This window comes from Schistocerca cancellata, chromosome 4 (assembly GCF_023864275.1).
Source record: "Schistocerca cancellata isolate TAMUIC-IGC-003103 chromosome 4, iqSchCanc2.1, whole genome shotgun sequence".
NCBI classification, from domain to species: domain Eukaryota; kingdom Metazoa; phylum Arthropoda; class Insecta; order Orthoptera; family Acrididae; genus Schistocerca; species Schistocerca cancellata.
The window spans coordinates 559,609,242-559,681,330 of record NC_064629.1 but is presented as its reverse complement, the minus strand read 5'-3'; positions in this window follow the sequence as shown (position 1 = coordinate 559,681,330).

The following is a 72,089-nucleotide window of genomic DNA, read 5'->3' as shown; positions in this document are numbered from 1 at the left end:
TGCCTCTGAGGCAGAACAATGCTAAAGTGGCTCGAGGACCCTTATAGTGAACTCACGTTCATGTCTAGGCGACCAAATTCGCCTGATGTAAATCCTATAGAACCCACATGGTTAGCTTTCGGGCGCCATCATCGCGTGCGCAAATTATCTGCCCGTTATTTACGCGAATTATATGACCTCTGCGTAGACATCTAATGCCACAATACTTCTACAAACCTACCAACAGACTATCGGATCCCTGATACACAAAATCAGCTATGTATTTTGTTCTAAAGACGGGCAAATAAGCTGTTAAGCAGGCGGTCCTACAGTTTTGGCTTGTCAGCGTAAGTGCTAAATACTGTAACTTTTCTGGAACAACTTAACGGATTTTAGAGAGTGAAACGCGGTGGAAGAGGTATGTTTGAGATCTACGGTACTAGCAACAGAAATTACTTTAGGTCCGTTTGAAAAAGCGAAGTTGATACAATATCTCTGTAACTAATATACACTACCGGGAAAGAAATTAATGTAGCTAGAAAGACGACGTCGATTTTGATCCGACGACGGCATTTCCACCTGGGTGTAGCAGCTGTTCTGTTAATGGTTTCCACATATAGCGTAATGGCATAGCTAGTAGAGCGCCATGTGTGTCTACCATTTAACAGGGATCCCCGCCAGTAGAAGGCTCAGTGTGGTGCAAATATGTGAAGGACGCAGGGAACCTTGCCACGGAGAAACATTCGTGTTTCCTACAGCCAACTGAGCGACTCTGAAAGGCGTTAGATTGTGGCGGGATGGTCCTTTCGGAGAACTGCCACACAAATTGGAAGTGCTGCGTCAGTTGTACAACGATGCTGGTGTCAGTAGTCATGTGACAATCTGATACCTGTGGACGAAGTTCTGGACGTGTACGCAAGACTGACACTCGTCAGGATTGTCGTACTGTAAAGGCAGCAGTGGCAGGTCGTACAGCTACAGCGGCACAGATAAGAAGGCTTGTGAGGCCACACATGTCAACACGATCTGTCGCGAACAGGTTGTTAGCAGTGGGACTACGGAAAAGCACACCTCTAGCCAGTCTTCCACCCATGCTACTGTATCGACTTGCATGGCTCGACTCGTGCCGTCAGAGGACCACTTGGAAGATGGAATATCACGCTGTGGTCTTCAGCGATGAAAGCAGATTCTGCCTTCACGCAAATGACGAACGTCTGCACGTACGATGTAGACCTGGTGAGCGGTGTGTCGAAAATACATTCGTCCAAGGCACACTGGCCCCACCCAATGCTTTATAGTCTGGGGTGCGGTAAGCTACAACTCTAGTTCACCTTTGGTGTTTGTGGAGGGGACTCCAACCAGCCCTCGGTACGTGCAGTATGTTGTTACGTCAGTTTTTTTTTTTTTGCCATTCTTGCAACAGGAAGTGAAAAAACTCAATGTGCTCTGCAAAATGTGCAGTAACTTTCCTGGCCAGCTAAGAAACGGCTATCTCGGCGAAAACAGAGTTCTGAAACCTGCTATGTTCTGGAGACATCTGTTGCGAACAGCTTAGCTGACTCACCCTGTATAATTTAGTCCACAATTCGTCTGAAAACAAGTCTTTATAATCAATACGTAGCGAGTTACCCCGAATCTCTAGATAAAGGGCTAACATGTGGTGTGCCAAAGGAATTGTATTAAGACCCTTACTAACCATGGTACATGTTATTCATTGTCATTAAAAGTGATTGTACTAAGAACTGGAAGGAAAAATTCTAAGTTAAACCGTATTGAGGCTTAAGGAAATCGATCAGGGTGAGTCTCACCGTCACATCGTGCTGTGATTAATATCCTTTAGTTCTCCGTCTTGACGGATCGCATTACATACAAGGCGATAGCCAGTGTCTGTAACCCTCTAGGTTTAAATGCTTTCCACACACAAAAAACTAAGTGATTGCTAAATGCTAAATTCCTTTCGGATTACGCTGAAACAATAGCTCCCTACTTAGCAATCATATACAACCGCTCGCTCACCGATAGAACTGTATCTGCAGATTGGAAAATTGCGCAGGTCGCACCAGTGTTTAAGAAGGGTAGTAGGAGTAATCCATCGAACTACAGACCTATATCCTTGACGTCGGTTTGCAGTAGGGTTTTGCAACATATACTGTATTCAAACATTATGAATCACCTCGAAGGGAACGATCTATTGGTACGTAATCAGCATGGTTTCAGAAAACATCGTTCTTGTGCAACGCAGCTGGCTCTTTATTCGCACGAAGTAATGGGCGCTATCGACAGGGGATCTCAAGTTGATTCAGTTTTTCTAGATTTCCGGAAAGCTTTTGACACTGTTCCTCACAAGCGACTTCTACTCAAGCTGCGGGCCTATGGGGTATCGTCTCAGTTGTGCGACTGGATTCGTGATTTCCTGTCAGGAAGGTCGCAGTTCGTAGTAATAGACGGCAAATCATCGAGTAAAACTGAAGTGATATCAGGTGTTCCCCAGGGAAGCGTCCTGGGACCTCTGCTGTTCCTGATCTATATAAATGACCTGGGTGACAATCTGAGCAGTTCTCTTAGGTTGTTCGCAGATGATGCTGTAATTTACCGTCTAGTAAGGTCATCCGAAGACCGGTATCAGTTGCAAAGCGATTTAGAAAAGATTGCTGTATGGTGTGGCAGGTGGCAGTTAACGCTATATAACGAAAAGTGTGAGGTGTTCCACATGAGTTCCAAAAGAAATCCGTTGGAATTCGATTACTCGATAAATAGTACAATTCTCAAGGCTGTCAATTCAGCTAAGTACCTGGATGTAAAAATTACGAACAACTTCAGTTGGAAAGACCACATAGATAATATTGTGGGGAAGGCGAGCCAAAGGTTGCGTTTCATTGGCAGGACACTTAGAAGATGCAACAAGTCCACTAAAGAGACAGCTTACACTACACTCGTTCGTCCTCTGTTAGAATATTGCTGCGCGGTGTGGGATCCTTACCAGGTAGGATTGACGGAGGACATCGAAAGGGTGCAAAAAAGGGCAGCTCGTTTTGTATTATCACGTAATAGGGGAGAGAGTGTGGCAGATATGATACGCGAGTTGGGATGGAAGTCATTAAAGCAAAGACGTTTTTCGTCGCGGCGAGATCTATTTACGAAATTTCAGTCATCAACTTTCTCTTCCGAATGCGAAAATATTTTGTTGAGCCCACCCTACATAGGTAGTAATGATCATCAAAATAAAATAAGAGAAATCAGAGCTCGAACAGAAAGGTTTAGGTGTTCGTTTTTCCCGTGCGCTGTTCGGGAGTGGAATGGTAGGGCAATAGTATGATTGTGGTTCGATGAACCCTCTGCCAAGCACTTAAATGTGAATTGCAGAGTAACCATGTGGATGTGGATGTAGAATAATTACGTTAGGTCTTTTGTGGCACGTGATCAGCACGCAAATTGGCCTTGTTCATATCGGATTCAGAGACTTAGAAGAATTCAGATTTGGGTGGAGACTGCTATGAGCAAAGCTCTGACAGGGTTTAACACAGTTCGCGTTTTTCGCTAATTATGGAAGAGCAGTTTACTATGAGCAGGGTTGGCTGGTGACCAGCTGCTAAGTATCAGTTCCTGGGATGTCGATGTTATGATCTGGGTGAACGAATGTCAGGTGTATTGGAGTGAAGGAAATTAGATAATGACTTTTAAGTCATGGGGCATGGCATGCGCATAAAATAGGGTATAGTACGATTATCAGAGGTCAAACGCCAAAGACCAAATTAATTAATTTTATTTTTGTTAGTTATCCAAAAAATGTTCTTAAAATAGTATAATCCACAGCAATGGAGCTCAACAAAGAGAGAAGTAGGGGTAGGAGGAAATTCAGTGTTATGTTTTGTTGTATAAGCGAAAATTAGAAACAATATTGTCACGTCTTAACCACACCTCGCGTCATTGCTGCCTGTCCTGGAGAAACACAGGCCCGTTGTTTCGTAAGTTCTCATTGCAGTCGACCTATATCTTGCCTATGGCCCTCTTGTCTTCAGCTCTAAGGGATGGTCTGTTTTTGGTCGTGTTATCACATCCTCTTCTCCATGATGAACTTCGACGGCAGCCCTTCCCATCGAATCTTCCCGATCGTCGAGCGTGTCTTTAGATTCCTTGAAAGGGAAGCCCCCTCCGTTGATGAGCGCCTCAGGAAAGTAATAGGGAGGATATGGACGACGCCTCTGCGCATTTATCTTCTTGATGGAGGATCACAATCCTATGCTTTGTATGTGGCGGTCGAGAAGTGACGAAGGATACGGTACATCCCAAAATAGTGCTTTAGCCCCCAGGGGGTCCACAACTCTTTTGTGGATACGTGCGTGGCGAGCATGGGGCCCCGAGCCATTGCAGCCTTCTTTCTCTCCAGGGCTGCATTTCCTTTCCCTTCCCCTCCTATCCCCTCCTTGCTCCTTTCCCCTCGCCCTCTCCTCTCCCTCTCTTGGTGTCCTTGCTTATGTTGGCCCCGCTATCCTCCTGGTTCTGTTGGTTTTCCAATTCGGCTTTGTTGCATAATCATCTCCTCGTTTTGGCATTCCTTGGTCCCCCTCTGGGGTTTGACCTCCATTACAAAATTTCTCCTCCGTAGTGTGAGCCATTTGGGGAAGAGCACCTTACCTAGTGTCTCCGACGTGCGCCCTCCTAGTACATTCCACCTTTTCTTTCACGTCGTTGTCTGATACTAGGGTGCATAGCCAGCACGGTAGCCAGCCTGTGTGGTGGGGTCGCTATGTACCCTTTTGGTTGAGCCCCCTGAACACACAGGGATCATACTTCTGATAACTGAGCTGTGACCTCCTCATGCATGCCTTGGAGTGGTTGTTCGTCATCCTGGAGCATCGGAACTCCCGGCAATCGCCGCCGTGCCAGACGGCTCTTGCTCTGGCTGGGTGGCGCCCGTGAGGAGAGCCCCTGATCGGAGTGGGTGGTATCAGGGCGGACGCTATGCTAATGAAACGCATACGGGTCCAGAACTCTGGCCGTTCTTCTGCGGCCGTCTCTCTGCATGGAACTGATTCCTCAAGTGCTGCTTCTCTTGCCCCTTCGGCCTTCCCTTCCATGGCTACCCCCTGGGAAGAGGGTCAGGCCCGTCGGCTACGGGGAAAACCTTTCCCCTGTTATCTAGTTTGCACCAGGACTGATGGAGATACTTTCACCAATATCAAACCTTTATTCTTTGTGGAACACATTGAAGACAAGTTTGGCGAAGTGGACTCCCTGAGCAAGATGCGGTCGGGTTCGTTGCTGATAAAAACTGCTTCAGCTGGCCAATCTGCGGCCCTTCGTGCCTGTACTCATCTTGGCACAATTCCTGTGTCCATTACCCCCCACCAATTTTTCTCTAAATATGGTACAAGGTGTGATTTTTCACAGGGACCTCATCCTTCAAACTGATGAGGAACTTCGGGACAATCTCGGACGGTGGGGTGTTCACTTTGTTCGGCGTGTTCAGAAGGGTCCTAAAGACAATCGTATTGATACTGGTGCCTTTATCCTGGTCTTTGAAGGGGATACCCTCCCTGAGAAAGTTAAGATTATGGTCTATCGCTGTGATGTGATGCCGTACATCCCACCTCCTATGAGGTGTTTTAAGTGCTTGCGTTTTGGCCACATGTCTTCCCGCTGTTCCCAGGCCTCTCTCTGTGGTGACTGTGGACGTCCACTCCATGAGGGGAGTCCCTGTATTTCCCCTCCTGTATGTGTAAATTGACATGGTAGTCATTCTCCACGTTCACCAGATTGCCCAGTATATAAGAAGGAAAAAAAGATACAGGAGTACAGGTCCCTCGATCGTTTAACCTACACAGAGGCCCTTAAGAAATATGCACGACTTCACCCTGTGTCCATGACATCTAGTTACGCCTTGGTTACATCTTCACCCCTTCCTTACCCCCATCCCGGACCCCTCTCCTCCCCCCCCTCCCCTGCGGCTCCCACACCTTCTCCTATGGGCGCTGCTCCCCCTCGCCAGCCGGAGAAGTGTCCCACTCCTTCGGCGTCTGCCGGTCAAGGGCGCTTGTCCCGGGATGCCCCTTCCCGGCACCTTCCAGGCCAAAGGTCTGCTGCCGCGCGACGGCCGCGAGAGCCGCGGTCTGTCGGCCCCCAGGTCGCCCGGTCTCTTTCTGTTGGCTGGTCTTGCTGCAGCTGGCTCCTTTATGCCACACAGCCCTCCTCGATCTCAGCCAGAAAAGAAGAAGAAACATAAGTCCCGGGACAAAGAGCCTCTGGTGTCACCGGAGGTCCCTTCCCCGACTTCACAACCGGATTCTGACCTGTCGTTCATGGATGTCGCCCCCTCCTTGTCGGTGACGGGTGGGGACCCGGCGGTATGACTGGATTTAGCGTGTTCAGCCCCCATTTAAACCATCGTTCTGTGGTTCTCTAATGGAATTGTAATGGATACTATCGTCACCTTCCGGAATTGAAATCCCTTCTTTCGTCCTACTCTGCAGCTTTTGTGGTTCTCCAGGAATCTCGTTTTACTGATGCTCACTCACCGACCCTCCGTGGTTTCCGCGTTTTCTGTCGAAATCGGGTCGGACCCCTGCGGGCTTCTGGTGGCGTTTGTACATTGATCCGTACAGACATTGCTAGCACGTGGATTCCTCTTCAAACTACATTGGAAGCGGTTGCTGTTAGGGTCCACTTTGACTCTGCAATCACAGTTTGCAATCTTTATCTCCTTCCTGACAGGACTCTTACACCTGCTACCTTAACCGCCCTTCTTCAGCAACTCCCTCCTCCCTTCCTCCTCCTCGGGGATTTTAATGCTCATCATCCTTTGTGGGGCAGTGCCTTTCCATCTAGAAGAGGTCTTCTTATAGACCAATTTATTGCAGACCTCGACCTGTGCCTTCTTAATGATGGCTCCCCTACTCATTTCAGTGCCGGTCATGGTACCTTTTCTGCCATTGATCTTTCTCTTTCTTCTCCCTCTCTCCTCCCTTCATTACACTGGTCGCCACACGACGACCTTTGTGATAGTGACCATTTCCCGTTGATTATCACGCTCCCTTCCCGCTCCCCGATTGACAGGTTGCCTCGTTGGTCTTTCCAACGCGCCGATTGGCCTCTATACACTGCACAGGTCGCGTTTTCTCCCTCTTTGTCGGGTTGTATTGATGATGTCCTACGTGACGTGTCTGACACGATTGTTCGCGCTGCTAGCCTTGCTGTCCCGCGCTCATCTGGACTATTTCGTCGCCGGCAAGTCCCGTGGTGGAGTACGGCTATTGCCATTGCCATCCGTGATCGCCGTCGAGCTTTGCAACACTTTAAGAGGCACCCATCCGTAGCCAGCCTTACTACCTTTAAACGCCTTCGCGCTAAAGCCCGTTATTTAATCAAACAGAGCAAGCGGATATGTTGGGAACGATTCGTTTCTTCCCTTGGTTCTTCTGTCCCTCTGTCACGGGTATGGGCTACACTTCGCTCTCTCCAAGGTTGCCATCGGCAGTCCACCCTCCCAGGCCTTCACCTCCCAGATGTCATTTGTACGGACCCATTAGTTCTTGCAGAACATCTTGTGACCCATTTTGCAGTGGCATCAGCGTCAGCCTCCTATCCAGCGGCTTTCCTTCATCAAAAACAGCGGGCTGAAGCTTCCACCTTATGTTTCACCCCTTGTGAGTCAGAATCTTACAACGAACCTTTTACTGAATGGGAATTTCTTTCTGCACTTTCTTCTTCTCATGATACGGGCATCCCACAGGGTTCTGTCTTGAGTGTCCTTCTTTTCCTCATTGCTATCGATGGACTTGTGGCCTCTGTCGGTCCCTTGGTCGCCCCTGCCCTGTATGTGGTTGATTTCTGCATTTGGGTTAGTTCCTCCTCGATGGCATCTGCAGAACGGCAGCTCCAGGTAGCTATACGGCGTGCCTCTGCATGGACCCTCTCACACGGGTTTCAATTCTCTCCTTTAAAATCGCGAGTGGTCCACTTCTGTCGCCGTACTACGATCCACCCTGATCCAGAGCTCTATCTCGCTGCACAACGATTGCCTGTGGTCCCACAGTTTCGTTGCCTGGGTCTTCTTTTCGACAACAAGCTCACTTGGCTGCCCCATATCAGACTCCTGAAGGTAGGATGTTTCTGTAAACGCAATGTCCTTCGCTTCCTTGCCCACTCCTCTTGGGGTGCGGACCGTTCCCTCCTCCTCCGTCTTTATCGTGCTCTAGTTCTGTCTCGCTTGGACTATGGTTGTCAAGTTTATGGTTCAGCTGCTCCTTCCACACAGCACGTGCTGGATCCAGTCCACCATCGTGGTATCCGTTTGGCCACCGGTGCCTTCCCTACTAGCCCTGTTGATAGCCTCCTGGGATCCCCCCCCCCTTTCTGTTCGGCGGTCCCAGCTTCTGGTGTCTTATGCACTCACTATCCGTTCCTCTCCCACTCATCCTTCCTATTATATCCTGTTCCCAGACCATGGACGTCGCCCACCTGACTCCCGCCCTCGGGTGGGTTTACCGGTTGGGCTGCGCCTTGCGTCTCTTTGCCGTGATTTTCAGCTTCTTTCTTTGTCCTGTCTTCCTCGCTCCCTCCCCTCCACCCTCCTGGGTAAGTTCCTCGGCCTCGAATTCGGATGGATCTCCGCCGAGGTCCGAAAGATTCCATCCCCCCGGTGGTGTTCCGTTCCTTTTTCCGCCGAAGTATATGGGAGTTTCGGGAAGCTGTTGTTTTTTACACTGATGGCTCTAAATCTGCTGATCATGTTGGGTATGCCTTCACGTCCTCTGTTGGAACGGAAAGTCATCTGCTGCCACCTACATGTGGGGTGTTTACTGCGGAATTGATGGCAATTTCCCAGGCCCTTACCTTTATTAAACAGTCCCAACACACCCGCGTTTTGTTATGTACGGACTCGATGAGTGGCCTTCTTGCTATTGACCGGTGTTTTTCGCGCTATCCCTTGGTCTCTGCCATCCATGACCATCTCGCTGATATTCACCGTGCTGCTTGTTCCATTGACTTCCTTTGGGTCCCTGGCCATGTGGGTATCCCGGGTAATGATCTCGATGATCGTTTGGCTGGGGGAGCAGTCACTTACCCTCCGTTTTCTGTAACCCCTCCTGCAGTGGATTTACGGCTTCACATCAAATCCCACTTCACACAGTCATGGGCCAATTCTTGGGAGGCTACTCCCCTGTCTAATAAACTTTGTGCAATTAAGGTGACACCAGGCCTGTGGCGTTCTTCCTTTCGCCTCTCCCGCATTGGCCATACCAGGCTGACCCATGGTTTTCTTTTGCGTGATGAGCCACCCCCACTATGTGGTAGAGGAGCCTTCCAGTTAGTACCCAACATTTTGGTTGAATGCCCCCTTCTTTTGGCTCTGCCTGCTAAGTACAGACTCCCCCACACTTTACCTTTGATGTTGGCTGACGATTCCCGGATGGTCTCTCTAGTTCTCTGTTTCCTCCGGGAAAGTGGTTTTTATTCTCAGTTTTAAGGTTTTTAATCTCTCTCTGGTGTTGGGGCAGGCGGTGAGTGTTTGGGTGTCTCCCACTGTAAGCAGTGTTCGGAGATTTCGATTCACCTCCCTGACCGAAATCCTCTTTTCTTCCCCTTTTACTCTGCTTTTACCCTTTTTTTAAGGCTTGGTTAGTCTTCCTATTCCCATACGTACTTTCTACATTATAGCAGTTGTACCTTTTAAGTCACAGGTGGTCATGCCTATGCTGCTTCAGCATAGTGTTGGGTTCGTTCTCTTGCCGACTTCGCTCATTTTGTTTTTTACCAATGACAACATGACTGCCCTTTTACGTTTTTCCCTTTTTCCGTTTTATTGTTCTGACTTTACTGAGATGTCCCTTTAGCGGAATGGAGCATATTTGAACCAAGGGACTGATGATCTTGCTGTTTGGTCCCTTAAACCTCAAACAACCAACCAACCAATAGTGCTTTAGTAACTATTCCTATAGTTCTACTTTCCACACAGGGGTACAAATGCACAACAAGTTTTCAGAGTCTAATGGTTCAAATGACTCTGAGCACTATGGAACTTACCTTCTGAGGTCATCAGTCCTCTAGAACTTAGAACTACTTAAACCTAACTAACCTAAGGACATCACACTTCAGGGTCTATATGAGAGCCAAGTACCTAGGTTCGGCCTTGGTCATGAGGTGTTTCAAGTAGTCATCTTGAGCATCGTCTGGTTAAAACAGAAACATTGTATCCACTGTCGTTTCAGTGCAGTTGAGGCGTAGCACCGTATAACGATCCTGCCTTGGAGGCGGTTAAGTGGGAGATGTTTCTCAGAGCTGGATAGTGACAGATGGTGACGCGAGACTGGACGCGCACGTAGTTTATGTATCAGCCGATAGAGGACAATATTGGATAGGGGGACTGTGATTTTAGTTTCGATTGTGCCCACTCGAGTGCACTAATGTAGTAGAATGTTTTTCATAAACTGTTCTAGTATTTTCATAAAGGGTTATTATTTCTTTTTGTGTATGCAAAATGTTATAAATGTGTTTTAGCAGTATGACTGATGCATGAGTGTGGTTTAAGGTTAATATGAAGATAATTGTTTAACGAGTTATGTAGTAGCATTTAGTGTGGGAACATTTCGAAGAAGTATGGATATGGACAATGGGGATTTTTGTAGAATAGATTTGTAAAGTAAGTTCATGGTAAAAGGAAAATTAATTTAGATATAAATAACAATAGTAAATAACTTTATGCACAAGCAGAACTTCGGCATATTAGATAATTACGTCGGTAAAAAGTGCAGGCGTTAGGTTTACTATTTTGCGATTGGTTATTGATGAAAAGCGCGGACTGACGCGGGAGAGTATTATTTTGCTATTGGCTGTTGACTAAACTGACCAATGGTAAAGCAATATTCTTCGCGTGCCTTTCTCTGCTGATAGAGATGACTTAGAGTATTCTAGAAAAGAGTGGGAGCCTAGCTATGAAACAGTTCGGACGTGTGTAGTAGCAGTTCCGATGGAAACGATAAGTTGCCGAATCTAGCAGTGTTTCATACATCAAAAGTGTTGGAAAGTGATGGCATAATTATTCCGATGGGCGTGTAGAAATTTCGGAATTTTTAAGTGAATTTTGTGACGAGAAAAGACATATATTCCGCGTGGCGCATCGAGCAGGTCGGTGGCTAAAAACTGTGACTGCATTTGGTACCGACAGACTTAATATTTGGCGAACATTATCAATCAAAAACAATAAGTATTTTTGTAGCTATTACGTTTTGGGGAAATGCAACACCATAAACTTGCTAACGTGAGTGAAAGGGATTGTGAGTGACTGTCAAGTCTAGCACAGGCTTGGCAGTGGTACTTGTTCACCTAAGTTTCAGAATATATTAATTGAGGACAAAATTTCCAACCTTTCATTTGTGTGAAAACTTTCTCCCGAAACGTAGATTAGTGACTTACATTGCAGCCTGTTTCACGTCGAAGTACAGTAGGTTTCACTCGGCTTTCTTCCTGATGATCTGCTGAGACAATGTTCACAGGTATGTGCAGGTCCGTCGTAAAGGGACGGAAAGAGCCGCGCCGCTGCACAGTGACCGTGAAGCAGGAAATACATTGTGAATCTTCTAATGTATTCTTTCGCAGTGTTGAATGCCGATGTCGTAACAGGCAGTATTTATCCCAGTCTCTCTATTCGACATCAACATACATTGAGAGCATCTCTTTCGACGTCTTATTTAAGCTTTCTGTGTGGCCATTCGTGTGTGGGTAGTAGGCGGTTTTCATCCTGCAAGTCATGTCGCAATTTGAAATTACTTCTGATGCTTGTGTGGACTGGGAAATTTTCTACACTCATGGATCATCACACGGGGCGCTCTCTGCTTCTAAATGATGTCCTGTACAAGGAACTTCGTGGTTTCCAGAGCTTCGACAGTCAGCATAGCTTCGGTGATGACAAAACGAGTGAGGTAATCGGTGCAGACTATTATCCCATTGGTGTAAAATAATGCTCAGTGCTCCGGTAAGGATGTAATTAGAGACAAATTTACGACATACTAAACATAAATGCCTAAACAGCTCATGGAATCTTTATACTCAAATTAATAAACTAAACTGCGTTATCACTGTACTGACGATTTTGACATTTATAAACAATTTGTGAACGGTAAGAGATTCATTATTTTTATTTTGTAACTGATTCTATCGATTTGTTCTTAGATTGGTCATTATAGCCTTAATAGGAAGTCTGACAAATGTTAGAAAATTAATTGCTAAGGAAAACCTTTATATTAAAACATATACTTTATCCAGACGTCGCAGCTATTGAATCCTGAGTAACAATTTTTCACTGTTGGTTACAATTAAAACGCATTTATGTCTGCTGTTGACTCATTCTTTCCCAGTTATGAAAATATTCACTTAGTTTTGTGTAGTTAGGGGCCAGTTTGTACGTAGATATGGCTACATGTTGATCATTTACAGATATATTTATGGAACAGTAGAAATAGTATTTATTTTTATTGCAAACAGAAGTGTGGAATCGTTTTTCATTACAAAACCTACAAACTTCAAAGTCAGTATTATTCTGTGAAATACACAAAGCTTTCCACAAGAATGTGTTTTGATTTACTTTTAAATTAAAAGTTTTCTGCAAGCAACTTTATAGGTAGGGCGACCACAGCTATGAGTAGTCATATTGGTTATCAATAACCGCTTCACTTGTATTCAGTCCTTCATTATTTTATGACTATCGGTTTTAGTTTTTAGTGCCACGAAACCGGTCATGATCCAATAATGAAGGACTAAATACGGCTGAAGTGGTTATTAATACCCAAGATAAGATTGTTCTCTCTGAATTCTATATCGCTGAATTTTGCTACCAGCATTTTTAACCCGTTCCTAAGCAAAAATTCGTATTTTATGATTGCCAAGGACAAGCAGTTTTCTTCTATATTTTTAATTATCGACAATGATATTGCATCTGAACTGTAATTGATTATTTATAATATGCTTCATGGTATAATGCATGATCTGAGAAGTATTAATAAAACACGGCAGTAATGGATTTAGGTGAGTGTTCCACATTTACAGTTAATGTTAATTACATTCGTCACTTGTAAGGTGATTACGCTTAGGTGGGATATGGCAAATTATAATAAATAAAGGGATTAGGTGTGTCACTGGCAAAAATATAGAGTACATCACAATAATTTCATTTTCGTAATAGATTTTTTCATCAGTATAATTAAAATAAGATTTCTGTAACATTACGACTATCTTAATGGAAATATCATCAGCGTTTCTCCTGGATTTCAATTATTGTTCTGGGATAAATAGAACATCGACAGACGGCTGTCACTTGAGTGCTCCAATGTCAGTGGTTATCAGGCGTTGCACGAAAGTAGCTTGATGTCATCAGACTCTTGTGACAGCGTATCCCAGGTGTAAACAGCTGCTACAGTTGTGGTCGTGGAAGAGGTAGCGGCTGGGTGGCGTGATCCCGCAACAATCATTGAAAAAACTTAAGCCAGTGGTAGGACAGAGTGTCTCTTCTGAAACCCAAGAGTGAAGCCTCCCACATTGGAACACTCTCTTCCCAAGCATTTTGTGAAATATTCTACTACAACCATCCGATTGGCAAGCTCTAATTAGTGAACGTTTGTAGCTGTCCTCCAGTCTGATAGTGGCACTTGAAAGGCTACACTGGTCTTGCGGTATGAAGTGAAAGGCTACAGGCGACTATGAGTTTACACCTTGGCAGCAATCACTTTAACTAGTAAGCCTTCCACTTGTCTAGCTGGCCCATGTCTCTACTAAATCGATTATTATCCTTTGACAGTGGTTGCTGTTGTTAGTCATCATTAGAGCTTATCACTTTTATCAGTACCGAAATAAACTTGAATGCTGGTATCATTTAATAAAATAGTGGCTATGTCATAATCATAATTAATTATTGATTAATATATCAACACAGGGTTGGTCTTTTATTAAAAAAATGATGGCAAAAGTTTATTGATAATGGTATAGGATAAGCAATACGAGTTAAGCGAGATGACAAACAAATCATGAACTGTTGGCAACACAAATAGATATAACAAATAGTTAACACTCCTCTGGGTGGAGATTGGTTGGCAAAGTCTAAGGTTTGTCTCATTAGCCTATTTATTCTAGCTCAAAACATGGATAATGCAATCTGAAACTGTCTAACACTGAACAGACGTTGATGGTTTTATTCCAGACAGAAGTTATACTACGATGGTGCAACTCAGAACAAGGGGCGAGACTGTGATTCTGTTTGCCCTTATAAGCCAGAGTAGCAATACTATACTCCTTTCTCCAAGTGCAGCACTGTCTCAGGTTTCGGTCGTGGTGTAAGCATATGCAGAGGAGCGAAGAGCGGCACCTGTAATTCGTTATTGCAGGCACAAAATATGCAAAGTCACGGCTGGCGATCTGTTAGACGGGTCGCACTTACTCTCTAATTGAGCCCTGAAATCTCGGCAGATTCCATCGTGTGACACTTCTGCTCACTGTTCATACCATAGACCTGTCTGACTTACTCATACGGCGGTGCACATAAGGAGATCAAACGTCAAGGCGGCAGACCTGACACGAATAAGATTGCTCTCAGCACAGCGAGTTGTATGAGATGATTGAGACCTGAAATTTCGATACAACTAAGTCTTCACCACAGGCTCCCAAGCCAAGAGCAACGCGAGTGCGAAGTCACGCTCAGGACGACTGTCGCAAGTGCCACCCACTCATAACATGGGTCAAGACCAGAATCCTCTCCAGACTGGAGTCTGAATTAGAAGACCAAGTTTCTCCGCTCCTCCCTTTCCATCAAACGTTGGTAAACCCCCAACAGCATTCATGCAACAGCCCCCACAAGTGTTTCATGCCAAGCACACCACTCCACGAATTCCATGTCTCCCTCCTAACTTATCTGCTCCACCCATCGGCCAATCCTAATCGAAGTTAATAGTGTTCTTCTTTTTTTCTGGAGACGCAGCCAACCCCTGACTCATAAATTTCCATGCAGAGAAGAAAAGACGTTACGCTCTCGACTTGTATTCTTTTTTTCCCTCGCAGCCACATTAGGCAGCATGTTTCTAGTGTCTATTTAGGCCTAAGGTGAAAAACGAATTTATCATTATATGGATGGGCTGAAATTTACAGCATGTCTAACGAGGGCCTCGGCTAATCTAAAATAAGTGTTTCTGTACCCCAGAACAGACCAGGATCACGATAAATGTTGTGTTCCACTGTGAAGTTCTTTCGAAGGCCTGAGGCTTTCCAAAAACTCAGCAGGCAGAGGGACAACACCCCCTGATGGCTCCCTCGATAGCGCCTGGTCCACGGTGAATATGGAAACTCCTGCCATCCCTGTTCACTGTCGAAACGCCTTATCCAGGCGACCTACATTTCTCTTGCGTCCCTGCCCCTGCTGTGTCTAGTCACCTAATAGGTGGATCCAGGTAGGTAGTCGTATTTGTCTCTTCAGCCGAAAACGTTGTCTGCACACTGGTGCGAGAAATTCTTGGAACCAGCGTTCTGTCCATGGTAAGTGCTTTCAGGTGTTCTTTTACCTAATAGCTGCACGTGTCTCCTAAGCCCTAAAGGTCCACTGCAAGATTTATTGCTTGTTCTCAACTCCAGAAAATACTGTACGCTACCCCGCGCGGTCTATGTCGTCTTGTCACGTTCCGCGCGGCTGCCCCTGTCGGAGGTTCGAGTCCTCCCTCGGGCATGGGTGTGCGTGTGTCGTCCTTAGCGTAAGTTAGTTTAAGTTAGATTACGTAGTGTGTAAGCTTAGGGACCGATGACCTCAGCAGTTTGGTCCCATAAGACCTTACCACAAGTTCCAAAATATTGTTTGATGGAGAGCCACAATTGAGATACCACATGCATTAACAATGTACGGTACATGCTCCCATCATTGCCTGCTCGTGTTGATATCTGTCCGTCGTCTCACAAAAACGATGTCTAGGGTGTAATAACAATGTTAAAGGGTAGCCTTGAATATGAAAATAAGTGAGAGAGTGACTTGTCCTCCCTCACAGCCCCCACCTATGATTGATTTCCACGTGTGTACTGTTTCACTTCTAAATGTCATAGTGTGACATAGAACATAGAAAGTCATCAAATGGAATTGAGATCCGGCAATGATAATTTAAGTGTTGGGTGCGAATTTGCCAACCAAGACCATACATGAAAAGCCATCCTAACTTGACCTGATTCACCACAGTGGTCACTCACTCACACAAAGCTGTATGCCTGCCGGAAGTGCTGAGTGTCGTGGATCGTAAAGTCTATGCTACATCACAGCCTTCAGATAAGGAATTACTAAGTGGTTAGAAAGGTCTTGCAGCAGTATTTTAACCACTTATAAAATTATAAAATTTCTGAGGTTACAAACGAGTAAGTCCCTCATCATATTAAAAGTCTGTGGGTTTTGAACCGTTTCTGCCTCAGTGATTTACACCTCCTCAGTCATTCACCAGGTTTCAGTCGTACATAACATGTAAACGTACAATAATTATAACTTAAGAAACACACTAATTGTTAAAATCTTTACAAGGAAGTAACATGTGTCATCTGTTGTTCTTATTTCCGAAGGCAGTGTAATATTGTTTCTTCTACCTACAAGACATTTGCAAATCACACTTTTGAGGTAGAATTTACATAAACGCTTCTCAAATTATCTTCATTAGAGCAACTGTTTCAAAAATTAAATCAGTTCACAAGAAAATATACAGAATTATACGAGAATCAGAGGCATGAAACATTCTATCATTCCTTCCACAAGGGTGCCTGGGGAGACAATTTACATTCACAGAGTCACATAGATAGAACATGTCACTAAAGAAATGGTCTCTGCACTAGCTGGAGCACCATGATGCAGCGAGGTTGAACGAGAGTGAGGGTCATCCTTCACTCAGTGCTTGAAGTAGGAGCAGAAGCAGATGCCTCTGGTCCCTGATCTGGTCCATGACACCATCAGTAAGGCAGCTATGCTGTTGCCATCATCTCGACCTGGAAGCAACTGGCAGTCTGTTGCGTTGTTGAGTGTGACAGACATGACATCAGGTGGGAGGTAATGAGACAATTGTGTCGATGCATGGCGTCCAGCATCTCCAAATCAGGAAGTGACATCTCTGAGCCTGTCTTGTCTCTTGATCTGGTAGCTGAAGAGCGCAGTCTTCCCTTGGATTATGTGGTGACACAGCGTTGCATTTTTTGTGCAACCTGTCTCCTAGTGATGATTTCTCTCAATGTGCCAGTGGGTAACGTATGTCTTCACAGTCGCCAGTGCCCATCTGTATCATAGTGCATGACTGCACGAGCAGCTCGTCCGGATTGTGGCCACCCCATTCTGGTCGCCATCTGTAGAGTGATTTGTCCACGTGGGAGATCCCTCCATACTTTGTGGCGCTGGCGCCTTTTTGAGTCTTTTGAGGGCATGGTGTGGCGTCAGAGATGAACCTCCACTTCAGTGGTCCCATGTACAATCACTCAGTGGGTCGTCACTGTTAGGTGTCAGTTACTCCGCGCCAGGTCATTTGCCAGGGTGTCAAGGGAGCGATGTGACATCAATGACGAGCTGCCCATGTCCCTGCGGATCTCGTCCATTCATAGCCACCTGGGTAGGCCCATTTATTGCAGCCGTGATGCCTGGGGCATCTTCCCCTCCGCTTTCATTCTTGCAGGGCTGTGAAGGCGGCAGGAAGTCTCCCAGCTGTCCCAGTATCCATTCTGTGCTGCCAACCAGCCCTTCACTCAGCTGATTTCTGTGCTGTCGGCCACAGGCATTCTTCTTCTGGCTACCACGTGGTCGTCCTCATGGGCTGCAGGGTGTCACCATTCCGTGTCCCACAGGATGCATCAGTGGTGGGTTTGACAGCTCCCATAATCTGCACAGTCCTCGTAATATGTTTCAGTGCCAATATTTTACATCGATCTTTAAAGTAGGGCCCAAAAATTAGCTCTGTGAATAAATACAGTGTGAATGCATATATGATAACTTGAGTGATCGTGATGAAAATGAAAAGAAAAAATATATTTTATTGTATTGAGTAAACATGACATGCTTAAGAATTACAATTCTCTTAAAAATATTGTGTGGAGTGTCTCCGGTCTGCGTGTGAGAGTTATGTTAGTACTATTTCCCACCATGCAATCTGGCACTGCATACACTCGTCACCCAACATGCTCAATGCACACAACACTTAGTATTAACTTATTTTCTTTACTAAACACCTGTCAACGTTACGTCTAAGCTTTCTCCACTCTTAGATTATGACTATACTACACATACTCCTCCTGTTTTTAGTACCTAAATTGGCGTTGTCACATAATGCCAAAGTGGTCTGAAGCCATGCTCCCATTCATCTGCATAGATGCTCTGTCTCATGACAACTGCTCCTGCATTCACACATCTGATATTTACAAATATCATTAATTCCTGATTATGTGATGCTTTGTATGTTACATGGACGATAACTAGTATGGACAAGAAGAGAATAGAAGCTTTCGAAATGTGGTGCTACAGAAGAATGCTGAAGATAAGGTGGGTAGATCACGTAACTAATGAGGAGGTATTGAATAGGTTTGGGGAGAAGAGAAGTTTGTGGCACAACTTGACTAGAAGAAGGGATCGGTTGGTAGGACATGTTTTGAGGCATCAAGGGATCACAAATTTAGCATTGTAGGGCAGTGTGGAGAGTAAAAATCGTAGAGGGAGACCAAGAGATGAATACACTAAGCAAATTCAGAAGGCTGTAGGTTGCAGTAAATACTGGGAGATGAAGAAGCTTGCACAGGATAGAGTAGCATGGAGAGCTGCATCAAACCAGTCTCAGGACTGAAGACCACAACAACAACATGTATGTTACAAAAATGCCTCCAGTCTTTCTCGTGCTGCATCGCCACTGTAACAAAATACAAAAAAGTAAATTAGTTCTCTGACATAGGTTGATCCTCATCCTCACCAGTGGCCTCCTTCTTGCAACTCACTCCTTTCCCTGAACTGAGCTACACATCACCACGACTCGCATTGTACGTACTCATGCCTCACACTGCATTTTGCTTATGGCGCTCTAATTTCACAACTGGCGATGGCCCAGAATACCAGAAGACTTAGCGTTTCCACGCACCTAATGTGTGGGCGGCTAGTACCACTCATAACACACCTGAAAATCGAGACAAACATGCGCCATAGTATGGTTGCAATCTCGTCATCGCTGAACAGCGAAAAGCAACGTACACTCGCCTCTTCGGCAGTGCTTAATATAGCGCAGAAAAGGACAGAAATAATGTCACAGGCCATAGAAATATTATGGAAGGCGCTACTACTAGAATTCCACAGCGAATTAGATGTTCATAACGTCATCATTTCTTGACTAACGGTCGTAGACTTCTTGGTTCGGGGTAATTGACATCGCCAGTGAAGTCCCAAGCCATAATGGCCAATTGTCGCATAGGTTCAAAAATAGTTCAAATGGCTCTGAACACTATGGGGACTTAACATCTGAGGTCATCAGTCCCCTAGAACTTAGAACTACTTAAACCTAACTAACCTAAGGATAACACACATCTATACCCAAGGCAGGATTCGAACCTGCGACCGTAGCGGTCACGCGGTTCCAGACTGAAGCGCCTAGAACCGCTCGGCCACACCGGCCGGCCATAGGTAAAATAGTGGTTGGGCACTGAGCGTAGTTCAGTCAACGAGCAAGGGTTATCATGCCACAAAAAAGGTGTCAGTTCGTACGAGGAGCTGTCACTTACCATGGATTTCTATAAAATCCTGACTTTGATTTTCAAGCAGGCAGTGAAAGTGTTGATACGATCATGTAACAAACATACTACTCATTTGACCACGTTCCTCAAGGAGTCATATCATAAGCTAATAACGAAAATTACAAATACATCAATCACAGAAATTCAATAAATTGATAATCTAGACTATGCTACACAGATTCACCTAGAATTTGCTTATCCAAATTGATTCTAACCTAAATGAACTACTGCAAACACCTATTCAACAAATGGTGTCACATGACAGATATGGTGAATACCAAGAGATGTCATTGATTTCATGGTTTCGAGTTTCAGTGTTTTCATATGAGTGGTCGAGCGGATTCGGACACATCCACTGTAGATAGAATAGAATTTGTGGCACAGCTGTTTCTGCTTGTTACACGTACGCAAACTTCTAACCAACACCTTGCGAACAGTGCGGTCCGCTCCGATAGCTGAGCGGTCAGAGCGATGGACTGTCATGCCAAGGGGCCTGGGTTCAATTCCTGGCTGGGTCGGAGATTTTCTCCGCTCAGGGACAGAGTATTGTGTTGTCTTCGTCATCTCATCAACATCGACGATCAAGTCGCCGAAGTGGTGTCAACTCTAAGGACTTGCACCAGGCGACCTGTCTACCCAATGGTAGGCCCTAGCCACACTACATTTCCATTTTTTTGACCAATGCGGAATTATCTTACGCCTGTCTTTCCATCCCAGATCTCTTTTCGTTTCACTCCCATCTCGCACAATATCCTGAGTGCCAGGTCAACAATTTGCTTGTGTTACACTTGGGTTCTTGGGGGAAGTCTACTACTTCACGGATTAGATCTCTGGGTTACCTGTTCTTGAGAACAGTCACTGGTTCTGTCTTAAGGATTCCATGAGGCAACTCATTCGTCACGTCCTGCATGTGGCGTAGAAAAACATCTCAGATGGCATGTCGTTTCAGGAGCATATATGGCAAAGGATTCCCAGGATTTTCATTACCCTCTCTGCTGGGGACGATTGGGGATGCCGTGTGGAAGCGTGTATTGGTTCAATTCTGTGATTTCTTAACATAGCTTTCCATCTCTCTGACCGGGACAGGAGTACGTCGTCGGAGATAATCCTGTCTACATGACCTACCTGGGTCAGGAAATCCTTGCAGAAGGGTTTGCACACTCTTTGTGTAGTTGCCTTTTTCAGGAGGGTAAGGTGACATACTTAGATGGCAGCTCGACTGCTACCAGGGTGTAACTGTATTCTCTATATTTGTGCATAAGAGGGCCCATTAAATCGGTTGCAGGGAGATGATTTAGTTTAGATAGCATTGTAGGATGCAGAGATGAATGAATTGTCACTGTATCATGCTTTGATTTCTGACAGACTTTACACATTGCCAAAATCCTCCAAATTCGTCTGTCCACATCTTTAAACTGGCACCGTGTGCGTGATTTCAGGTAGCATATCCTGGTTCCAAAATGTTCAAAAGCTCATCTGGAATGCGAAAACGCTAGGGCGCTCCTTCTCCTTCACTACAAAAGAGCAAGATTCCCGTCCGCAATAGGTAGAATTGCCAGAGCTTAGTTTTTCTTCCTGTCCTTTAACCTTTTCCTAAGAGCAAGTAGAGCCGGGTCCTTGTATTGTTTCCTACTGACGTCCTTTAATCTTGTAGTGACATAATTCTCAAACGCCACTTTATTAATATAATACAAGCTGTAGTGTTCTTCGTCTAGTGGTTATGCGCTACTTCTTTCCGATCCCACAGGTGAACATGACACTGCATCCGTGTTGAAGTTGTCCTCCCCTGGTACGTAGGTAACTGTAAAATCGTACTCCTGTAGCATGAGTGCCCATCTTGAGAGTCTCTTATTTCGAAGCTTCGAGTAAGTACGAACTCCAAGAATTCGTGGTCGGTGAAGACCTTTGTTTTTCTCCCATACAGGAAAAATCGAAATTTTCGAAGCCAAACACGACCGCCAAAGATTCCAGCTCGGTTACCGAATAGTTTCTCTCGCATTTACTGAGGACATGCCCTTCAAAAGCGGTAGTCTTATGCACCATGTTCACCCCTTGCTGATGTCTCTGGAAGATCACTATGCTCAGTCCAGAATTTGAGCTGTCCGTTGCCATACAAAATTCCTCCGCCTGGTTGGGGTGCGACTAAATCGATGCATTAACCAGCGCGGTTTTGAGGTTCTGGAATTCATCTTCCGCCACATCGATCCAACCCGACGGCGCCTTTTTCCTGGTGAGCTGGCATAATCGCGGTGTAGCTAGTTTCTTCACATAAATGAATCTCTTGTAGAAATTTGCTGCACCGAGAAAGCCAAAGAGCTGTTTCTTAGTTGCTGGAGTTGCAAATTTTGCTATCGCCTCGATCCTGTCCTTGCCTGGTGACATTCCTTCCACGGTGGTGATATGGCCAAGGAATTTTACTCGTGAGGTCCCGCTGCATGACTTCGTGATGTTGGCAGCTACGCTGCATTCCTTGAAGGTCTGTAGTATTTCCTTTAAGATTACATTGTGTCCTTTCCACGTCGGTTCCTCAATTAAGTGATCGTTGACGTACGTGTTGATTATTTGTTTCACAGAATCCTTTAAGACACTGTTAAGTCCACTAATAAGGCAGCTGAGGACACGTTTAACCCGAATGGTAGCCGTCGAATTCGTAATATCTACCGAAGGCGAGGAATCCAGTCTATTTCCTGTACTCTGGGTGGAGTGTAATTTGCCAGAAACTGGACCGCAAGTCGAAGGATGAGAATACGGTTACGCCATGGAAGTTTTGCCTCCAAGTTATCCGAACGATCTGCTTCTGGTTCTACGATGGTATTAATTTGGCGTGAATCCAGAACCAAGCGGACTGAGGCGTCGGACTTTTCTACCACCATGAGGGGGTTGTTGTACGTGGAGGTTGCAGGTTCAATGATGTCATTGTCTAGTATCCTCTTGATCTCTAAGAAAACTTTATGACGGTAGGCCGGTGGTATCTGATATGGTGATGGTGATGTTTGGTTTATGGGGCGCTCAACTACGTGGTCATCAGCGTCTGTACAAAGTCCCAATTTTTTTCACAGTTGAATCTAGTCACAGTCACGTATGATGAGGATGAGGATGATGATGAAATGAGGACAACACAAACACCCAGTCCCTGGGCAGAGAAAATCCCCATCCCAGCCGGGAATCTAACCCGGGACCCCGTGATCCAGGGGTGGCAATGCTAGCCTCTAGATCACGAGCTGCGGACATCTGACATGGTGGCATGAAGAATTTTGGGTGCTCGCGCACTCGGAATGCGTATTCGAAATTACGGATAGTTCCTGTTTTCGGGAGAAATACATCCATGGTTTGAAGTAAGATTTCTTGCAGATCCTCCTAGACACTCGTTTGAATGTTTTCTAAGTTCCTTAACATGTTATCAGCAGCATAGCGCACCTCACGTCGAATCTGTTCATCTTCTTGCTTAGTGAGACTACGCTCATGAATTCACGACTGATTTCTAAACTCCTCCCGTTTTGTGGTGTAATTTAGATACAGTCGTTTAGTAGGAATTTGCGCACGTATTGCGTGATAAGCAAATGTAATTTTCCTGACAATATCTTTCTGCAATGTGAGCTCTCATCGTCCCACGTCAAATACAACCTGATGTTGGTTCAGGAAGTCCATGCTGAATATTATTTCAATTGCCAGCGAAGGGACGACCAGGAAATTCGCTTCCAAGGCGTGCTCTTGGCACCTGAACATCAACTAGGTTTGTATCCGCAACTCCGTGTGCTTTTCTCTCAGTGCTCCGGTGATTTTCATTTTTATCAGCGTGAGCGCTGGTCATGGGTGATTCGCAATACATCTCTTGTATGCAGATTCCGATATCGCCGTAACGTGGTTTCCAATGTCCAAAATTCCGGTCTGATTAATGTTCCCTATGGTGACGTGAATAATATGATGGAGATCCGGTCGTGTCATGACATCATTTTCCTCACGCAAAACCTCTCTTGTGTCTTCATATTCTAGCAAATTGATGTTGCTCGTTCCGATAGTTGCTGCGTCCTTGTTTTGAGCTGTGTCCGCAGCAGCCGAGCGTCAGTATCTGTTTAGACCTCTGCTACTTTTCTCCTGTGACGGGATGGGTGGCCTATTCTGGATATGATATCTTATTGGCTTTCTTGCTAACATTGACTTTGTTCTCCCAGTTGTTTCTTTGCTGCTTTGCTTCTCCAGTATCCCGTTGGAACTGGCTTGGATTTTGTTGTTCTCTCCAGTTTACCTTTTGCCATACGTTGTAATTATGGAGTAATGTTTCCGTTCGCCGAATACGTGCACAATTGTTTCTGTTTCGGATTCTGCCATACTTTGCATTACCGACGGCGCACTATCTGTCGGCCATCCTATCGCGGCTGGTGTACTCTACTGCGGCATTCGCTTTTGTGCTGGTGATGTAGCCTCTTATTTCGCAATCGAAATGTCACAATACATGCTCTTCTCGTCTTCCCTATTAATGTGGGAGTGCTGCGTACCAGACCGTGATTCTAATTGCGCAACCCGCTGAAGTGCTTGCTGGACGTCTTTTGTTAGCTCGATTTGCTGTGAGATGATTGGAGTCTGCTCTTCTTTAACCTCCGATATTTCTGCCTATTTGTTCTCGATCTGTTCGATGCGCTTTATGTCGTCGTTAATTTTTTCTTGCGTTTCCTGGACAATGCTTCTTCACTGTTTTTGGAGAACGGCAAGAACCTTTTTGTTTTTCATATTTCGACTTTGGTCTCTTTCTCATGCTCCTTAGCTAACAAAGCTTCTTTACGTCCACTTTGGGCTACTAACCTTGCCCCCTGGCATTGCATTTTTCCTTGTCGATGTTTTCTTGACGCTTTCTAGGTCTTCTTTAACATCCGCGACTTCCGTCTTAATCTGCTCTATACTTTCAACAAGCTGTTCAGCTACCATCCGTATCTCCTTTGTCTCGTTAGTGATTACGTTCCTCATCTGCTTCTTGGCTGTCTTCTCTCTCTTCTGCCTCTTCTTCGCCGCTTCCTGAGTAAACCGAATGGGGGTCTCAAACTGACATTCCTCGTTAATACCTCCAGGGCTAGAGGAACAACGGTATGTCTTCCGATGCCTGCAGATTCTACATGGCGCTCTACTGCGGTTTGGATTTCGCGCTCGTTATCGGATTGAATTTCCTCGTCATAATCAGAAAATTGCGCGTTCGCCATATCCGTAAGGCCACCTATTACATTCTAACGTACCTCCACTTCTTCTACTGGCTATAGCTAGCGGAGACTTGCTGTGGGTAAGTACAAGCGATAATTTGCGCAATGGATATTTTAACGCTATTGAAAAGTCGCCCTGACAGTTATACGTCCCACAGTAGGAGTACGTTATTCTCATTAATTATGTAAATTGTCATGTGATAACCTGCCCGATTCCTAATCTTATCCTGTGGATACGATAGAATATCAGGATAAGCCGACAGAATCCCGTCCCCCTTTTAACGAATAAGTTATAAAATGCACACAAGAGACAAGATTAAGTGTTACAGGAAAATACTATGTACTAAAGGATAACTGCATGATTTTAATACATTTATTCATCATAAAACAATTTAAAGAAACTAAATAAGGATTATAAATCTCAGGTTTTCCCTGTATTAAAACTGGTCCTTAATCTGTCAGGCTCTGCCCTATTATGTACTCGCAATCTTTGATTAGGCGCGAAGTAACTGACATCCCAGTGTACTAAATTGCAAGAAGGAACTACTTTCTCAATGAGCAGTGTGAAACCTCCGTGCAGAACAGATTAGAACAGGTGATTCACAATGAAAATTAACTTTCCCACACGCCGGTGCATAAGAAAGATCACCGTAATGATCAGAAGCTATAACCGCAGAACTTCTCGCCTCAACGAGATAATATCAAAATTTTACTTCACCAAAATTACAGCCGAAGACGTCCGCCGACTGCCGTGGACCTCCAAATCCTCTCTCCTGCTCCACGACCACGCAACGACTCCTCTTTTCTTCTCTCCTCTTTTCGCTGCTCAAAGTCTTTTCTCCCCCTTAAATTTGGGTGACGAATCATCTTTCCGGAAGGTGCTCGTTTCTGAACGCCGATCAATCGCAGTTTAGAATCGAGATCGAAGTTTCTGGAAGTTCTTTCTATGTCCGTAGGAAAGTACGCCAATACCTGCTGCCATGTGTTTTTGGCCGACCAGGCCGCCCTTTCACGCCTGCCCGCGGGACATGCGTTCCCGTTGTGCAGCTGGTCATGCTCACGGGTCCCGGGATTAGCAGAGGAAGCGGCTGTGCCGTCCTATTGTCCGAAGGAATGTCTGAGCTTCCTGTGTCCTTTCGTTCTACCACGAGTTTCACAGCTCTGCTTGTTCCCCAGTTACCCAACATGCAGACTTTATACAATAAGTTAAGTGTACTAGACGATGTCAGTCACATACATGTTTTTAATGAACTAGCACAAACCTGTCTTTTCTGTCATTGGAGGGTCTTACGTATGTCTTATTGGATGTAAATGCCGTTTGTAAGTTGTAAAATAACGCCACCTTACAACATCTGACCGAGAGTCCTCCGCAACTTTCTCATGATCAATGCTACCAGTCTGACATGGATCCATTTGTGACGAGATTCGAATATTCTCACTACTTTGAGGCAAACGTAGCTTGTGCCTAGTGAGCATGCAGTCACGTTTCGACTCCCGAGAGATTTCAGTTGCTCTTCGTCGCAATGTCACACAACCCTACCCCGAAATGTGCTCTGGGGAGACACTAATTCTAAATCCCTGACAACGCATGTCAAGCCTGTAAGAGCCACAAATAATCTACCATCCGACACCTTAACATAACGCTGTTCTCCGTCAGGAATAATCAACAAGTGACACAGAAATCACAACAGCAAATGAATGAAAATACAAAAAAAGCATCAATGTACTTAGAGCCTGCAATTCTTATGGTTATGCGAAACAAATTTACCTTAGTGTACTGGCTGTATCTCATCTTAAGAAAACAGAAATCTTGTAGCGGAAATCGCATCTGACTCTCACAGTAGGTGCCACCAGTTCAGGATCCGGAGCATACGTCGCCAAAAGGCATGACTACACTGGTCTTGGGGTATGAATTGAAAGAAAGCCTTCCACTTGTCTAGCTGTCCCACGCATTTATTAAATTGATTTTGCCCTTTGACAGTGATTGTAGTTGTTAGCCTGCATTAGAGATTATCACTTTTGTCAGAATCTAAATAAACTCGAATACTGAAATAATTTAATGAAATAGTAGTCCTATCATTTTGCAGTCAATTATTGATGAATGATTAATATATAAAAACAGGATTGATGTTTTATAAAAAAATCATGGCAAAATTTTACTGACAATAAAAGAGTAAAACCAATACAAGTTAAACGAGATGACGAGCAAATCATGAACAGTTGGCAATGTTTTGCATCACGTCCGTTCCCAGAACTCCTAAAGATAGAGTTGATTGTGAATATCACAGGCACAGTGCCTTTGACTGTTCAGAGATGTCACTAAACCCGCCCAAAGATATAAACAACCATGTATGAGCAGCGCCTATTAGACGGAGGGGGTCCGATAGCCGATCTGTTCCAGTCATTCCACCTGGAAGGAGGTACACGGTTCGTGTTGCCTGTAGTTCAGTTATCCCTAGACGGTCAATACCGTGGTTCGATTGCATCCGCATTGTTTGTCGAGCGGTTCTAGGCGCTTCAGTCTGGAACCGCGCGACTGCTACGGTCTCAGGATCGAATCCTGCCTCGGGCATGGATGTGTGTGATGTCCTTAGGTCAGTTAGGTTTACGTAGTTCTAAGTTCTGGGGGACTGATGACCTCAGAAGTTAAGTCCCATAGTGGTCAGAGCCATTTGAGCCATCACTCTCTGAGCCCTGATATCTCGGCAGACTCCTGCGTGTGACACTCCCGCTCGCTGGTCATACCATCACAGAGATCATCATTATATGGGCAGGCCGGACGTTAAAGTGTGTCTCACCAGGGGCCTTGGTTAAACTAAGAGAAATGCTTCTGTGTCCCAATGTAGACCATGTTAGAGCCACCGTAATTGTTTAGTTCTGTTTTAAAATTATTTCAAAGGCCTGATGCTTCCCAAAAACCCGGCATTCAGAGGAATAGACACCATCTGATGGATCCATAGATAGTGCCCGGTCCACGCTCCATGAGGAAACTCGAGAACTTTTAAGACTACCATGCCTGTCCACAAAGGGCGTTTATGACAATGCCAAAATGCCTTGGCTGAACGACCTACATTTCTCTTGCATCCGTGCCCCAGCCGTGGTTAGAGGTGCCTAATAGGAAAATTCAGGCAGGCAGTTCTTTTTTTTTTTTTGTCTTCACCGAAAGCATTGTCTGTACACCGGTGCGAGAAATTCTTCGGACCAGCATTCTGTCCATTGTAAGTGGTTCGAAATATTCCTTTCCCTAATAGCTACACGTCGTTTCTTAGCCTCAATTGTCAACTGCAGGATTGACTGTTAAATGACCAAATCGCCTGCTTGTTGTGAACTCTAGAAAGTACTATTCATAGGAGAGTCACCATAAAGATCCCACATGAATTAACAACCTACATGCTCAGATCAATGCCTGATGATCATGTTGATAACTTCCTGTTATCTCACAAAAATGGTGCCTTGGATATAACACCAAAATTAAAGAGTTTCCGTAATTTGAAAAATTTTGAGAGAATAATTCATCCTCTCTCACACTTGGATGCTTTCCCTGTTTCATCTTCCAGATTCCAAGCAGCTACCCGACTCCCCACCCCACCCTTCTCTCGGTCGTACCAATGGCTGACACGTTTTGAAATGTAAAGCCTTAAAATGTTAGCTGCAAGATAATCACTGGAAAAGTGCATTTTTATCTCTGTGGACGTTTTTGGTGTGAAATATCTCTTTGTTAGAGATTATTTACCTCAAAACATTCTTCAATATTAGATACAATCGTAAAATAAAATAAGGTATAATTTGACAAGGCACATTGGGAGGCGGCAAGGAATAAATCTGGTAATGGTAGGAGGTTGGTGGGGGGAGGCGGGTAGGGAAGGGGGATGATAATTGTGCAGGGAGACCAAGGTTTGTCAACAGTATGCAAGTGCAAATGGTTGTAGGCCCCAGTAGTTGCCCAGAGATGACAATAGAGAGAGAGGTAAAGAGATTTGCAAACTGGATACTTGTGTGGAGTGCAGGATCAAACCAATCATCAGTATGAAGACCATAATAACATCAGGATCGCTATAGCGTAGAAGCATTCAGCTCACTGAATGCAGTATTCCCATAACACAGAAATACGTTTCGAAAGTAATCAGGCTGACAATCTTTAAACCGAGTCACAGAAAGTACGCAGAGTAGACATCGTAATGTAAAAGAAAAGGGTACACAAAAATATGCATGCTTGAACATAAATGCAGACGGTAGCCATGTTTGGAGGTTTCGCTGTTGTATTTGACCACGAACGGCATCTATACAATGTCCTTAATACTTGAAAAGTCAGTCATCGTCATAATAGTGGTCCGCGTAGTTGTGAATGCATATGTATTTGAACATGGGCAAATCGTTGGTGATCGTATGGTGGTGCTTCCTTAACCAAGGTAGCCGACGTGTCTAGTGGTTCAGGAGGCCACCGTATCGAAGATCTACACCACATACAGAGAAAGCGGAAAAACATCATCCACTGAGTCACAACATGGTCGAAAGTGTATGTTGAGTGATCGAGACGGGCTGAAAAAATCATTGCAGAACTGAATGTCGACCTAAACAACACGAAAGGAGCTTCATAAGCAAGGAAGTGCAGGGCGAACTGGAATCACAAGACTACTCATCAGTGTTGCAAGTGTCGGTAACTGGGAAACGTGCTGCCGAAGCCACAAAATCTGGACTGTAGAGCAATGGAAGACAGTCATTTGATTGAATGAGTTTTGTTTCACACTATTTCCAAGTTCTGTTTGAGTTTAAGTCACAAGAGTGAAGTATGGTGAGGGTTCGATGATGATTTTGGCAGCCATATGGTGGTATTTTATGGGCCACAAGGGTACTCTACTAGGTCACATTACTTCCAAAGATTACGACCAAATAAGCGCACACTCCACTGAAGATTGAAAATTTCGTTCTGAATTTTATGACCATTTTCGCTGATCAGGTCCTTCCTACAACAATTAATGTTCCCAAATGGTGATGCTGAGTTCCTAGACTATAGGGCGCCTATTCACACAGGACAGTCACGAAGATGAATTCTTGTGTCTCCCCTGGCCACCAAAGCCACCAGATCTCAGCCTTTGTGGTCTAGTTTGGAGAAAAGGGTTCGTGATCGCTGTCCACGGCCACCATCGTTACCTGAACTTGCCACTGTTTTGCATCAAGAATGAAATAAGATTCCCTGGGAAACAAGAAAAGACCGGTCTTTATCCATTTCGAGACGACTGGAAGCTATTTTGAAGGCCAACGGTTTTCCTACTTGACATTTGGCATGGTAATGTATTATGTTTTTGGTGTTTGCATATTTTTGTCCAGCCCGAGTATGTTGCCACAGACGTCGTTTTACTTTATAAACACGCACTTTTTTCCCTTTGGCCAGCCTAATCGGAACATACACTTAAAAACCAATTTGCGTCCTCGTCATCAGCTGTTGGCTCCGACCACGATAATTTGATGCCACTCCTGCCATCTAACAATAACTATATGCTGCTCATCCTTGCAAAATCAGGCCGGCCGCTGTGGCCGAGCGGTTCTAGGCGCTTCAGTCCGGAACCGCGCTGCTGCTACGGTCGGAGGTTCGAATCCTGCCTCAGACATGGATGTGTGTGATGTCCTTAGGTTAGTTAGGTTTAAGTAGTTCTAAGTCTAGGGGACTGATGACCTCAGATGTTAGCGGTTCTACACTCTTCAGTCCGTAAACGCGCTGCTGCTACGGTAGCAGGTTAGAACCCTGCCTCGGGCATGGATGTGAGTGATGTTCTTATGTTAGTTAGGTTTAAGTAGTTCTAAGTCTAGGGGCTGATGACCTCAGATGTCAAGTCCCATATTGCTTAGAGCAATTTGAACAAATTATGCTACATGGTTACTTGCTTTTCGTTCTGTCTGACAGAAAACATTACAAAGATGAAGTTCTACGAGTATGCCTTTGTCTATAAAACCTGTGAATCACGAAAGAACCAATCTTTTGCATTCATGTCAGAAACATCATAAAATAGTTTAATTTCAGTATTAGTATTCAATGTTTGTATGTTCGGAAACGTTTCGTATTTACCTTCGCGAAATTCTCCCTAGTTTCCCTTTAATCAAGTTAACGTAGCTGGAGCCAACAGCGGAAGAAGAGAATGCCCACTTGTGTGTGTGTGTAAAAAAAAAAAAAAAATGGCTCTTAGCACTATGGGACTTATCATTCAAGGTCATCAGTCCCCTAGAAATTAGAACTACTTAAACCTAACTGACCAAAGGACATCACACACATCCATGCCCGATGCAGGATTCGAACCTGCGACCATAGTGGTCGTGCGGTTCCAGACTAAAGCGCCTAGAACCACTCGACCTCAGCGGCCGGCTAAGGGTTTCTAACGACAGGCGGGTGAATAAGACAACCAACCATTTGCAATAAATAGTGATTTGCAGTTAACCACACCGGCCAGCACTTGGTGTAAATGGGAACAAAAGTGTGAGGGATAGGAAAAACCTGTTGTGGTTTGACAGCCATATTAAGAAGCTGCTCTGAAAGGAAAGAGTGCTCCACCGTAGATTTAAACGTAGTCGAAACCCTTAATAGACGAGAAACTGATCGAGGCCAAATTTAGTGTAAGGACAGTCCTGGGTAAAGCATTCAATAAGTTCGAAAGTAGAATTCTTTCCTCCGATCTGGCAGAAAATCCTAAAAACTTTTGGTCTTACGTTAAATCAGTAAACGGATCAAAGCCATTTGTCCATACTTTCGGTAACCATAATGCCAAACCCCATTAACCATGAACCTTGCCGTTGGTGGCGAGGCTTGCGTGCCTCAGCAATACAGATAGCCGTACTGTAGGTGCAACCACAACGGAGGGGTATCTGTTTAGAGGCCAGACAAACGTGTGGTTACTGAAGAGGCCAGCAGCCTTTTCAGTAGTTGCGGTGGCAACAGTCTGGATGATTGACTGATCTGGTCTTGTAACATTAACCAAAACATTGGTACTGCGCTGGTGCTGCGAACGGCTAAAAGTAAGGCAAAACTACAGCCGTAATTTTTCCCGAGGGCTTTCAGCCTTACTGTATGGTTAAATGATGATGGCGTCCTCTTGGGTAAAATATTCTGGGGGTAAAACAGTCTCCCATTCGGATCTCTCTTTACCTCTCTCTCTACTCAGGAGGACATAGTTATCAGGACAAAGAAACTAGATTTAGTGGGTATTAGTGAAGTTCGGTGGTCAGGTGAATACAGGGTTATAAGTAGAAAATCAAATAGGGGTAATGCAGCAGTAGGTTTAATAAAGAATAAAAAAAATAGGAGAGTGGGTAAGCTACTACGAACAGCATAGATAACACATTATCGTAGCCAAGATAGACACGAAGCCCACGCCTATCACTGTAGTACAAGTTTATATGCCAACTAGCTCCGCAGATGATGAAGAGATCGAAGAAATGTATGATGCGATTAAAGAAATTATTCAGATAGTTAAGGGAAATTAAAATTTAATAGTCATGGGGGACTGGAATTCGATAGTAGGGAAAGGAAGAGAAGGAAAAGTAGTGGGTGAATATGGACTTTGGGTAAGGAATGAAAGAGGAAGCCGCCTGATAGAATTGTGCGCAGAGCATAGCTTAATCATAGCTAACACTTGGTTTAAGAATCATGAAAGAAGGTTATATACATGGAAGAGGCCTGGAGATACTGGAAGATTTCAGATGGATTACATAATGGTAAGACAGAGATTTGGGAACCAGGTGTTAAATTGTAAGACATTTCCAGGGGCAGATGTGGACTCTGACGACAATTTATTTACTATGAATTGTAGATTAGAAGAAACTGCAAAAAGGTAGGAATTTAAACAGATGTGACCTGGATAAACTGAAAGAACCAGAAGTTGTAGAGAGTTTCAGAGGGAGTGTTACGGAACGATTGACAAATACAGGGCAAAGAAATAGAGTACAAGAAGAATGGGTACCTTTGAGAGATGAAATAGTGAAGGCCGCAGAGGATCAAGAGGCAAAAAGACGAGGGCTAGTAGCAATCCTTGCGTAAAAGAAGAGATATTGAATTTAACAGATGAAAGGAGAAAATATAAAAATACAGTAAATGAAGTAGGCAAAAAGGAATACAAACGTCTTAAAAGTGAGATTGACAGGAAGTTCAAAATGGTTAAGCAAGGGTGGCTACAGGACAAATGTAAGGCGGTACAAGCAAATATCACTAAGGGTAAGATAGATACTGCCTACAGGAAAATTAAAGAGATCTTTGGAGAAAAGAGAAGCACCTGTATGAATATCACGAGCTCAAATGGAAAACCAGTCCTGATTAAAGAGGAGAAAGCAGAAAGATGGAAGGAGTATGTAGAGGGTCTATACAAGGGTGATGTGCTTGAGGGCAATATTACGGAAATGGAAGATTGCGTAGATGAAGATGAAATGGGAGATATGATATTGCGTGAAGAATTTGACAGAGCACTGAAAGACCTAAGTAAAAAAAAGGCCCCGGGAATAGACAACATTCCATTAGAGCTACTGATAGCCTTGGGAGAGCCAGCCATGACAAAACTCTACCATCTGGTGAGCAAGATGTATGAGACTGGCGAAATACCCTCAGACTTCAAGAAGAATATAATAATTCCAATCTCAAAGAAAGAAGATGTCGAAAGCTGTGAAAATTACCGAACTACAAGTTTAATAAGTCATGACTGCAAAATACTAACACGAATTCTTTACATGCGCATGGAGAAACTGGTAGAGGCCGAACTCGGGGAAGATAAGTTTGGATTCCGTAGAAGTGATGGAACACGCGAGGCAATACTGACCCTACGACTTATCTTAGAGGTTAGATTAAGGGATGCAAACCTACGTTTCTAGCATTAGTAGACTTGGAGAAAGCTTTTGACAATGTTGACTGGAACACTCTCTTTAAAATTCTGAAGATGGCAGGGTTAAAATACAGGGATCGACAGGCTATTTACAGTTTATACAGAAACCAGATGGCAGTTATAAGAGTCGAGGGGCATGAAAGGGAAACGATGCTTGGGAATGGAGTGAGACAGGGTTGTAGCCTACCCTCGATTTTATTCAGTCTGTATATTGAGCAAGAGTAAGGAAACAAAAGAAAAATTTGGAGCAGGAATTGAAATCCATGGAGAAGAAATAAAAACTTTAAGGTTTGCCGATGACATGGCAATTCTGTCAGAGACAGCAAAGGACCTGGAAGAGCAGCTGAAGGGAGTGAACAGTGTATTGAAAGGAGGATATAAGGTTAATATCAACAAAAGCAAAACGAAGATAATGGAATGTAATTGAATTAAGTCAGGTGATGCTGAGGGGATTAGATTAGGAAATGAGACACTTAAAGTAGTAAAGGAGTTTTGCTATTTAGGGAGCAAAATAACTGATGATGGTCGAAGCAGAGAAGATATAAAATGTAGACTGGCTATGGAAAGGAAAGCGTTTCTGAAAAAGAGAAATTTGTTAACATCGAGTATAGATTTAAGCGTCAGGAAGTCTTTTCTGAAAGTATTTGTATTGAGTGTAGCCATGTATGGAAGTGAAACACGGACGATAAATAGTTTATACAAAAATAGAATAGAAGCTTTCGAAATGTTGTGCTACAGAAGAACGCTGAAGATTGGATGGGTAGATCACGTAAGTAATGAGGTACTGAATAGAATTGGGGAGAAGAGGAAATGGTGGCACAACCTGACTAAAAGAAGGGACCGGTTGGCAGGACACGTTCTGAGGCATTAAGGGATCACCAATTTAGTATTGGAGGGTATCGTGGAGGGAAAAGTGGTAGAGGCAGACGAAGAGGCGAATACACTAAGCAGCTTCAGAAGGATGTAGGTTGCAGTAGTTACTCAGAGATGAAGCTTCAGAGGATAGAGCAGCATGCATCAAACCAGTCTCTGGACTAAAGACCACAACAACAACAATGTCAACGAGACGGAGGATAACAGACAGAGGACTCAAATACTAAATTCGTTTTTTCTAAATTATTCCAGAGAGGAATACCGCGCTGTGGTTTCGCTTTTCGATCATCGCAAGTATATAAAAATGGCAGAGACCAACATCAGTGTCTACGGGACGGAAACGTTACTAAAATCACTCAACAGAGGAAACTAGACCGGAACCGATCGGACATCTATACGGTTCTACACAGATATGCGAAAGAACTTGCTCCTGTTCCAGCAGCGCTGTAACGTGGCTGGCTGAAGGAACCAAGTGTTACTAGCGAGGGGAAAAAAGTGCCGGTGATTCCCGTTTTCAAGAATGGTCGTCGAATATATGCAATGAAAAGAGAAAAAAAATATAGGCCTATACCACTAAAGACTGTCTGTCATCGAATTTGAGAACAAATTTTATGCTCGTGTACTATGACCTTGCTTGGGTCCGAAAAAATCCTCTGTGGGAATCAACACAGATTCAGCAAACAACGATGGTGTGAAACCCAGGTCACTCTGCTCGTCTACGAGGCCCAAAAGGCAGTACATACCTGTGTTCATTGACTTCCGGAAGGCGTTCGACACAGTTCTGCACTTACCTAAGGAATTAAATATGAGTGTAAGGAACATCAGACTTACCTTGTCATAAGATTGAAATAGTTCTAGCAAGTAAAACACAGAATGCTATTTTTAACGAAGAGAAATCTTCTGATGTAAAAATAACTTGGGGCATATCCCAAGCAAACGTTATAGATCCATCATTATTCACTATCTATCACCTAGTGGAATATGTCGGAATTTACATCAGGCTGTTCGCTGTTGATGCTCTTATATACAGAGAAGTCGCAACGATAGAAAATTGTAGTGAAATACAGGAAGACCAGCAGAGGATCGATGCTTGGTGCAGGGATGCGCAGTCGACACTCAACAGAAATAAAGTGTATAGGATTGTGCATAAATAGATAGGAAGATCCATTATTGTCTAATTACACTACTACCGAATAAGCACTGGGAGCAGTCACAAATATCTAGATGTATGCGTACAGGGAAAGGCCACATAAAATTGATCGTAGTAAAGGCAGATGCCAGACAGATTCACTAGGAGAGATTTCAGGATGTGGAGTACACCCTCCAACAAAATCCTTTTTCAACCGTTACTTGAGTATTGCGTAACAGTGCGATACCTGTACCAGAAACGACTAATAGAGGAAATAGAGAGCATCCAAAGAAGATCAGCGCGTTCCGCCCCATTTTCTTTCAGTAAGCGAGAAGGAGTCACGGCAGCGGCAGATGATATGAGTGAGTCATCCTGCATAACGGTCTGGCTCACTGTTACAATTCTGTAAGCGTACCTTCCTAGAATATTCCACCAATAGAGTGCTTCCTCCTACGTGTGTTACATGAAAAGTAACTTTCGGGAGATTTGAGCTCACACAGAGGCTTACCAACAATCGTGCTTCCCACACACCATTCGCGACTACAATAGGACTGCAGAAAATAATTGTAACATTAATTCCATAGGACGTACTTCATTTACTAGCTTTATCTCGAAGGCGTTTCAAAACTACTTTATTTGACATGTACCGTTGTATTAACTGTCTCGTTTTCGGATATTCCCAGTAAATCAAAATTTGAGCTAGGTGCCCGATTCGCGTCTCAGAACACAGGGAAATTGAGGTAATGACTCCTGGCTTTACTACACTCAGCAAAGTAAAACCTTCCTTGTAAACTCGAAAATTATTACGTATAGTTACTGTTACTATTAAAAATCACTTACAGTCTGCGTAAGCGTTTTGCTGCTGATTTAACATTTTGTTTTTCCAATTTATCAGTTATTTCGATGCGGTCTCCAATTGAGTGACTTCCAAAAATTTTTGTCCTTTTTCACATTACCTGAAAATCTCTACATTGTCGTTCTGGGTATTCCTTTCGTATAATCTTAATAAATCTATCTATTTGTGATTACATTACGCGATCAGTTCACTTAATCCCTTTGGCTTTTATTTGTGTTACAGAATGAGGTGCTTTAATTAGGTCATTTAGTTCTATATTTTACACATTCATCGTTCTCCAATGAGAAAGGACTTTTACTGCTCAAAAAATATGACGTCGTGATTTTCTCTAAAAAAATCTTAAGTTCCCCCCCCCCCCCCGTCCCTCCCTTTTTTTCTCGAAGTTTGGCATGCATATGTTAGAATGTAGATGGGTAGATCACATAACTAATGAGGAAGTATTGAATAGGATTGGGGAGAAGAAAAGTTTGTGGCACAACTTGACCAGAAGAAGGGATCGGTTGGTAGGACATGTTCTGAGGCATCAAGGGATCACCAATTTAGTATTGGAGGGCAGCGTGGAGGGTAAAAATCGTAGGGGGAGACCAAGAGATGAATACACTAAGCAGATTCTGAAGGATGTAGGTTGCAGTAGGTACTGGGAGATGAAGAAGCTTGCACAGGATAGAGTAGCATGGAGAGCTGCATCAAACCAGTCTCAGGACTGAAGACCACAACAACAACATGTTAGAATGAGTTGTGAAAGTGACATTTAGATACATATTTTGTTTTTTCTAGAACTACTTATTTTCTAAAATATATTTAGCGAAAAATTATATCTTTTGTTTGCGTTTGTGTTTCTAATTTTATAATCATATCTTAAAATATTTGCGATATTGAAGAACATTTCTAAACATTTAATTCTTTTTACTTGCTCAGATGTTTCAGTCTGAGCTTCGTGGTAAATTACGACAGAAACACTACAAAGCCTATAAATCTGCCTAAAATATGTGTCCTCTTATATGATCTTAAAATCGTTACCTGCAAGGAACTGGACTCTTTGTGGTGCACCTGTATAGGTGCTACGCTTGTTTGCCATCTCGAGTAGGGCAGCAGAATGTGACATGCGCCGCTTTTAGTATTTTATAGGGGAGTTTAGTAGGACCGCCTCCAATCTCGTGCAAAGAGGCGCTAATGGACACCGCGTACATAAATGATGCGCCGGCTTACACCAATAAGCTTTGTAATTTTCCTCAAAGAACACTCGGTTCGAGTGACCGAGACCAAGGTGGGCTACCCATTTACTTAAAAGCCTCCTTCGCTCGATAAACATGCTAACACCTCTCGTAATGCCACGAGGAGGAAATCTCATCATGTTACCTGTAGTAACCGCGTAACGAAGTAGAAACAGAGGCGTAGATAAGCTGACGACTTCGTTCTTCTCTCCACGTGGCATTTCCGCTTCGCGGTGACGCATTTGTAACTGCAAACTGCGAGGAACCTAAAATTTATAACTTCTTTTTCCACACGGATGTACGTCCGAGGCGTGGGATAACACGAGATTTCAATAACACGCAATGCAGTGTAGTTACATTTTATTTATCTTCTGTTGTACCAAAGCAACTAACTTTATCATTAACTCTTTTTATTATACAGGGTGGCTAGAAACAGTCTGTAAGGATTGTCAGGGTGTTGGAGGGTGCACTGTAGTGAGAAATAATTTTTAAGAAAAAAATTCGATACGTTGCACCGTTTCCGAGTTAATTAGCATAGATGTTAGCCGATCTGGCCGTTGGGGGCACAAGTTCAAGTGGCGTGTCAGATAGAATAGTGTCAGTTGTTCTCAAAGCGTAGATCAAAGAGCACGAAACTGCTCAGCCTCTAGCTTGGGTTCGATCCCTACTGCCGTCCCATATCCAAATTTCCTATCGCTCTCTTCTTCCGTTTCATGAAACCAATGGAAAAACACATTTGGAGACACCGTCTCTGGCGGACCGCTTGAATTTGCACGCGCAACGGTCTGATTGGCAAATTTTGATGCTAAAAACGTAACTAGGAAACGGAGCAACGAATGGAATTCTTTTTTTAGGTATTATTTCTGAGCACAGCCTAACCAGGAACACATTTACAAGTTTTTCAGGCTGTTTCTGACCACCATGTATTAGGTCCCCTTAAGCAACAAATAAGCATACCGAGCAAAAGCTTAGCCAGGAAACATCTTGCCAATGTCGTGTCACCCCCCGGCTGGCTTTGACAATTGCTCCAGTTACGAGAGAAAAACAGTCCATACGTTTATTCAGGTATGAAGTACTCATCTGAAGGAATTCATTGATAATTAGATCCCATTTAGCTACCAAACTGCGGGGATACTGATTTCTACGTTTCACCTGCTGTTCCAAATGGTCTCAGATGCATTCTGTGGGTTTAAGATCGGGTGATATGGCAGGATAATCGAGATGCGATAGTGTGACCGAATGGTCACTGAACCAGAAACATGTACGTGTGGCCCTATAAAAAGGAATCTTTTCATCTTGGGAAACTGGAGTGTCCACAGCATACTCATCATGTTAACGGTAACCTGAATTAATGAGCCCAAATTGTGGTACAATAAACACTCCCTCCCTCCAACGTTTCTGACAACCAGCACCGGCCTGAACATCTCTCCACACACTGCAATATGGACACATAAACGCCCCAGAAAGCTATTGTCTGCTTTGTTTGGTCTATTGAAAATGTGCAGCTGGTGGTGGTAAGTTGCTATGGGACCAAACTGCTGACGTCATCGGTCCCTGGGCTTACACACCACTTAATCTAACTTAAACTAACTTACACTAAGGAGAACACACACATTCATGCCCAGAGGGAGGACTCGAACCTCCGACGGGGTCAGCCGCGCGAACCATGGCAAGGTCCCCTAGACCACGCGTCTACCGCGCGCGGCAAAATGTGCAGCTTCATGGGCTGATGTGAGCAATGGACTTCTACGAAATACCCGATTCCAAATGGCCATTGCACGCAGTTTCCTTTGCAGCCTTTCCTCGGAAACTGGTTGAGATGAACATGCATTCACTGCAAGCAGCAACTCCCGTCGGGTTTTAAACCGACTGTCATTAATAAACGTGTCATTTGTCTCCGTTACCTGTCATTTAGGATCATTCTACGAGTTCTTTTCTTACGCTGTGTTACACGACAGTGAGTGATACACTATGCCTTGTAGTTACGTTCGAGTGTCCCCATTGATATACCAATAAATCGGGCAGATATGGGATGCTCATGGGAACGTCCAAGAACAATTACTCCTTCCTTCCAGTTTCTCATCTCTCCACGTCGACTCTTTTTACTGCGTTTATTCCGTACAACAGAATTACACATACGCCTAATTTCATTGTCATGACTATGGACAACGGTAGAGGCCCATATGACCTCCTCATACCGATTCTACAAATTTTACTGCGCTCAAGAACGTCCAATGTGCTCTTTTGAAGGTTTGACTAATATTATGTACTGAGAACTTACAATCCTGGTTGTCTGTCTACCATGCACTAATCGCTCCTTTTATTTTCGGAGCATTTTCAGTGACGACTTTGTGTGGTCCCTTCTTCAAATGTGGGCTGCGATCGAATTTCAATTGGTATCCGCCTCCGTAGCTTCTTTATTTGTTAGTTACATTGTTGCGTGCTACCTATAATTGAAACACATGCTGTTTTCATTCTTACACACATTACTACTACCGGGAGGTTACAATTAAAGTGCAGTTACTTACAGAGGTCCAGTGTGGGCTTTAATTATCGTATAGCAGCGCACGTTTGTAGTTGTTGGGTCTTGCCCACTCGTCTGGTATATTGTGCCTAAGGTATGCTGCATTCTAGGAATGCTACACGAGAATTCAAGCAAATAACATTAGTAGTTTTGTTTATATAAAGCAGAATGACTATACTTAGCTTTGGAGTCACATCGGTGTCGCAAGTGACATGCAAAAAGTAATATTCTTTGGTATAGACAGAGTCCAAACAAGCAATGGATATGGAACACTACAATCTGATATGGTCGCACTCTCGGCTACGCCACGCTGATGCTGTCCACTAATGTCCGGCCGAGGCTGGCAGGAACGGCGCTTATACAGGGTGGAGCAGAGGAAACGCATGTTTTTTGTACGCGGCGACGACGAGAGGGGGTATTGACCTTGAGTGAATGTTCGCAGACTGACCATACAATGCAGTTTCAATCGCTATGGAGCGTTGGAGCGTAGAGCATCGTGTGTTCGTTGTCGAGCAGTACTTTAGAAACAATGATTCCGTTGTCACAGTGCAGCGCCTGATCAAAATACTGTACTCCGATGGGTTGCAGCGTTTAGAAGTACTGGATCTGTGTTGAAAAAGAAACCACCTGGTCTTCCCCGTTCAGTTCGTACTCCAGAAAATGTAGACCGAGTGAGAAAGGCAGTTCTTGCTAGTCCGAAACGATCGGCTAGACGACAGGCTGTAGCGCTGGGTACGTCACGTCGTTCTCTTCATTGCATCTTACATGATGATCTTAAGTTTCACCCGTACAAGATAATGATCGTTCAGCAGCTTAGTGAAGGGGATTTTGTGCAGCGCAGAGAGTTTTGACGCATAATGGACGAAATTTTTACGGAAGATGCAGATGCTACAGTCTTCATGGGTGATGAAGCGCATTTTCATGTAGACGGTTACGTCAATGTTCAAAATTGTCGGTATCGGGCGCCGGAGAACCCACGTGAATTACACCAAAGTCCTCTCCACAGTTTAAAAGTAACAGTGTGATGCTGCATTTCAAAGATGGGGATTGTTGGACCCTATTGTTTTGAAGAGGAAGGAACTGCAGTTACTGTGACATCAGCGAGCTACGTTAAAATGTTAAACAACTTTCTTCGTCCAGAACTTGAAAGGCGTCAAGTAAACATGAGAGAAATATGGTGTCAGCAGGACGGTGCCACAGCTCAAACGGCGAGACCATCCATGGAAGTAGTTCGACAAATGCTTCCAGGACATGTTATTTCAAGATATGGTGATGTTTACTGGCCCCCTCGCTCACTTGATTTGTCGATATGGGACTTCTTTTTGTGGGGTATTTAACATCAAAAGTCAACATGAACAAGCCTCGCACAATTGATGACCTGGAAAATTCCATTCGTCAGGAAATTGAAGCCGTGCCGAATGAAATGTTGGATAGAGAGCCATGGGTAACTTTCGTGAGAGGATCCAAATTTGTATCCAACAAGAAGGACGTCATCTCCAAGCCATAATTTTTCGAACCTAATTAAAGTCTGTATACAGGGTGTTACAAAAAGGTACGGCCAAACTTTCAGGAAACATTTCTCACACACAAATAAAGAAAAGATGTTTTGTGGACATGTGTCCGGAAACGCTTAATTTCCATGTTAGAGCTCATTTTAGTTTCGTCAGTATGTACTGTACTTCCTCGATTCACCACCAGTTGGCCCAATTGAAGGAAGGTAATGTTGACTTCGGTGCTTGTGTTGACATGGCACTCATTGCTCTACAGTAGTAGCATCAAGCACATCAGTTCGTAGCATCAACAGGTTAGTGTTCATCACGAACGTGGTTTTGCAGTCAGTGCAATGTTTACAAATGCGGAGTTGGCAGATGCCCATTTGATGCATGGATTAGGACGGGGCAATAGCCGTGGCGCGGTACGTTGGTATCGAGACAGATTTCCAGAACGAAGGTGTCCCGACAGGAAGACGTTCGAAGCAATTGATCGGCGTCTTAGGGAGCACGGAACATTCCAGCCTATGACTCGCGACTGGAGAAGACCTAGAACGACGAGGACACCTGAAATGGACGAGGCAATTCTTCGTGCAGTTGACGATAACCCTATGTACACCATGTACAGCGTGTGCAGGCACTATCAGCAGGTGATGGACCACCACGGGTACACTTCTGCGAATGGTTCATCCAACAATGCGTCAATCCTCATTTCAGTGCAAATGTTCTCTTTACGGATGAGGCTTCATTCCAACGTGATCAAATTGTAAATTTTCACAATCAACATGTGTGGGCTGACGAGAATCCGCACGCAATTGTGCAATCAAGTCATCAACACACATTTTCTGTGAACGTTTGGGCAGGCGTTGTTGGTGATGTCTCGATTGGGCCCCATATTCTTCCACTACGCTCAATGGAGCACGTTATCATGATTTCATACGGGATACTCTACCTGTGCTGCTAGAACATGTGCCTTTACAAGTACGACACAACATGTGGTTCATGCACGATGGAGCTCCTGCACATTTCAGTCGAAGTGTTCGTACGCTTCTCAACAACAGATTCGGTGACCGATGGATTGGTAGAGGCGGACCAATTCCATGGCCTCCACGCTCTCCTGACCTCAACCCTCTTGACTTTCATTTATGGAGGCATTTGAAAGCTCTAGTCTACGCAACCTCGGTACCAAGTGTAGAGACTCTTCGTGCTCGTATTGTGGACGGCTGTGATACAATACGCCATTCTCCAGGGCTGCATCAGCGCATCAGGGATTCCATGCGACGGAAGGTGGATGCATGAATACTCGCTAACGGAGAACATTTTTAACATTTCCTGTAACAAAGTTTTTGAAGTCACGTTGGTACGTTCTGTTCCTGTGTGTTTCCATTCCATGATTAATGTGATTTGAAGAGAAGTAATAAAATGAGCTCTAACATGGAACGTAAGTGTTTCCGGACACATGTCCACATAACATATTTTCTTTCTTTGTGTGTGAGGAATGTTTCCTCAAAGTTTGGCCGTACCTTTTTGTAACACCCTGTATTTCAAAACTGCATTAAAATCTATCACTTAATGCTTGTTTTTATTATTTTTATCTAACCATGTCCCAGTCATTCAACAGTGAAGAACATGCGTTTCCTCTGCTCCATCCTGTATTCACCTCTTGCAAGTGACGCTCCTGTCGTGGCGCAGTCCTAATCAGCGCACCATTGACCGACGTCGTTTCACTGCCTTCTCTGGTCTTGCGTTTTTGGTCTTCATTCCGGCGCTTGTGGTTACGCCAGAACAGGTATACTAATGCATTAATCTGAAACAGATTTGGGCTGGAAAAAATTAGTTCAAATTTCGGCCACCAAATACAAATTTAGCACCGTGAATGCCAGAAAGAAGTATAGAAATATTTCCATATGTGATGGTTTAGGAAACTGACGTGGGCAGAAAAGGTCAATCAAGTGAGAAAAACTTAATACTGATTTTATTAGTAACCACTACTTATACAATTTATTCAATATGAACACTGGAAACGAAGATGATGTACAGCGGCAAATTTGTATTTGTTGGCCAAAATTGGAACTAATTTTTCCCAATGTATATCAGTTCAGCATTAACGCATTAGCATATCGCCCAAGGTTCGCTGCCATACGACAATTACAGTCCCCGCTGGACCTCCCATTGGCGCTATTCGAGAGGAGTAGGCTACGTGCTGGTAGTGTGTTTCACCCTCTCTCTTCGCTCATCTTCGTGCAACACAAACGTGCCGCTATACACATAACCATTAGAGTGACCGACATACAACACACAGGTCTCACACACCGAGAGGAATTGGGCATAGTGCGTGAGGGAAGACTACTTTTTTCGGTTGATGACATACGATTCTTTTAAATGTTTACAGATCACTTGTTGAGTGGGACAGCCACTGCTGTAGAAAATACATTTGAGTAAATAAGTAACGGCAACAGCTACTTTGAAAATATTTATTGATCCTCTAGTGGTTCAAAACTAGTTTCGTGACTTTAAAGTTACATCCTCAGGTGATTAACAGTTGACCTAAAGAAGATGCAAAAATTTCTTGTTAACCTGCATACCATAAATTTTTTAATTAGATTGTAAATAACAAAAGAAAGACCACGGACCTTTTTCGGACACGGATGCCGTCCTTCATGAAAATATTGATGTCCCGTATCCTTATGCTGATCATGGCGTAAAACATTTTTTGCGCTATCATCAGCATAAGGGTAAGGGACATCTAGATTTTGCTGAGGAACGGCACCCATGTATGAAAAAGGTCCATGGCCTTTCTTTTGTTGTTTGCAATGTAATTAAAAAATTTTTCATATGGTTTAGCCTATGCAGGTTAACAAAAAGTTTTTTGTGTCTTCCTTAGATCAGTTGATGATACCAAAGGATGTGACTTTAAGGTCACGAAACTAGTTGTGAACCAACAGCAGATCAATAAATCTTCTCACAGCGGCTGTCGCTGTTATTTATTGATTCAAAGAAACACCCTTGTGTATGCCTGAAGTGGATACACTGAAATGTCGGTACAGGTCGGTACAGGTCCAAGTGTGTGAGAGTCTCATAGTGTATTTCCTCTTCTGGTGGTAAGAACAGTGAGAATTTTATTCACCATGGTAGCATACGAATTTTCACACGTACTGTTTGGAGATCCGTAAGCAGTGTGACAGCAGCCGACTGTTTAAAGTTCTCTGCAAGTACCCCTCACCTGGCCCTGTCCACTGGGAGTCATCCTTATGGTGAAGAGTATACAAGGTGTTAAAAAAAATCAGTCTTACAGAAGTTTAAAAGTATTCGAAACATCTGTTCCTGAAAATTAGTATGCCACTATCCATTAAAATCGTAAAATCAAGAGGGTAGCATGCACCAAAAGTGAAACTGGCACCAAGTGTGTTTCTAAATGTTTGGATATTGTAAGACGGGGACCTTCTGGGCTGTGCGTGAAAGTTCACGCGTTCTTCTGGCAGCCATACTGCGATCACAAAAGACATGAGGAGACGTGGCGAGAAATACCAGCTCGACGTGTCTGTCCGAAGTGATGGCCAACTCCAGTCAAGGGGTAGGAGGTGGTAACCTGCAACCGGAAATAACCGACACGGCCGTTGTCTGCCCACGGACCACGTTCCTGTGCCTGGCCCGGTCCCGCGACCGTTGTAAAAGCACCACTCATGAAAAATTATTGTGAATTCATGTAGTTATACAATAGTATGATATACCAACGGAAAGTTCTCAAACAGATAAAAAGAATACGACTAGGCAGTACGTCATAGTTTATTTGTTCAATAGGAATAGGACAATATAAAGAGAAAGTGACATAGTTTATAGCACCAGTCGTAGAAATGCAGGTTGTTATATTTTTCTTGACAAAGGTAATCAATATTTTTTGTCTCGTGTGTTTTTAATATTTGATTAAAAAAGAATAACGTAGATGGAAGTAATAGAAAAACCCCGTGAGGTATATGCAGCTATGGTAAGAGACAATGCGCTTTATGTGCTACAATACATCGTGCACAGCAATCATACATGAGAAATCGGCACTTCACCGATAAAAAAAGAGCGATCTTAATTTTTATTATTGAAAATAGAACTAAAAGTCTCAGTACCGTACATGGTATGAAAGCTGCTGATCTGCTCTTTCATATTCCAATAATATTATAGCATTACGCTGTTAAAAAGATACTTCCTTTGTAATTAGTTTAGTAAGACAGAAAGCCATTAAATTCCTTAAAAGATCATTCAGATGCCATTTATTATATCAAAATTCTAGATACTTAGCCAAATGCATAACAATAAGATACTTGAGCGTGTGTCACATGACCCTTTTAAATATGATAAATTTTAATAGATGGCGTGATGTTTGGGTGACCGCTAACAACAGCATCCAGGGCACCCTATGCTTTACAGGCTGCTAGGCTATTAGAGGTGCAAACGAAACGGGTGAGAGGACAATGAAACAAGCAAATAATCCTATTAAGCACATGTCCGGAACCTAATGCTCTCCCCGATACGACGTACGCATAAGTGCTTTCGCACCAATGTTCCAACACTGTTAATGACCATGTGCCAAGGATCAGTTTCCTCAGTGAACAGCACACGTAGTGTACTTGCGTAGCATTTGAAGCGTTTTTCATGGTTCCCCATGCGTTTTCCAATTAAGAAATGGCTGACATCTACTTCATGTACTGGCGTTCTGATGGCAACGCACGGGCAGCAGCACGATTACATTACGAAGCGTAGTCTCAGAGAAGAGTCAGACGGCATTATTCCCCAGGTCCTATCAGCGCTTGCGTGAGACCGCTTGATTTTTAACCCAATATACAGACTGAGAAATTTGCCAACACAAGCTAATCGACTAACTGCGTGATGTTCCTCATGGTAGAAGGATACGTAGGTGGTACAGGCATAATGGTGCATGGGTACTCTTTCCTCTGGCTATTCGGGAGTATGTACGACGACTCTTCGACAGCAAGTGTATCATTTGTGGCTCGCCAATATCATTGGCCTCCCAGGTCTACCGACTTGAACCCAATAGCTTTTTTTGTTGGTGGTAGAATTTAAAAGCTTTGAACGCATTGTGTGTTGTTAATGCATTCGGGAAACGCTTGGAATTTTTGTCCATGTACGGGCATCGACGAGGAGACGTGCTCAACCCTCCTTAACGTGAAAGGTGGGCATGTGGATCACCTGTTGGAATGTATTTGTCCTCAAGTGCATATCTGCAGTTTACATGTACATCTACATCTACGTGATTAGCTATCCACACTTAAGTGTCTGGCAGTGGGTTCAATGAACCACCTTCAAGCTCTCTCTACCGTTCCACTCTCTAACGGCGCGTGGGAAAAACGAGAACTTAAATTTTCCTGTGAGATCACTGATTTCTCATATTTTATCGTGATGATCATTTCTTCCTATGTAGGTGGGTGCCAACAGAATGTTTCTCAATAGGAGGACAAAACTGGTGATTGAAATTTCATGAGAAGATCCCGTAGCTTCGAAAAACGCCTTTGTTTTAAGGATTGCCACTCCAATTCACGTATCATGTCTGTGGCACTATCTCCCCTATTTCGCGATAATACAAAGCGAGCCGCCCTTCTTTGAACATTTGCGATGTCATCCGTCAGTCCCACCTGATGCTGATCCCACACTGCACAGCAATACTCCAGGATAGGACGGACAAGTGTGGTGTAAACAGTCTCTTTAGTAGATCTGTTGCACCTTCTAAGTGTTCTGCCAATGAATCGCAGTCGATACTAGGATACTCTGTTACAAGGTGTTCATGTAGTCAGTCGCAATTTGTCGAATCGGGGAATCCATCGGTTTCCTAACCAATGTTTATTGGGATTATTTGTTTGTTTCATCGTCTTCTACTCTTACCTTTCATTTTTACGCTGTAAAAACCAGAGGAGCGCGAGCGCTGGGTCGGTTTTTAGGGGCCGGCCGCGGTGGCCGAGCGGTTCTAGGCGCTTCAGTCCGAAACCGCACTGCTGCTACGCTCGCTGGTTCGAATCCGGCCTCGGGCTCGGATGTGTGTGATGTCCTTAGGTTAAGTTAGGTTTAAGTAGTTCTAACTCTAGGGGACTGATGACCTCAGATGTTAAGTTCCATGGTGCTTAGAGCCATTTGAACCATTTTCGGTTTTTAGGGAGCAGTTTCAGCGGTCAGCCATTAGCGATCAGATTTTTCGGTACGCGCAGCACTTTAGCTGCACAGTTTAACTCTGAAGTATTGCGTAACGTTTCGAACTAACTATTTCGAGGTCATATTCATGTACAATCTTCACTTAGTGTGACACCGAGTCTTGGAATTGTGCGCTTGTGCTATCACATATTGTCTTAACATCTTCAAACAGTATGTCCTCAGCTTATTCATTAGAGACGACTAGCGCAAGGTGCTCACACGGGTTTGGGTCCCTTCTCCGGTACTTCTGTTTTGTCACACAGTTTTTATCCTTTGGTGGTGAAATTGGAATCATCATAGTCCAAGCTCACTTCGACTGGATGCTCAGCCAGATTACAATCATTGGTGCTTTCGCAGTGTGGCAGTTGGGCGTAGTAAATTTCAGCGACCTGTATACCATCAAATCACCTATATATTTCATCCTACATTCTTCCTGTTATAATTATACAGGCACAATAAGTATCGTTTCGTTATTTCTATCCTTGTCGGTGCAGCGAAATAGATTAAATCACTTAATAAAAGTGAGTCTTCTGGTCGAGATAGTATACTAGTTAAGTTCCTTTCAGAGTATACTGATACAATAGCCCCATATTTAGCAGTCATATACAACCGCTCGCTCGACGAAAGATCCGTACTTAAAAACTGGGAACTGGCACGGGGCCCGCCAGTATTAAACAAAACAGTGTAATCCGATGAATTACGGACCCATATAACTGACGTCGATATACAATAAGATTTTGGGACATATACTGTGTTCGAACATTCTGAATTAACTCGAAGGTAACGGTCTATTAACTCATAGTGAGCACGGATTCAGAAAATATCGTTCTTTATTCTCACGAAATAATGAGCACTAGTGACTAGGGATCCAAAAGTAACTGTATATTTCTAGATTTCTGAAAACTTTTGACACCGTTTCTCACAAGCTACTTCTAATCAGATTGTGTGCCTTGGAGTACCGCTGCAGCTGTGCCACATGCTTCGTCCTTTCCTGTCACAATGACCACAGTACGTAGTAGCCGACGGAAAATCGTCGAGTACAACGCAAGTGATATCTGGCGTTCCCCAGTAAAGTGCTATAGGCCCTCTGCTGTTTCCAACGGTTTCTAACGACAGGCAGGTGAGTAAGACAACCAACCAGTTGCAATAAATAGTGATTTGCAGTTAACCTTATCCATGGTTTCAACGGATTTAAACCCCTCTTCTTCAGAAGGACAAGAAACCGGCATACAGCGTAACAACATAAATTACAGTAAAAACATCATGGACCAATATTACGTGTCATACAGAGACTACAGCTTACAATGAGTGTAGGCATGTCACAAACAACGTGACGCGTAGGTTGAAACTTAAACAGTGGCAACACTGCTGTGGAGACACTAAGCAATGCAATATACTATTGTCGCTGATAGCACACGTTGTTGACAAACTTACCTTACCTCCGAGCAAATGGACTCGTCCGTTCCACGTTGCCGGCGTGCGCACAATCGAGGGAAACACAGTCACTTGTGAGCGAGCGGTCTAACGTAACTGTGTCACTACGTTTTCGGAAAAGGAACAACGGAGTTGGATCAAGATTGACTGTACCAGAGGTCGTACAGCACGACAGTGTCATCAAAGGTCTTCAAGAGGCGTGTGGGGACTCGGCATTGCCGTACAGAACAGTGGCATGTAGGGTGAAAGACTTCAACGAAGGTCGGAAAACTGTGGCAGACATGCATCGGGCAAGTCGTCCTAGCGTCTCTGAAGAAGAAGTGCATGCGGTTTCCGCCTTAGTGGTCAGTGATCGACACCATACGATTCGTGAGCTCGCCCACTAAACCGGATTACCACATAAGACTGTGCTTCGCATCCTGAAGGAAGGCCTGGTCATGCGAAAAATTGTATCACGATGGGTTCCGCATGACTTGACGGAAATGCAGAAATGGATGCGTTACGACGCTGCCCAGACACACTTAGAGCACTGGATGAGACATTGGCCACATCGTAAGACCCAAAACTGAAACACCAATCTAACGAATGGTTTCTTTCTATGAGTCCCCTCTAAAGTCGAAAGTGCGTCAGAGCCCCAGTATGGTGAAAGTTATGGTGAGTCTCGTGTACGACTGTGATGATGTTATCCTAACACATTACGTTCCTTCACGGCAGACCGACATTGCACAGCATTACTGTTCGTTTTTGGAGCATCACCTGCGACCAGCTTTACGAAAGAAGCGGCGACACTTTCTGTGCAACCCACCCATCATTTTGCACGACAATGCTCGGGCGCATACAGCACAAGCTGTGGATGCTCTGTTCGGTCGATGGGACTGGGAAGACTATAAAACTCCACAAAATGGACGATCTCAGTGGGGAAAGACTAAGGGCGGAGTGACTAAATAAATTGATAACGAATACCATTCTAATCCTTTCCACGTTAACAAAAACATGCCAGAAACCGCTGTATTACTACTCATGCTCTGTATCTGCCGTAAAAGAAATCCTAGACTACAAGTCTCCCAGCATCCTCATCACACCACTTGCACAACCATTTGAACTTTTCACCACCAGCACATTACTCTTGGCCAGAGGTGTTGAGAGCCTCATCTCTTCTGAAACCGCATATCTTATGAGCACTGGGTAGAGACCTCAATCTAGTACAGCAACGAAGTAGACTCAACAAAAGCGTTGCATGTGTGTTGCTATTATGACTGGTCCTGTACTGATCGGACGGTTACAAATAACGTTTTTTGTAAACATACACACAGTTACCATGAGCGCTACCTGTAGGTAGAACGCCACTATCGAATAGACTGCAACATTTCAGTTGAAAGCAAAGCAACAATAGGTACGCATTAGAGACGTCTGTTGAACAGTAGAACAAACATCCTTCATGCCACAAAGGACGATTGTGAGCAATGATCGGGTCCGCATCATCGCGTTATGCGCAGAAGGGTTGCCAACTAGGTAAGTTGCTTGATGTGTGCACCGGACAGACATTGATGTGGTGCAGACATGGAATCGTTTCCAGTTTTCTTTCTAAGAAGCTACAGAACGTCACGTATCGCATCAGACTGTTAGGATACAAGGACGAGATTCTATGATCAATAGTGGGACCGTATTGCGAACATTTTGTTACAATTCCATTTTGATGTATGATAGCTTGCGAGTTCATCGTGCTCTTCTCGTGAGCACCTCCCCTCAGCATACTATGTACGTCAGAATGGAGTGATCTAGCTGTTCCCCAGTCGAAAATACGTGGGATCGATGTAAACAAGCTCATCTGGGACGTCGACAGCAATCACGTACTTTGTGCGATCTGGGAAACAGACGATTTTGGTACACAAATGTTCGTGTTTTTGATATGGTGATCGGGACACATTGCAAATGAATATATACGCGTGCCTTGAGTCAATTTTTGTTTTGTGTGCCATGAATTGCTAATAAATGGATGATGCAAAACTTTTGTCGATATCTGTATTTTCCTCCATTCATCTCTCTGTAATACAGCGTACTGAAAGTACCTGGCAGTTACGACTCTAATAAGTATTTCAGAATATGAATTCAATGCCTGAAACGAAACCATAAAAAGGATGCTTGATATGTGTAACTGGACGTCGAACAGGTAACAAACGGTGAATGAAAATCGTTAGATGGTCTGATAATACATTGATCAAATTATGATCACAGTCCACCAAGCACCTGATGCATTCATTCCAAAGTCTTTTGTCTAGTTATGAAGACAACCTAACCCGTTATGGAGTCCGTGCCAGTCTGTACGTCACAGACAAGTGGCGACCAACTCCAGAGAAACTTGAATGTATCGGGTAGCTAGAGAAAAAATGCAGTCGAATCATTACGAGAAGACAGAGAGATAATGACGTGCATTTGAGAACTTTAAAAATCGTCTACTAAGTCTATTTTAGTATGGGAGATCATCAGGAGGATTTCTGGGCATTGTAGAGGATACAGTGTGACTGATGTAGTGAGTAATGTTAATTTCAGCCAGAGGGACACAGCGCTGACAATGGCGGAATATTTGTATCGAATGATCGCCACCACATCGTCCAAACAAGATCCAGCCTTTCATAGATACCTAGGGATTTTCGTTCCATCAATGGATAACTTTACAACTAAACTTTGTCCATGTGGGAGCTGGATCAGACACTAGCTACAGCTCGTAACACAACACTTGATAATGTGAAAATCCATTAGGACAGGACACAGCTTCTGAAATGCCCCGTAACGAAATCTCTTCTACCTCGCTGAACCGCGTTTGGAAGACAAGAGTGCCTCCCGATTATTGTAGAAAGGTGATGCCAATAGAAATCCTGGAAGGACTGTAATTTCCCAAGTAGTTGTCATAGCATAATCATCACTCCCTGCGTGGACAGAAGTTGGAGCAGATTTTGAATCACTGCCTTGTCTGGGTCCCTACATCCACTCCGTTTCTTAATTGTGGAAGATAAAAATCTCTGGGTGATTATGCCACGTCATATTCTTCTTCCGCTTCATCTCCAAACTCGACTTTTCGAACTCTCTGTTGCCATTTTCTTCAGGAGTCTTCTGATCTGCCCAGGTGACTGGAGACTGAGGAAAACTAGGTTGTGTTCACGTACAAAAGGAAGTTTACTCGTGCTTTCCACGTAACTGGTAAAATACCCAAGGCTCTCATTAATGGGATACTGTTACTGAGTAGTGAAAGAGAGGAGGAATCTTACAAAAATATAGCTGTTGTTTCTCGCCGTTGCCTTCTTTATAGGTGGGTACGCACCTGAGAAAGCTACAAGGGGCTATCCAGCAGGTTTTCTAAGGCAATAAACACCACATTCGTGCATTTTAGGCCTTGAAAAGGACTGCAATACTATTAGATGGCATTATACCTCGGACACATTTATGAGTGGGGCGTCTGATGCCATTTACCAAAATCCCTATGATCCCTTCTCTCGCTTCGCTTCTTAAAGTGCTGTGTTGGGGATGTTCCGTCAGAGCAATTTGAACAAAAGCATTGCTTTCCTCAAGTGTTATAACTTTTCCTGATGCCAACAACAGCAAACCTTCCATTGATCGTTGTTAATTCTACTGCTACGACGTCGTGCTGAAAAGTAATGCCTCAGAATTTTTTATGTGAAAACTCTTAGAGCTTTTTAAATAAAACAAACGTTATTATCATTCTACATCTTTATGCTTCATGTCTACGTATCTATTTTTCAACATAGTGACACTGGTGACGAACACATTTCTCCCAACGAGGGACCAGTTTCTTAATACCGTCACTGTAGAATGTTCGACTTTGTTGACGGGGCCGGAATCTCACCTCTGCCTGTACCGCTTAGTGACTATCAAAGTTAAGTTCTCGAAGGTGTTCATTTGGAAACAGATGAAAATCGGATGAGGCTAAGTCCAGACTGTGCAGAGGACGATCGATGAAAGTGAATTCAAGGGGTCGGATTGTTGCAGATATCGCAGCGTTCGTGTGTGGTCTGGTATTGTCATGCTGAAGGAGAGGGTGCTCCATCTGCGGATAAACTCTTTGAACTCAAAACTCGATTAAAGCACCCTGTTTCTCATCCACCGACATGGTTTCGATACACACGGCCACGTTACACGCTACACTTGGGAGCCCACAAGCAGCAGAGATGGACAAATATGTAGACATGAAGAACGGAGATGAAGAATTTCTATAACGTTTATCTCATTCAAAAAGCTTTCAGAGTTCCCACATAAGAAATTCGAAGGCGTTACTTTTCAGCATGCCCTCGTAATATACTGTAATGTGCTATATTTTGCTCCTCATCTAACTGTGCAGCAGCAGTGAACCACTTGCAAATGACATTTAAGGCATTGGAGCAGTGTACCTAAGGCACTAGATTTCGGCTCTGAGCCGAGAAAGCAGTATGTATCGATTTCAAATGTTTAAAAAAACCTTTTCTATCCACCTGTTTTTTTCCGGGGGAGTGGGGGGGGGGGGGGGGGGGAGAATTATTCTGGTCGTGATAGAGGCTGAGAGGTTCCTTAGCCTATTCTTAAATTATAAACTGTTAGGATTATCACAACTTAAGGGACATAAGCCCAAGTATAGATGGTCTCAACATCTAAAAATACTTTAAACACATTCATTATTTCTTTTTTATACTGTTCAGCAACTACAGTTTGTATGAACTGCATTGCAATGCTAGTCCACAAGAGTCTTTTTTCTTTTTTTCTTTTTTTTTTTTTTTAGTATTTCGATTTTCTGCTATCGGTTTTCGAGCATGGCTAAATCTCAAGGGATACGCAGTAAGTTCGTGCTGCTTGAAAATGTGCCATACTTGAAATCGATAGTAATAAATAAAAGATATATAAAAAAGCAGTTCCGGAGACTACCATTACAACTTATTTCGTACTTTAACGACAGAACCAAGAAACAGCATGTTAATATAGCTTAACCATAGATTCTGGGAAGCAGATGGAGCCCATCTGCTCCAGTTTTATAAAGTTGCCTTGCGGTACCAGTTGGATTATGTGTCCCACTTGCCGTACTTTAAATTAATTAAAACAGTATTCCATATTTTCAAACTACTTTAAAAGAGTAAAACAGTATTGCTGTATAAGATGGAATAAAAACAAAAGGAAAGAAAAGAAGGGTGAACGAACTAGTTCGGTTGACATCAGAGATACTCCTATGATCATTGAATTTGACACGTTTCACTATATGATACAGCAGCTACCTGAAAAGTTCCTTTAATCCATGAAGTACACACATAACGACTCCTTACTTATAGTATAATGTTCGGTCTATTTACAATAAAGCGATCGCCAACGGAAACATAAAACAATCTCCGTCTAACAGTCTTCAATATTTCATCCAATTCGCCATTCATTACGATAAAATAAATTCTTAATTTATTGAACTAGTTACTGAATGAATAATTTTTCACCAGCTTCATTCAATGAGCAAGCTCTCTATAAGTTATTACAAGAATCTGATTTTCACAGACTTGCCATTTGCACTATCACTTACAAGCGTACCTGCTCCATCTTCCTAAGGAGATTAAAGCTTAGAGCTTACCTAGGGAAACCGACCTGCAGATTCACACAGCTGACGTCATCACAATGAGTCTGATGTCAGTAGTCATCACTACTCTTTCAAATCTCATGTAAACTGTTTTTACAACGCTGTCAAGACAGAATAAATAGTGACTCTGAAAGTGCCGAATATAGTGATCGTTCGTCACGTTAATATGAGTAGAAAACTTGTCTACCTCACTGTTTCTCTCTCAAGCGGAGACCTCATCAAGGCTGTTGATGGACCCCCTACTACTGACTAAATGTTACGACTCCTGGCTGTGTTTGGTTCAAGAATACTAACGACTGGGTATTCTCTACCTAGTGTGTGTTGCAATGTGGCCCTACATTTATCGAAGCCTGCTGCATAATAGCAGAATCTGCTTTCTCTTAGCATCATTCCTAGCCGTCCCATGTTCATATCTAATGACGTCGACGTAGACGGAACGTAAACACTTAATCTTTCTACCTTGCTTCCTTTTTTGCTATCCTTATAGGCAGTAGAAGTCCACTGCAACTTTAAGACATGAATCTCTTCATCGTGCTGCCAGTTTCGATGTATAAGATCTTCATCACACTGCGAAAAGCTTCACATTAACGTATCTATGTATTATCCATCATGACTGCGAAAAGGACCACTCTCTTTCAAGTTTAATCATGTGAGGTGGTACAGTAGAAAGACATTAGACTCATATTCGGTAGGATGACGTCTCAAATTCCCGTTCGGCCATCCAAGTTTATGGTTTGCTTGGTTTACCTAAATCACTTACGGCGACTGCTGCGAAGTTCTTATGCATAGAACACGGCCCATTTCCTTCGACATCCTACCATAATCGGAACTTGTGGCATGCCTCTGATGATTTCGTCATCGACAGGACATTAAACACTAAATATTCTTTCGTTTACGTCTCAGCCTCAAAACATTGATTTTACATGTCTTAAACATGCGACTGAATGGTAGTTGTTGAAATCATGATTGATTATACATTCATTTGATGAATTGATGTTTTGAGGCATCATAATGATTTGTAGAGTGGCAGTGGTAGCGGCACAACGATATTCACCTGGCACGTATAGGTCTTTTCCATCATAATCTTCAGTAAGATTATGTCCGGACCAGACTGTGTACACTACCAAATAGTGGTGGGAACAGTTCAGAAAGCTCTTCAAATAAATCTTGCAAAATATTTTCCACGACACATGGCGCATCGCCATCGTGACTATATGACGATGATGTATGGTTTGTGGGCGCGCTCAACTGCGCAATCATCAGCGCCCGTACGAAGTCCCAAACTTTACACAGTCCAATCTAGCCACTTGCACAGATGATGATGAAATGGTGAGGACAACACTAACACCCAGACCCCGGGCAGAGAAAATCACCAACTCTGCCGGGAATTGAACCCGGGACCCCGTGGTCCAGAGGTAGCAACGCGTGGCTATACGTACACAGTTAACAGTGTACACAAAATATATAAAAGGGTACTCAGTGTCACCCAGAGTGATTTACACTCAACAATAAATCGAATTCTGCCCTATATCTAATGCTGTGATCACCCTGTGCTAATCCTGAACCTGTGGCCATAATTATTTCACGACACATGGAGGACTCAGATCACTGATATCAACGTCATCTAGCTTTTTTGTTGTTATCTTCAGTTTCAGCAAATTTACACACACAGGCAACAAGAAAGAACCAGTGCACTATCAGATCATTGGATGAAGTTAACATAACTGATGTACAGAAGTTCTTCGTACCTGCATTGCGATGTCGAAGACGCAAAGCTAAATAACATGCCTGTGGCAAAAGTGTCAGTAAGTCCTTTTGTAACGGCCACAAGTTCAGGGTGGACAGAAAGTGACAGCCAATCCGGTGCTGCGCTAGCGTTTTGGATGACTGCTCGGCGATCTAGAGTGCACGTGACCGAGCACCGCTGCGAATGCCGATATTTCACTTGCCATCGGACGTCTATAATTCATTTCATGAGAGGCCACGGCCAGTTTACTCTTTTAGATTACATGAGGTTTAACTTCTGATGGAAACTGGCATTCAAACTAGATTCCATTTTCTGGACGTCACAGATATAGAACGTAGTAGTTCCTAGTTCGTCCACCGGTCGTGAAACACCAAGGCTGTTCACAGAAAAAAATGTAAATCAGTCACAAATTTTCACGTTTTATTAAATCGTAGTTGGCACTTCATCAGGTGCAAATAAATTTTATACGTTATTTAGTTCAGCTTACGAGCGAGGTGATGCGAAATTCTGTTACTAAAGCTCCAGGAAGAATATTTTTAACGCTTTATTGTCAGAAAACTTTGGTTTATCCATTCTGTAGTTGCACAACATGCCACTCAAGGTGCACACATGCTTATACAGTTCACAATACTTCACATATAACGTTTGATGACATTAAAGAGCTAAAAATGTTGGTTCTGGAACCTTCGGGACTTACATTTCGTATCACCTTGCGCAAGAGCTGAAGTAAATGATGTATTAAAACGATTTGCGCTTAATGATAGACCCACAGGTCCAGAAATACATCGTGTAATTTAATAAAAAAATGGAATTTTGTGACTGAAGGCGTTATTATTCATACTTCTAGTGTACTGAATACAGTTACGTCCACAACTGCAAAATATGGATATAACTAGAATAATTCCGTTCCTGTCAACTCTTGAACAGCCTGGTACATGGAAATATGGCATGGTATGACGAAAAAATTAACGTTTTATGAACCGCATGTGATAGTTTTACCGTCTTTTAGCTCAGCTGTTGGAAGTAATGTTATAAAGCATTAGCATTTGTCTAGAAACTAATCTTAAGAGCAAGCAACAAATAAGTGTTGAAATACTCTAAGAAGCCAAGCAATGGAGGACGTTCTTGATGAGAAATGGCTGCTCGGTGACGATCAGCTGAACTACAGTCCGTCGTAAATAAATTATCACCATTTAAGTTGAAAGATAAGAAAATGTTTAAAGCTTGCCAGTGACATAATTTAACCATAGACAGTAAATTCCTTAGATCAGTTGAATGGAATGGATGGTGTCTTGAAAACAGATTATGAGATGAAAGTGAATGAATATAAATTGCAGATAGTGGGATGCAGTCGAATTAAGTCAGGAGATGGAGGGAAGAGGAGAAGGGCCTCGATTTGGAACTGATGCGCTTAATGTTGAAGACAAGTTCAGATATTTGTACGGTAAAATAACTGTCAATCGCAGTAATAAAGTGAATGTAAAAAGCAGACTGTCAATAGCGAGAACAGCGTTCCTGAAAAATGAAAAATGGAAGGAAAGAAGATTAGAGTTTAGCGTACCTTTGACAGCGAGGTTATTAGAGATAGAGCATAAGCTCGGATTACGAAAGAGTGGGGAAGGAAATCGGCCGTTATCTTTTCAGAGGAACTGTCCCGCCATTTGCCTGGAGCGATTTAGGGAAATCACGAGAAACCTTCTGATAAAGAGAAATTTTTTAATGCTGAATGTGAGTTTAAATGTTTGAAGGTTTTATGGGAAGTTAGGAAGACTGGCGTTTAATCCGTATCACGTCTGGATGATAAGAGGGCCTATGTGGCATTACATACGGTTTTATTAACTTTACTGAACGATATGGTTTGCATTCCTTACAAAGGAAAGATACACTATTTTTCAGGAGTGTGTCATCTTCATCATTAAATAGTACATCATCATTCCACTAGAATTACACCATTACTGTATATGTCTCTCGTTCAGTCTTTCCACCGTAGTGTGTACAACGTATACGTACTCCGTATCTGTATACCGAGTGGTAAATATTTCCGTCTGTCGTACACTAAGCTTCCAAACTTTTTTGTTTATTTGGTTTTGCTGCATATACACATGCACATGACTACTCTGCAATTAAGACTCAAGTGTTTGTTTATAATTACTTTCAGACTATTCCTCGATCGTTTATGAGCGAGCTCAGATTTCTCTTACTTTATTAGGATTGTCATTTCTCCCTATGAAAATGGCAGTTGTCAAAATATTTTCGCATTCGCAGGAGGAATTCGGTGTCCATATGCTAATGATTGCATCCGTTAGCCACTCGCGTATCATATCCGTGGCAATCTCTCCCATCATATCCATGATATTCTCTCCAATCTTTCATGATACAAAAAGAGATGACGTTCTCCTTATATTTAGATGTCCTCCGTTAGTCCTATCTGGTAAAGATCCCATATCAAGTAGCGTTAGTCTTGAAAAGAACAGACAAGCGTAGCGTAGGCGGCCTCTTTTGTAGATCTGTTGCATCTTCCAAGTTTTATGCCAATTAAACAGCAGTCTTTAGTTCACCTTCCCCACGTTTATTTTATGACAGATCCAATTAAAGTTGCTTGTGACAGTAATATTTGGGTACTTAGCTGAATCGAAAACTATTCAGTTTGTGTGGTTTATGTGAAACTCAAATTTAACGGATTTTTTAAGTACTCAAATGGATGACAGCACACTTTTTATCTTTTAGAGTGAGCTTCCACTCTGTAGACCATGAAGATATCTTGTCTAAATTTTCACCTTGTATAGTCTGCACAAGATGAATCACCTATACCTTGCACCCCAGAAACGTTTGAAATTGAATGTACTGTTGAAAAGAGCTGTAACAGAGGGTCCACAATTACAGTCCACACATATTAGCCGCCGAGAGCCAAAGTGGTAAACTCAACTTTTCCCAGTTCTGAGAAATAAAAGGTATTGCGTTTCGTTTAATGTAAATTCATGGTTTACAATAATTCGTGATTCATTTGACGAAATGTACAAATGAAATATTATAATTACGTTTACTGCAGACGTTTTAGTTATTTGTACCTTAAATTCCTTTTTACAGTCCCTAAAAGATGGAGTACCACTTTCCCTCTCAGCAATTTGCTCATAGTGAAAGGTAAAGTGGTGTAAATCAAGAGTTGTACCACTCTACTTATAAACGGTTTGGTAAAGTTGAATGCCTTAGAGGAAATACGCTGTCTTTTAATCTCCATAACTGCAATTTATGTATAAAACATAAACATAATGTGATTCAGTAAATGTGGGTCTGCACTTCTTGCTCCCATTAGGCACTTTTCTCTCACAATTTGGGTTAAAATAATTGCATTACTATTTTTAATTGCTGGAATGCTGCCTACTGAGTTTGTATAATAGTTCAGCAACACATTCATCTACGGATTATCAATAAATTGTTGTTTCTAAATGTCTAAATCTCTTAAAGCATAAGTCTCGTCATGCTGATATTTCAAGGGGCTTTATGATGGAGCATGTCTGTTTACTCGATTTCCCCGACCACGTCATCTTCCTCTGCTAAAGGATCAACATGTCCAAGTCCATATTCCTGAGGCGAACTTGCAGTTGTCAGTCGGTTGAAGAAAGTGTGGTGCACCGGAAAGATATAAGGGAGAAGTGTCATTATGTCTCTCCTTCTTGCCTCGGTGACAGGTCGCACAGTATTGTTGAGAGGGATGAGTTGAACACTTGACAAGCGAGAACGGCCACGAGCACATCCAAAGATTTGAAACGGATTCCAGCATCAGGAGAGTCTTTGTGTAAAACGAGATGTGGGCAGTCTTTCTGGAAACGAAGGCACAGAACCTGAAGGCAACTGAACTTTTCAATTAGCGTGTTATTCTTTGTAAGTGCCACACTTTTCGCTATATCGTTTGTGGAGACAAAATCATTAAGGGCCATTCTACAAACGGTAAAGGGCTGTTTTCTCTTTGCCAACTACCCGGAGTGAAAATTTGAGCGGTTCTTGCTTGATTTTGTCTGCCGAGCGGTCTAAGGCGCTGGAGTCGTGGACTGTGCCGCTGGTCCCGGCGGAGGTTCGAGACCTCCCTCGGGCATGGGTGTGTGTGATTGTCCTTAGGATAATTTAGGTTAAGTAGTGTGTAAGCTTAGGGACTGATGACCTTAGCAGTTAAGTCCCATAAGATTTCACACACATTTGAACAGTTTTTGATTTTGTCTTAGTAGCTCAGAAATCCCGATCGTTTCGTAGAAATGAGTGTCCCGAAAAATGGCTCTGAGCACTATGGGACTTAACATCTATGGTCATCAGTCCCCTAGAACTTAGAACTACTTAAACCTAACTAACCTAAGGACAGCACACAACACCCAGCCATCACGAGGCAGAGAAAATTCCTGACCCCGCCGGGAATCGAACCCGGGAACCCGGGCGTGGGAAGCGAGAACGCTACTGCACGACCACGAGATGCGGGCTGTCCCGAAAACATAAACTTCTAATCAACCATATGGATCTCATTTCTTGAGTTCTTCGCAACCTTTATCCAAATTAACGCAAGTTTCGAATTCCGATTTTGATCAGTTGCTGCGTCACTGTACGCTGTTACGTGATAAGCATCATGTACATGGAGTTATTCATGCTTTAGAAGGCAGGGACTTACTTCTTGGAAGCCTTTTGACGCCAAAGTCTCATCCCATATGTACATAAAGCCATCCGGCATGCGAATATTCTATTCTAAGCATTTTTGTGAATAGATCAGGCAAAGCACAATGTATGGTTTATGTACTGAATGTGAGACTTCACTGGTTAATTCGTGTAGACTTTAAACAAGACTTCAGCATGGAGTGCAAACTTCCCTTATACATAATATTTCTGCATTAATGGCATCTGGACATTACATATCTAAAGAAAGGAAACAATGCTAATACTTACTAGCAGTGTTGAATTTAGAGCGTAAATAAACATGCAAAACAAAACAGAACAACACGATCACGTGGCCTTGCTGCTTGACTTATACCACTATTTCCACGTAGGCACTTCACTCTGGCGTGAGAGGAAGAGTCATTTGGCGTTCTCAAGTTGTACCGTTTCTTCACAACAGACTTCCGTGCATTAAGAGCAAGTTGAGTGGTGTAACTCAAAAACTAAAATGTTTTGTCTTAGACCACTTTAGTTCTCAGCGGCTCACATATTAATAACCAATTGAACGTAAAATCTTCGCCACTCCATTGCCTGTCTTATTTTGCAATCAAGCTAGGTTTGTTTTTGAAAAGTCAGTAGATTGCACATTTATGTCAGAAAGTCACAGTTTTTAAAATCAGAACAATGCTCGTTGACATTAACAGAATGAATCTGGAGTAAATCAGAATGTCAGTGTTATATTTTATAGTACATGTTGCCTACGAATAATCGCACTTCCAAAATTGTAATTATCGGTAGTTACGTTCTGCATGTGTAAGGACCTCATCGTCCAATCAGACGATTTTCAAACAATAAGTGAAGATAAGTTGTAGTACATTGTGCAACACAGGCTGAAGAGGCATCATGGTGACACTACATCTCTTCTAATCTCAGTGCAAATTGGTTTGTTAGCAGGTTGAGGTGCTTTTGGCAACTTAGTGGTCTTTCTACGAGTTCACTATGGTTCACTATTTGGCACAACACATTTACACTCTATGGACGCTGACGTTCCGTCTCACGAAGTCTATGAGGATTGTTTACATCCCTACAGCGCATGTTCATAATGTATGTGAAATCTTACGGGACTTAACTGCTAAGGTCATCAGTCCCTAAGCTTACACACTACTTAACCTACGGACAAACACACACCCATGCCCGAGGGAGGACTCGAACTTCCGCCGGGACCAGCCGCACTGTCCGTGACTGCAGCGCCGGAGACCGCACGGCTAATCCCGCGCGGCTACAGCGCATGTTTCGGTGATTTATTTGACGATGATTCGTAAATATTCTTTCATCACTAAACAAGATACATGATAAATATAGTATATATTGGGTTAATGTCCATACATAAAAGTTAAAACTGTTTCCAAAATCATATCTCTGCAGCTCTTGATTGAGAGAGACTTGATACGGATGGAACTAACGATGCCGGAGAACGCGAAGTACACTTAACCCCCACACATGCTGATTCCAATTGCATGGGAACTAACGTGTGGATGTACAACAACAGAAGCCAGAACATTATTTTCACAGCAGTACCAGACGATGGTCCATATAGACTGAAACTAATACCGCATTTTAAGTAAGTTTATACAGCAGCCGGTGATGTTCTGAAATATGTCTTTCAAAAAAATTTAATTTCACCCACTTCTCCAGTCATTCGATTGGTTGTTATATTTTCTAGGCCTTATACTTCCAATTTCACGTAAGTAGTTGAGAGGTTCATGAATAACTGTCAAAGGGGAGGGGAGGGGCGGGGGAGGAGGCGGGGGGGACACATCTAGAAAGGCATCATTCCGCGTACATCTTCCACCAGGTCCTACTTCTTAAGGTATCACAAAGTAACTGACAAGTCATTTGCAGTGCAATATGTAATGTAAAGGAAATAAATGTACGAACATTATAGCCTCGTAACCAAACAGATTGTCGGGGAAGAGGACTGTCCGTACTTGCACCACGTTCCACTGGAAACTAGTCACTAGGAGGATCGTATAATATCAGCATGATGGCTATCGAAAGCGTAGTGCTCTAAGTACTGCAGTTTGACTCCACCGATTGTTTCCAAATCATTGTATTGAACGAGTTGGCGACGTACCTTGGCCGGCCCCACATTTGACTCCTGTGGATATTTTTCTTTCATACTGACTAAACCAGACGATATGAAAATACGTATTACTCCTGCCTGCGCTGTAATTTCCGATGAAATTCTAAAACGTGTGTATCAGCCTTTACGTGGTAGATAGTAAATTTGTATTGAAGCTGATCCTCGGCATTTGGAACTCTACCGTTGAAAGTCAATCCTGTTTCTTCTTCAGAATACAAAGTACTAGTAAATTTAAGAGATGACACATGGAGCAGATAATTGCTGGTATTTGCAATATTAAAACTGATTGCTCTTGATCTATATGTGCTAGAACCCTGAAAAAAGAAACACAATTGACATTCTATTGTACTCTAAAGTCATTTTGTTATTTCAATAAAAACTATTCCATTTAAAAATGTGATTTCCTAAAATATATAAACATTCTTGCAAGGTTAAAATATATGTGTCGTTGCAGCTGTGGGCCGTTGGTTGCACTTCATTTCCTTGTAAGCATACATCAGTAACACCTGCGGTTTTAGGTGACTCACTCTGTATGGAGTAACTACCTTTCCTGAAAAGATGGAATTAACATTTGGTGGTTAGTAAGTGCAGGCAAGAAATGAACAGAAGTTTCTAAAATGTGGTATTACAGAACGTTGTCATAGATTATATGGGTATATCTGGCAACTAATGATGACATTCTGAATCTAAACTGGGAGGAAACAACATTATGGCGTAACGTGACAAAAGTAACCAAGCGAGGTGCTGCACTGGTTAAGACGTGGCACTCATATTCGAGAAGACGGTGGTCCAGTTCCCAACCCTGCCGTCGTGATAAGGGTTTTCTGTAATTTCGTTAAGTCTTTTAATGTAGTTGGCGGAATAATTACTTTAAAAGGGCACGACAGATTTTCTTCCTCATACTTCCGTAATCCGATCCTGTACTCCATCTCTAATGGAATCTTCCTGGACAAGACGTTAAAACCTTATCTTTCTTCGCCTCTTCCGGGACAATTGGAAAGTAGATAGGTTGATAGGGTGCATTCTGACCATTAAAGAATAGTTAATTAGGTAAATGAGGGGAGTACGTGTGGGGGGGGGGGGGGGCGCGGGGGCTGTATGGGTGGGGGGATGGGTAGAGCTTGTATACAGTAAAAAGGTACGAATATATGTACTTTGCGGCTTTATTCTTCAGTTCTTCAGCACAGAGGTTGTTGACAGCGCGTCGTTAGCGTGCGTGGTCACCCAGGCGACAAGGCTATGGGTGTTCTGGTTGTACACGAAGTACCACTGGGCTGTGCCCGTCTGACTTCGGAATGCGCTAGGGGTTTTCTTGAAACTGAGGGACTGGGGTTGTGTGCGTGTTTCCTGTGTGTATACTTGTGTTTAGTGTTTTATGTGTGTGTTATTGGTTTCTAAAGAGGCGTGTAAGGGTTAAGTTTGGGCGTTTGTGAAAAGCTTCTGGTGGTTCGTTTCCTAAATTTTGTTTGAGAAAGTGGGGCGAAGTTTGTGTTTCGTAAAATTTTGTGCATTTTTCTTGAATAAGTGTGTAGGTGGTGGGTTGCCTTAGGAAGTCTCTTATGTGTGTGTTGGGGACGTATTTGCCAGCGCGAGAGATAACACGGAAAACTTTGTTCTGGAGACGTTGCAGTCGGGAAAATGCTGTGTCTGACTCCATAGACCGTACTTCCGAGCCATACGAGATGACTGGAAGTAGGAGCTGGCGCCAGAGAAGGAGTTTGCACTGGATGGTTATACCATTGCCTTTCAGGAGTGGATGTAGCCTACAGAAGAGGCCGAGGCCCTTGTTTGCAGCCGTAGTGAGGTGCCTGTTCCATGTTAGGCGACGATCTATTTCAACCCCCAGGTAAAGGATTGAGTTTCTCCAAGTTGGCTTTCGGTTGTCAGTTGTGAGTTGGCGATCCAGGAGTTTGATTTTAGGGGTGAAATAGATCGCTTTGCACTTTGCAGGATTGATCTTAATTTTCCAACGGTTGCACCACTGGGTTATTTTGTCGAGATGTTGCTAGAGGTGGCGGTGTCTGAGGAGAAGGCTGCAACTGCTTCTGTATATGGTGGTGTCGTCCGTATAGAGAGCAATCTCTCCACCAATCTGTCTTAGGATGTCATTCGCTACCTCAGCATAACTGCCAATTGCGTGCTCGGCTCGTGGCAGTGCGTGTGTAGGCCAGGCCATGGTGCTTGTCCCAGAGGAGGGCTGTGGCTGTCGTGAGGCTGTGGTGATGTAACATAGGTGCGCTGTGAGGCTACATGAATACAGGGCAATAAAGATGCACTACAAAACATTACTTCAGGAAACTGAAAGAATACACTGGAAGAAGTTTCTATCAAAGGCAACTGCAATGTTACATATGGGGAGGATCATACATGTTACTGAAAAGGTAAGGGACCTACTGTCACTCCCACAGTTCGTAAAATAGTTGGTTCCATGACGCCTGGATGGAGAAAATAAGCAGAATATCTGCTATTAGCTCTACTTCCTGATGATAGCACAGACACAGCTACTGGAATACACGCACAGCTTTAAAGTGAACTAGATAACCAATATAACAGTCGATTGTTGGTATTATCTTTCACTCAAGAATAAGTTGCTATGGTAATTTCCAACCTCAAAACTGGCAAGGCACCTGGTCCGAATGGCGTCTACTCTGAGGTCATGTGGATGGTAGGTCCTCTGATAGGGCCACATTTGACAGCATTACCAAACGAGACGTTGCTAATAGATAGTATCCCGGCGATATGGAAAACAGCTAGAGTAGTAGTGATTAAAAAGGGAAAGGATAAAAAACACCTGACACGATCGAAAAACTACAAACCCATTTGCTTATTAAAATTCTTGGCCAAAGTTCAGGAGCATCTGCTTTGCGACCAGTTGTAGGCACACAGAGACCTTGTGGGTCTAAACCAATATCATTATGGGTTCAGAAAAGGGAAGTTTACAGACAATGCGGTTAATAGAGCTCAGCAAATTTGTAGGAAATTCAACAACGAAGTATACAATCTCGCCCATGATTGACATCGCAGGCGCATTCCATAATCTTTAATAGGCGGCGATGTTCGCACGCCTCCGAGATCTCAGAGTCCCACAATGTCTGTATCAGAGCTTCGGCGATTACTGTAGCGGATGTAGCGTACAGTGGCTTGCGGGGCAGAGCAAGGTAGTGGTCCTTTGCTCTGGGACCATGGTACTGAACTCCTACTACATCTGTCAGATGGGGCAGATACTATTCAAGGTCTTTGCGCATACACAGATGACATCCTAGTAGTTGTGTCGGCGTACTCCAGGGAGAGACTTGACAAAAAAACGAATGATGTGCTTGCTCAAATGAAGCACTGATGCAAGGGTGACAAATTGACTATTGCTGTTCATAAAACCACATACAAACTTCTGAACGGAAGACTTGCTCTTACCATAAATTCATCCATGAGGCTTGACGGAATGCGTGTAAAACGCATCACTGTTTGCAGGTATTTAGGCATTTTTCTAACCGACAAAACTTTCTGACATGTAAAATCTGTTACATAGAAAGCAGCTAAAATGATGTAGAAGAATTCCCGTGATGGCATGCTGACTACAAATTACCGTTACATGTGGTGCGGTCATATCACGAAGCTGTCTTCAACGCCGTTGTGGGCTTCGCTGTTAGCGATTGGGCTTGAGTTGTAAAGCTACCATAGGCTACCATAGACTATCGTAAGTAAGCGTAGACTATGGTAGATTTCCTGGTAGTTTTGGTCAGATAAGATCATAACCGCATCATCTGTGCGTTTGGTGTTTTGTGCACCTTATCGGGCGTTACCTCATTTCGATCGCTTTGTTTGCATATGCGGTCAGTGTTAATAAGCGGTGAACCATCTAGAAAAAGAGCGTGGATATATAAAGGGCCGCGTAACTTACGTGACATTTATGTTCTACGTAGCTATCCTCTTGTCTGTTACTTAAAAATAAACAATATTTGTAGCAAAATTGAAATTTTCCTTGTATAGTTCAAGTTTTATTTGAAAATTGTTGATCTTTAACGTGAAACAGAGGGATGTTGAAGGAAAAATAAAATAAAAGCATTACAGATTTACCAAACAGCGTTGGAAAACGCAATTTCCTCCAAACAGGTAAAATTAAATAAAAAAGAAATGCATAAAAAACACACTAGATATAGCTTCAATACTTCGTCGAGCTGATATAAAACATGTCTCTCATATTGCTAAACAACTTTTACACTTATCAATTATCACAGGAAACGGTTGTCTTTCATCATGGTGAACAACGTTCTATTGGGGGCGAATTAGCATCAATAATCATACATATATTTTTGTGTGTCTGAATAAAAACTGTACTTGGACATAAAGTAGTTGTTTTGGTTATATAAAAGCGCAAAAGTTACGCGAACAGTTAAGTTTGTTCTTATAAAATATATTTTATGTTTTTAAGGATATAAAATACAAAATGAACTAATACTGAGCGATGTGTGGTTCAAATTATGAGTAAAGCAAACACACAAACACAAAGTAAAGTCGTCGGCTACCAGTTCCTCTCCCATACATTCATATATGTTTTTTTCCCTACTAATGCTACCAATACTGTAGTGGAAATCAGCATAAAGGGACGGATATCTGTAGGAAAATTAACATTGTCGGATGGAATAGCTGTGCACAGTGTATATGGAACATTGTCAGATCCATTATACTGACAAATGCAGTAAAATGGTATCGTATTGGATGTCGGTAGTGAAGTATACAACAAGACATCAGCGATTCAGGTGGTAGATGGTGGAACTTGGTATAAAAGCAGTCGGCTTTGTACTGTGTTAGTGTGTGCGTAGGTGCCTTTACTACAGATAGGTAACAGACACCATTAGTGACACTGCGTTTTGTGTACATAAACTACGACTGTGATAATTTCATGCGGAAAACAGATAGCCGGCCGGGGTGGCCGTGCGGTTCTAGGCGCCCGTCGGCTTTCAGCCGTGATACCGTGCGGACGGGCTCGGCGCGCCGGGCAGTGCTCCGCAGGTGTTGTTGTTTACCCGCTAGCGCGCGGTCGCGTCTTTGTATTGCCGTATAGTACCTGTACCGACCCGACATGGCGTTCTCATATCGAAAAGCTACAATCAAACTAACGTTCAACGCATCGTACACGAGACCGAAGGCCCATGAAATTGAACGGTTTCTACGAGACATCATGCACATAGAACCACAAGAACTGATAGGAATTCATCTGTCTATTGTAACCAGCACAGTGTACCTCAAACTGATTGACGAAGCGGCGTGCGACAGATTACTCCAACGATCTGCAAACGGCTTTCGCTTCTGTCACGCAGACGGTAACGTGAGCGTGGTAGGAGTTGACCATGCTGGTCTGGGGGTGCGTACCGTGCGCATCTTTGAACTACCGTTCGAAGTTCCTGCCAACCTAGTCGTTGATGCGCTGCGGCCATACGGCACAGTTCTGAGCCACACAGAGGAGAAATGGAACACATTCGAAACGTACCCTGTCCTTAACGGGGTACGACAAGTGCGCATAGAACTTAAGAAGCACGTTCCATCGTATGTTTTCGTTGGTGGCTGCCGCGCAATTGTTATATATGATGGACAACCGAGGACCTGCTCGGGCTGCGGCCAGGAAGGCCATGTTAGAACTGAGTGTCTGCAGCGCCGCCTCGTTCAGGTGCCCCGCAATGAACTTCCCCAACGATCCACTATGACCTCTCTCCCGCTAACATACGTGGAGGCGGCACGCCATGATGTGATGGATGATCAAAACCTGCTACCTCCTCAAGCCGCTGCCAGCTCCGTTGGAGAGTCAGCGCCGTCGACGACGCCGCAGCCCAACGGTGCAGAGGTTCCTACAGCCTCTGCCCACCGCAGCGTCGTGGGCACCCAGCCACCGTCACTGTCGGAATCTGACACAGGTGTTCCTAGCGACCGAGACTGTGTCGAGCCCCGCCCTTTAGTGGATGTCGAATCTCGGACCCGAAAGCAAAGATCACCCAAGCGACACAAGAAGAGGCGATTGTCAGCTGAAGAACAGGACAGGGATGTGAAGCCGGCGGAAGACATCGACTTCGTTGACTCGTCCACAATTGCAACGGCCTCCAGTGGCATCATTCACCAGAAGGTGCCTGAAGACAAGGAACACTCTCCTAAATCTGGTGGCCCAGAAAACGAGGCGCATTGCGTCGTCTCCTGTGAAACCGACCAGCCCCCAATGACATCACAATCGTCTCTTGGTGATTGGGCAGACGATATGGAGGCAGATGATGCACAGCAACCATTGATATCTCCGCCAGAGCCCATGGCTGACACTGAGCCCGGAGGGCTCTGCCAGTCAGGGACTCATACGGCACAGTAATGCACAGCATGCAGATGGATGGCTGTGTGGTGTGTGAGATCACTGTGGGCTTGCACCGGCACACTGCCTCCGCCACTTGATATGTCTCAGTCATACCGTGTGGAAACAGTCAATGTAAATGGTGTCCACTCCACTGTCAAGACCCGCATGTTACACGACATGATCAGAGCGGCAGACTTGGACATTGCCCTTCTCCAGGAGGTCCGTCCCGAGCTGCGTTTAGACCTATATGGCTACACCACCTACAGCCTACCCTTAGGTGATGGTGCAGGAGGAACGGCCATCCTTCTCCGAGATGGCATAGACGCGACAGACGCGACGTACTTGCCGAACGGGCGAGGCATCGCACTCACACTTGGCGCAGTCCGCCTCATTAACGTCTACGCTCCCTCCGGTAATTCGCACCGTGGTGACAGGCATGTCTTCTATTCGGAGGAGATAGCCCCACTTTTGCAAGGAAATATGGACCATTACATAGTGGGCGGCGATTTTAACAGTGTTCTGCGGCCCGAGGACCAGATACCGCATTACGTCCCATGCCCGGCTCTACAAGCATTGATACGTGACCTCGCGCTCCACGACACATGGCTCTTACATCACGGGACCCAGAGCGGATATACGCACTTTACCAGCCATTCTGCCAGTCGTCTGGATCGGATATACGTCTCGCGTGCCCTCCGCACAGCAACCCGTGATGCAGAACTCTGGCCGACGGCCTTCACGGACCATCTCGCGTACATCTGCACTGTCACCTTACCCCGACAACTCACAAGACGCAGCAGGGGCCCGTGGACGCTGAACGTCTCCCTCCTTCGCGAGGAAGCGTGTCAGCGAGCAGTCACTGACACGTGGCGTCGATGTATCAGGCGCCTGCCCATGTATGCTTCCACGTTGCTGTGGTGGCTGGGATGTGTCAAACCTGCACTCCGAAAGACCTTGATGGCCTACGGGCGTGACAGATCGAACTGGCAAAGGACAACATCGGAATTTTACTATACAGCGTTACGTGAGCTGGCGACGCAACCGCCGTCTCCCGAACGTCAGATGTCAGTACAACGCATCAAAGCTCGTCTCCTTCGCATCAGGACCGAGCAGCTCGAAGGTGTCCGCATCCGTGCGCGAGTGCAAGACTGTATCCCCAACGAAACATCGTCAGTGTATCACATTGTGCGCGAGAGGCGCCACCGCAAACGTCAGCTCATTACGGCGGTAAACACGGAGGAGGGCGGCCGCGCAGTGACACAAACGGACATCGCGCACACGTTCGCCAGACACTATGGGACCTTGTACATGGAAGACCCGCGAAATGTACGTGATTATGACGAGCTGTTGCACGATTTTCCCGCCCCTCGGGACGTGGCACCCGATGATAGTCTGCTGTTGCCCATTACACCCGACGAGCTGACATCGGCCTTGGCACGTGGAGCACCGAACAAGTCGCCTGGACCGGACGGTTTACCCCTGGAATTCTACCGCACTTTTCACCACCTTATGGGTGACAAGTGGCTCCAAATGTTTCAAGACCTCATCCGTCCTGATTTCACTGTCCCCACAGAATTCACAGAAGGCATCTTGATCCCAGTACCGAAACCGAATGGTGGTTGTAGGTGGCAGGACTTTCGCCCATTCACACTCCTCAACAACGACTACAAGATCTTCGCCCGTATCCTCCGCGCGCGTCTCCACACCGCTATCGGGAAAGCCATCCACACCGATCAAACATGTTTAGGTGGTGTCAGCAACATTCATACGGCGTTAGGAGCATACCGCGACGTAATTGCTTTGACGGCGGCCTGCAAAATACGAGGCGCCCTTGTCGCCGTAGATTTTGACCACGCATTCGACCGCGTCGACCACAGCTTCTTACGCGCAGTTTTGCAACGCATGGGCCTCTCTCCGGAGTCTGCGCAGGTGGTCCTTCGACTGGTCCACGGAGCGCGCTCCCGCATGATGGTCAACGGTTATCAGTCTGGTCACATTGTTGTTGGACGGTCAGTGCGACAAGGGTGCCCCCTGTCGGGTATATTATTTGCTGCAGCGCTTGAACCAGCTTTACATGGTCTACGACAGCGATTAACTGGTATCTTCTTGCGGGACGAGACCTTTCGTTGTGGTGCATTCGC